At 37.8% G+C, this 72,089-nt stretch overlaps 4 protein-coding genes across 13 annotated transcripts in view; 2 read left to right on the top strand and 2 right to left on the bottom strand.

Annotated features, from left to right (window-relative positions):
- Positions 1-9,522, bottom strand: part of cspg5a (chondroitin sulfate proteoglycan 5a) — a 35,810-nt gene extending 26,288 nt beyond the window's left edge. For 4 of the 8 annotated variants that reach the window (XM_084088047.1, XM_084088043.1, XM_084088045.1 and 1 more), the window contains exons 1-2: positions 9,006-9,463; positions 1,082-2,045 (exon numbers count right to left, since the gene is read on the bottom strand). In XM_084088047.1, the coding sequence (XP_083944173.1) occupies positions 1,082-2,045; positions 9,006-9,102 (1,061 nt within the window). In that variant the 5' untranslated portion in view covers positions 9,103-9,463. Of the gene's footprint in view, positions 1-1,081; positions 2,046-9,005 lie in introns of all 8 variants that reach the window. The other 4 variants (XM_084088048.1, XM_084088044.1, XM_084088046.1 and 1 more) reach the window with 2 other exon arrangements.
- Positions 9,523-30,731: 21,209 nt separating this feature from the next.
- smarcc1a (SWI/SNF related BAF chromatin remodeling complex subunit C1a) lies at positions 30,732-49,035 on the bottom strand. Its single transcript, XM_084088366.1, has 28 exons — positions 48,824-49,035; positions 47,783-47,902; positions 46,796-46,881; positions 46,585-46,666; positions 46,325-46,417; positions 46,152-46,221; positions 45,366-45,435; positions 45,038-45,113; positions 44,770-44,895; positions 44,363-44,478; positions 43,695-43,822; positions 43,185-43,244; positions 43,038-43,075; positions 41,910-42,028; positions 41,444-41,515; positions 41,171-41,284; positions 40,538-40,691; positions 40,337-40,447; positions 40,166-40,225; positions 39,812-40,070; positions 38,620-38,781; positions 35,911-35,966; positions 35,504-35,645; positions 34,684-34,841; positions 34,381-34,515; positions 32,942-33,200; positions 32,442-32,585; positions 30,732-32,319 (listed from the first exon to the last, which is right to left on the bottom strand). The coding sequence occupies exons 1-28, from the start codon at positions 49,007-49,009 to the stop codon at positions 32,219-32,221; spliced, it is 3,297 nt and encodes a 1,098-aa protein (XP_083944492.1). The 5' UTR covers positions 49,010-49,035; the 3' UTR covers positions 30,732-32,218.
- Positions 49,036-57,705: 8,670 nt separating this feature from the next.
- Positions 57,706-60,076, top strand: LOC311067930 (uncharacterized protein). The gene is made up of 5 exons (XM_084090076.1): positions 57,706-57,796; positions 58,402-58,699; positions 58,804-58,958; positions 59,302-59,584; positions 59,819-60,076. The coding sequence occupies exons 1-5, from the start codon at positions 57,712-57,714 to the stop codon at positions 59,967-59,969; spliced, it is 972 nt and encodes a 323-aa protein (XP_083946202.1). The 5' UTR covers positions 57,706-57,711; the 3' UTR covers positions 59,970-60,076.
- Positions 60,077-62,037: 1,961 nt separating this feature from the next.
- Positions 62,038-71,437, top strand: LOC311067929 (uncharacterized protein). Of its 3 annotated transcripts, none has more exons than XM_084090073.1 (5): positions 62,038-62,131; positions 64,204-64,501; positions 70,052-70,206; positions 70,354-70,636; positions 70,808-71,437. In XM_084090073.1, the coding sequence occupies exons 1-5, from the start codon at positions 62,047-62,049 to the stop codon at positions 70,956-70,958; spliced, it is 972 nt and encodes a 323-aa protein (XP_083946199.1). In that variant the 5' UTR covers positions 62,038-62,046; the 3' UTR covers positions 70,959-71,437. The 3 variants fall into 3 exon arrangements, with proteins under 3 accessions (XP_083946199.1, XP_083946200.1, XP_083946201.1); XM_084090074.1 differs by lacking the exons at positions 62,038-62,131; positions 64,204-64,501 and adding exons at positions 66,844-68,558; positions 69,650-69,947; XM_084090075.1 differs by lacking the exons at positions 62,038-62,131; positions 64,204-64,501 and adding exons at positions 68,593-69,203; positions 69,650-69,947.
- Positions 71,438-72,089: the final 652 nt, after the last annotated feature.

Raw genomic sequence — 72,089 nt, 5'->3', positions numbered from 1 at the left:
GTGTGAGTGTATATACAACAAATAGGAGAAATGAAACTAGACAGATGTCTAGGTTTGAAAACTTGTGATTAACAATGAAGTAATCAAGAAAACAGAGTTTGCTTCTACCTAGTAACAGAAGGGTTTGCCTATGAAGAACCAATCAAATTGTGGAGAAATTATGTAAATGTATCATATGATTTTCCCCATGCTCCTATTCTATAAAAACTGTTGTATGCTTTTTGCTGGTGGGATTCTCTCTGAGATTTGTCTGAGATCCTCCGGACGTGATTAAAGCATATTCAAAGGCATTGTCTGAAATCCGTTGGTTATTATTGCTGCGCAGCAAGTTAGTTAGTGGAACAAGTCAGCTAACGAAACACTAGAGATCTTACTCCTATTCCCAAGTGATAGTGTGGAGCCGGTTAAGAACACTAGAGACCTTATTCCCAAGTGATAGTGTTCGAACGGAACGAGACGTCGTTCGACTCTTTGTGAGACTCTTAGACGGGGTTAGATTGCGGTCAGGTAACTATAATTCTTAGGCATTTTATGTGGTCAGAATAGCTACACTATTCACGAGCGGTCAGAGGTAAACTCAACTGAGTATAATATTTTCAGGTGTTGGGGACACTCGGTTCAACCTAAGTCAGGTGCGTAGTAGTTAAAAAACTAGTTGAATTTCTTTCCAATTCCAATTACATTCCAATTCTGTATCCCATTCATTAAGTCAGGATTTTAATTGGAATTTAAAAGACAATCTCAATTCAATTCTGAATGGCAAACCGCCATGTTGCTAAGGTGCTCTGAATGTTTGCTGTGAAGTTGCTAGGGTGTTTTGGATGATTGCTAAGTGTTTTCTTACTGGCCCAAGTCAGAAGAGCCGACCCTCAAGTACTCTGGTCGCTAGATATGGTCACACCTTTGATGTAAGCCTATTGGATTTTGTTACCTGTCTCAACATCCACCAAGCGAAAATTGCAAGTCTAATCACCTAGAAAAGTAATAGCACACCTGTCCTAAACAAACCAAACGATAAGTATGAGCAAAATGAATTGCGATTCTTGTCTTAGTGAATAACCTGGTTCTTCTAAACGCTTACCTGCAGAGCATTTGAGTTCCTTCCAGGACGTAGCACTGGCCCCCATTGAAGCAGTAGTTGGGCTGCAGATCACATGGGGACTTGCAGGTTCCATTGGTGCGGACAAAGCCCTGCCGACAGTCTGAGCCATTAACTGAGTCGATCACACCAGGGGGAGCACGGGGTTCTTCTTCCACAGTGGCTCCTTTGGGAAACATGAAACCAGGGTTGGGGGGCAATTGAGGAGGAAAGCGTTTGGAAGGAGGGGTAGTGGAGTAGTCATCATCGTAAGACTCAGAAGTGCTGCTGTTGGGGTAATCGTCGATAGTGGGAGTCACATCGTCGATGCTGGGAGTCATACTATTGTCATCGGGCGTCATGTAGTCGTAGTTGTCAGGCATGGCCCAGGAGGTGGGGTCACGGCCCTGAAGCTCGTGCGGTGACAGAGACGATGGGTCTAGGTTCTTGCGGTGGGAGCTAGAGTCGAAGAAATCTACAGTGACGTCAGATGGGGAGGATGGATGAGTTGGGGACGGGGTCATGGGAGATGTCTCAAGGTCAAGGTCAAGGTCAAACACAGTGGTCTTCATGTCTACTTTAGCATCCTGCCAGGGTGGTTGTGTAGGCACTTGCTGCCTCACTTCCTCTTCCACTTCCTGTTCCTCTTCCTCCAAGGTATTAACAGGCTCATGGGGAAGCAAGTATTCGATCTCAGCAGAGTCGGGGCTGATGTCTGGACTTGCCAAAGTGGTTGTGGCACCCTCACTGGAAGTTGGAGTTCCTGGAGTTGGCGAGAAGACTTCATTCTGCATGCCACTGCCTACATCTTCATCTCTGAGCTTTCGTCCGGTGGGAGTCAGGTCTGAGGTGCTGGGCAAGCTGGTGAACTGTGACACCTCCTCTATCTTCTCCTCACCCTTGGTCGACAAGGTGGTCACATTAACAGCACTATCAGCCTCAGTTTCATTTCCCACCACAGAGTTACCTGTTGAAAAGAGCAGATTAAGGTTAGGAGGAATGAAAAACCTTACATTCATCTAAACAATAAAGCCACTTGTATTTAACTCTTTCCTTATTTCCTTCTCAGTGGTAGGTCTCCCAATATCTCTTAAAAAGCTTCTTTAGCAAGCCTTGAGATTAGCTGTAATTATTTTACTAATGTACATGGTTCTCAAAGGCAGGATTAGGGATTAGGGGTCGAGACTTGAATCATAGGGGCTCCAAGCGGAGTAACAATTAACTAAAAAGAAACAGCATCTTTGACCACCAGAAAAGCCCATAAATTATTTTGTCATCTATCTATCAGGTCTAATCCAACAACACAATTTCATTAAAGTTAACAGAGTGTTCATAATCAATTTTACAGCCATAATGTGAATAGGATATTCAATGAGAGGGAAAAAAAAGTAAAGAGAGGCTAGATTTTATCCATCGAGTTAACCGGATTGTGAAAAATGTCAGTATATGGCAGGTGTTTGAAAAATAACAGGGCTTTGTAATAAAGAAATAAAAGTTTTTTCATATATATATTTATATATATGCGTGCAGATAATTTGTCGAACTTGTTTTACTTTAAATATAGGCAAGTTAAAAACTAGAGGAAAACCAAATATACTTGTATTCAAAATACAATCAATTAAAACAAGTCTAAATATCTTGTACAGTGTTGCTTCTAAAGTAAATGTATCTTAGTGTGAGGATTTTCACATATTTTTACTGGAAACAAGTAGTCATTTTTTGCAGATATGAAAGTTTACATTTCTTTCCATGAAAAAAAATCAAACAAATCTTTCACAATATGAACAAAAACACTACAAGCATGGATTCTCACAATGAATTTGTAAAACACTTCTATAGAAGTTGAACACGAACAAAGATACTTGTGTATTGAAAGCTCAAAAATGTGTGTTGCGGCTTCCACTACACAGGAAATTGTGTGCATTTCTGGAATGGCAATGACATTTTTTGTGAACAAGTATATGGACTCAGTCAACAGTGTGCTTGATAGCAGTGGATTTGTGATCCTGCTTTCCTGTCGCACAGAGCAAAAGTCTAAGCAAACTTGCATGACAGTCTCTCTTTCTTGAAGACCGTTGTTTCCAGAGATGACTGTTTTGCATTGATTTTCCAGTGCTATTATCTGACCACTCTATTGATGAGTTTATAACTTCTGTATTGCCCGGGCATTTTTGTTCCAAGAACATCTGTGTTTTTTTAAACACGTGAAGAACTAAACTGAGTAGGATATAGTCGGAGACATAACGTGACAGTGGAGACTAAGATCTTTGGCACAGAGATGTTCCCTCAGTAAAAGGTTCCCAAAAATGGCCAGATGTGCTTGGTCTGGATTTTATTAGAGAGTGTGAATCACTAATGTAGTATTTATGTGACAAATCTGACGGAGATGAATCAGATACAACTCCTTTGTGGTAACATTAGACATTAGCGAATCTAGAAATGAGCATTTCGATCTCTGTATTCGTGCAGGATTAACATGTCTTTCAAACACAGATGTCAAATCAGTCATTGAAGCATAAACACCACACACAACAAAACAAAGTGGGTGAGGAGGTCATCAAGTGCTGTTTTCAAGACATCAGCAACTTTGACTCCAAACAAGCAGCACAAACACTTTAACTTTGTCTATTTTTTCTGTAGATTGAGCAGAAAAGAAACGTGAAATCTCGGTGAATCTCTTCACCAAGGCTGCATTTAAAATTTTTAAAATCTTTCTGATGCCAAACTTTTGAATGGTGAAAGTGCAAAATAACATTGTGCACAGTCAGTCCTAAAAATTTGTGTGAATGACTAAAGGTACAAATATCAAAGCTCTCTGTGGATAAATATCTTTAGCTTCTGATACACAAAAAAATAATCCTATGTTTATTTTAAGACAAATATAGTTTTAAATATGATGACTAATACAGGAAGACATCATCAGTCTGACTAGATAGAAACCAGATGTGTGGTTAAAACTCATGATCTCCACATTTAAAGTGTTTTGGACCATTAACATGTCCAATGCCAAGTAATAAAGCTCTCATTTGAGTAGCATAATCATATTTGCATTTTAGTGTATCTGCTAAACCGTATTATGGTGTTCCAGTGTGTCTCATGTAGAGAGCAGCCAGTGATTAAACTAGAGATAGAAAACCAAACTCTGGTGTGGAAGGTCTGAATTTAATAAGTGCGAACAGTTAATGCACCTTCAACCGTTAGCAGACGTGTCATGGATACTTGCCGGTAACCTAATAAGGAGCAGGATTTTCACATTCACTTTCATGCATCTCCTTTTCTTCTAGCAGAATACGCCAAGTCAGTCAGTCAGTCAAGGCTATTTGTTTCGTAAAAAAAAAAAAAACGTTTGACACTTGCTGGAATGCTGGTTTTGCAGATTGTGTGGGTTAAATAGCCAGATTTGGGTCAGATCTTTACAGCCACGGCATTATCAAAGATCTCCTGCCATAATGCGTCTCCCAGACGGGATGCACTACAGAAGCGAGGAACTGGGGGCCCCAGGCAAAGCGGACACAAAAGGGTCCTTGTGTTTCCCTTTTTCTCTCAGATGGTCAAATCTTGTTACATAATACTGAGTTACCCCCTTTTCTCTCAGGCACCCCAATGCAGCCCAAAGGGGAGGAGGTATTTGGGGTTTGGCGCTTGTTGTTTGGTGGCCAGGTTCGGAGGAATGATGGCCACGGGTCTTGGTTGCATGACTTTGGAGAGATGCCAAGCTCTTTGTTTGTGCAGCACTGCAGACAGTGAAGGGAGGACAGCGAAGAGCCCCGACAGTTCGTCTGTACCTCAGATGGGTTTCTGATGGCAGACTGCCTGAGCAAGAACTGTGGGAGGTACATCTCAGAAGCCATGGACCCAACAGCTTCATTTAACGTTTTTCTGTCATCTATGGGTCTAGTGTAACATTGTGATTTCTTTGAGGTCAGCATTAAATGTTGACTTTTATTGCAGTTTACAACCAATATAACTTCCATACGAGCAAGACAAGATATTCAAAGAGAAAAAAAATCTAGTTTTATCCATCATGAATTGATTGGATCATGAAAAGAGTGGTTGGAAGGAGGGGCCTGGATATTAACTATTAAAATTTGGGGAAAAAAAGAAGGTTTCTTTGGTATAACATGAAACATTTACAATAAGATTCGGAATGTGTATTAAGAAGTTTCTAATGTTCACCAAGGCTATGTAAGCATGATTTCATGTTACTAACATGATTTACCAGATTTGCTGGTAAAGTTGGAAAAAATGGAAAGTTTTTCCTTTGCGTTTTGAACAGTTTAACAGTTTTGCACACAGACGTTGTCAAAACGATTCCTGTTCACACAGATCTGCGAAAACGCCTAAAAACGCTGTTTTATACATGCCAGGCCAATAGTTGGCAATGTCACTTTTTAAAGAAACTGCACGCGCCTATAGACTAAACAAGTAATACGCATGCACATTACATCACCGTTTTCACAAATTCGTGTTTTTGAAGTTTATATGGAGATGATAACGTTATCGTGATCATAATCATGTTCAAATACTTGTACTTTGAAACCCGTTTTCAAAAGTTCGCGTTTTCATTCCAACAAAACACGGTTTGTCCTGTAACGGCCCCTTAAACAGCAGACCAAGCTAATGAATTTGTAAATAAAACATCAGTGTGACTGATCTGTGACAATAGAGACATGGAATGTTAATGATGAACACTGGCCTTAACCTCTATGTCCCGCAGTACGTCCAGAGGTTGTTGTCAAAAGTGATTGATTATCTGATGATCAATCACCGAATGAAGCCTTAATCACTGTATCCCTCCAAAACTTTACAAAGACTAAAAAGAATTAAGTACATATGTGAAATATGTATAAAGAAGTATGCAGAGTAAATTGATGAAATGGAGTGGAAAACGTAGAGGGAAAACATTTAACTCTGTGTTGTCAACACAAAACTGCCTCTATCCAATAGGCTTTTGTGAAACGCCTTACAATCCTGTACAAAAAATAGGAGGTGAATATTCCTCCATGGAATATTGTAACTTTACTAATTACGCAGGTATTAACAGTCAGATCTTTTGACCTTGAGACATAATCAGACAGCTACCACTGGACGTCTCTCCACCTCCCAATGCATAAATCTTTCCATTTCTGTACTCAACAGGTGGTTGGATGGAGGAGGGATGTGTTGCCATGGGAACCAGCTTGCCCTCGCTGTGCAGAGTGTGCAACGGCGGAGCTCGAATGCGCTGTGTGAAAAACCATCATCACAAATTTATATGTCCACATCAACAATTTCAAGTAAAAGAAACACCTAGAAAAACAAATATGTGCTAAGTCTTAATTTAGACTACTCAATTTTTTGATTTTGACTACTACTGATTTTTTATATCTTCTCTGCCATTTTTCTACTTTGATAAGCTAATTAAATAAGCTAATGATCTGTTTCCATTACATGTATGAATTCACATGGTAGATGCATTAGAAGTGGGGTGATCAGTTTCTGATGAAACACAAAATGGCAGCAATCCACATTGACAGCACTTCTTTATAATTCACTCCTGTAATTATAAAAAAAAAAAAAAAAAATCAAGGCATTGAAGACCTAAATGAATGCCTTCAAAAGAAGGAGGTGGAGAGATTGCTAAAACAAATCAATCCTTACTCTGAAAACCGACTGCACTGACTTTGTTGGGCAGCAGACGATTATGAATGAATGCAAATCTGATTAACCTCCCCTAAAACCATCTAAAATGTGTGAGCTGTTGTTTTCGAGTCCATTGCAACAGATCCAGGAGAAAAGACAGCCCTTTTGCTTACAAATCCATCCAATTCATGTGCACAAATGTATCCACACATTTATGTCAAAATAAGACTTAATACACTCTTAAAAATAAAGGTTCCAAACGGGTTTTATCCCCACACTGATTCCATAGAAGAACCATTTTGGGTTCAACAAAGAGCCTTTCAGCGAACCGTTCTTAAAAGAACCTTTTTTTCTTAGTGTGAAGATCCTTTTTCCACTATAAAGAACCCTTGAAAGGTTCCATGGATTCTTCATGGAACCATCAATGCCAATAAAGGACCTTTATTTTTTAAGAGTGTACTAAACTGCAACCTGTATCAGGTAGCTGTGTACATGACATCATATCCCTGGAACAAAGAACTGCAATCCTTGAAATACTCAGGATTGGATTGGACATGCATTGAAAATTACTAAAACTGCATGCCATGGCTCCTTTGGGAATATAGTAGCCTACATTCAGAATGGTGGATTACATTTGTAGGGATTGCTAAATATGATGACAGTGTCAGAGGATATCAGAGTATCTTGATATCCTTCTCATTTAAGGGTATTGAGATCAGAATCCTGCTTTAAGTGTTCATGACTTTGGACTGATGCAGAGTAACAGGTGGCATAAATATAGATAAAACTGCTATTGTGTCAATGTATGAAAAAAATCTTATTAGAATCATATTAAAATCAAGTCAAGATGAGGCGGCCAACACCTTTTTTTCCCCTAGCAGCAGCGGAGTCTCTCAGCACAGAAGATGGCAAGTGTGTCCAGTGGGCTCTTGTGACAATAAAAAGGCGATTCAGCAAATACTGAAAGTGAATACATTATCAAATCAGTTACTGACACAAATCAAATTTTCCCGCAAGGTTTCACCGCACCAATAAAGACATAATGGATTGGAAAAGGCTGTCTATGATGGCCAATGGCACTCGAATGACCATTTTCTAGCAGGCAACAAAGAATACAAAAATTGCTTTTTAATTTCTAAAAATTCCTCGTTCACATGGAAGGGAGGAAGTGAATCAACGACTAAAATCAAAAGCAGGTCCATGCATGAAGCTAACAAAGGGCATGGCCACCGGTGACATCATTTTTACCTGACCACACTAACCGCCATCACAGTATAGCTTTAACAAAGGTGTACAGCTGATCTAGTGCAGTTTGGGGCATCGTCAAGAAAAATGTGATAAAAGAAAGAACATATATTATAGATAAAGTCCTTCATTATTCATATTTCTATTAACAGATTCAAGAACACCAAGAAACCTTTTTTTTTTTTCTGTCCTGTTGCTGGGCGACAAAATGCAGAAACTGAGCATCCAACTAGATGGACAATGGACCTTCTAAGCACCATTGCAGAATTATACATTAGACTTTATATTATTTAATGAAAAGACCTGCTTTTTTACATAAACACCAACCGCGTCAATGAGATCATCTCGCTCAGTGATCTATCGGAATTTTAAACACACCACTGGTCGAAAAGTCGCTCCCATTGGGCTGGTCCTTCATCCTTCTCTGGCTGAACGACACAATCTCTTAAATAACCCAAGTGACTGACCATTACACCTACAAAGACATTCTTGTTCTGTGCGTAAAATCAAACTACACGGATAAACAGTGTGATTTGCTGCGCGAGATTGTCCGAGCATAAATTATTTGGTGCTCTAATCCTGCCTTTGTGCGCCTCCATCATTGCCATAGTGACAACAGCTGCTCAGTGGAGTAATCACAGCGCAGTAACTCTGCACTACTACTACTACTACTACTACGAATACCACTGCATAATATGGCCAGGAGGAAAAAGAAATGAGCAATTATAAGCAATTATGTAAGATCAATGGTCTGCAAATCACTTGCAGATGTTTTCTGTGGTGTCCTTCCTTTTAATGTGGGTTAATTAATGATGTGCATTTTGGACGAACCCCCAAATATCCCAGTTCGACATTTAACCTACATTTCCACGGCGCTGGTCCAGGCACATCAGCAGCAGCCGGCTCGCAGTCATGATTTGCGCGCTGCAAAACCCAGCAGCGGCTGCACTACTGACCGACATTCTCATTTTGTGATGCTGTTCTGTCATGCCACCTCGTGTTTGAAGGCTACTGAGTCTTAACTATCAGCTGATTTAATATGCATGTCAAAAAATCTTACCATGTGCAAACAGCGGTGTCAAGAAGACAACCAGGAGGACAGAGAGCATCGGCACGCTCCAGCATCTCGAACACAACCTCATCTCCTTTCGGTACATGCTTGCGTGTAACTAAGAAATCTAGCAGAATAAAAATTCTATAGTCTCCTGGAAACCAAATATGTTCAATTCGAGAAGTAAATCCTAGATGTGTTTCGTCCGATCTGTTATATCGTATCTCCTCTGCGCTTCTCCATGTCCACTTCTTTTGTGAGGTGTCTTCTCTGGTCGTATTTGTTTACTTCTATTTTTTTCTCTCAATGCGATGGAATTTGTTCCCTTATGGTCCCATTGCCACAAACTAAATGCAAGTCGGTGATCTTGCTGAGAACCGGACGGACGGACGGACGCTGGCCGAATCAATCGGTTCTGAAACCAAACCGACGCGCGTCCACTTGGAGAGATGCGATTCTACGCGTTCTCACAGTATGAGAGGGAAAATGATTTCGGCTCCCACTGTCTCCCCACCCCCTCTTCTCCCCAACCCCTCCCCAAGTTCTTACTCCTTTCAATAATGTTCAACTACTGACAGACACAAAAACAGCCCTCCATTGTAAGCTCGATTATTGCCTTGCTCATCCAATGGGTTTTTATCTTGGATAGTTGGAAACACTGATGGTTATAGATCGGTGGATGGAACTGATTTTGCTGCTTGAGGCTTAGTCTTTCGTTTTCAAATATTCGCACATATGTTGAATGTATATATAATTGTTTATTTTGTATATTTTTGGTAAATTAGGCTACATATAATAATATATTAAAAATTATTATTATTATTATTGAACTGTTTAAAATATTAAAGACTAAGCCATAAATAAAATAAATAAATAAATAAAATATTTTAAACGATGTGGATTTTATTGCTTGTGGCTTAGTTTTTCATATTCAAATATATGTTGAATATGAAAAAAGAAGAAATAATTGTACATTCTGTAAATTACATAATAATAATAATAATAATGTTTTATATTATGCAAATGTTTGAATATCACTAGGCCAAAAAAAAAAAAAAAAAAAAAACTGTTTAAATAAATACATTTATATGCTTTTAATATATTTTAAGGGGGCATCTTACCTCATCTTCCCTAAAATAAGCATATGTAAATGGTATGACCAATACAGATATGACCAATGCTTTAGACATGGGTGTTCTTTTAAATGCAGAAACCTGCAGATTTCATTAATGAATTTAAATCTATTAACAGTGGATAAGAGGGCAGAGGAGATGCATGTGTTATTGAGGGCTGTGATATGGTCCAGATTGTTTACGGGTTGATGGTTTAAGGAGAGGAGAATGGAACAATAAAGCAGAGGAGGGGCGGGAGGCATGAGATACACTCCTCCGGCTGTGGTGATGAATGCATGAGGGCTGGAGGTGTCGGTGGGGGTCGGCAGCATTCTTACACACAGCACCATTGAGAAACACAAGGGACCAGCAACAGGCGGTTCACCAATGCCTCTATGTGTGTGTGTTAATAGCGTTCACTTTGTCCAAGGTTGAAATTTCTCTCTTCTGGTGGGCAAAATAACTAATAATGCTATCAGCAAAAAGGGAAGAACATCACAAAATTCACAGCATCATAAAGAATCAATAAATCGACTGACTGTCCTGTAGTAACATATGGGACAAATGAACCATAATGCCTCTCACTTTACAATGTGAATTTAATCTAAACCTACTTGGCTATCACAAAGTTTGATGAAGCTGAGGTATAGAGAAAAAAATCCTCAAAGTTTTTTTGATGAAAAAAAGCTCTTCTGCAAGTTTCTTCCCACTGTACTAAAATGGACATGAAAGCAATTCATTTCAGCAGGCAACATATTCAGATAGCAGTTTTTGGTCAGTTACACCATTCATAAAGGAAAAGACTTTAAAATCAATGGAAAGTTTCACTGGGTGGCTTTTTCTTTTCTTTTTTTTGCACTTCCTGAACCTACAGCGGTCATATACTGTAATACTACATAAATATTTCAAACAGGATATTTTCCTCTGGTCACTGAACAGTTATAGAACGGCATTACTGTAGTGAGTTTTTGCAATACTAATATAGAATAAACAGAGCAATTCCAAGAGGGTCCTCACACCATCGGTGCTTGGGCCCTAAATAGCAACAAAAATATAAAATATATAGATACACACACAACACCATAAAAAAGAAAATCCCATAGAACTGATATTCTCCCACAGACTCATTAACCCTGTCTCTATGCCTCCTCCTCTCCCCCCCTACTGGTTCCCACACTGCTCTCAGAGTGCAAGATTTGGGTTAAGTGCCAACAGGCTCCGCTTCAAAGGGACTGTGGAAGCGAAGAACTGGTGTACTGTGGCCTCCAACCAGCGCTCTTACAATAATACAAATATACAACCATATACATTTCCCTTATAGGTGCTGGGATAAAACACTACCAGTCAAAGGTTTGGATGCACATGACAGAATTTATGCTTTAGATCTTAAAATCCCTTTGATCGCATATATGCTTAAAAGGACAGATCATTCAAAAATTAAAATTCTGCAATCATTTACTCACTTTCATGTCATTTCAAACCTATATAACTTTCTTCTGTAGAACATAAAAGGTGTCCTGGTTACTCCTTTCCATTCAGGAGTAAATAGTGGCTATTTATCCACCCTTTTCCTGATTTTGAATGACGGGAGGTGCTTCCGGTTTGGGGAACTTCCACTGAAACAAATCATTTCAAATAATAAGGTGGCGCTGCAAATAATCCTTATCAGCCAGTTTGACTGAATGAGCTGTGAAATTCCCTACATGTTTTATTTTCAGACATCAGAATATCTGTGGCAATATTCAGTTGCTGCATTATTTTCCTCCTGACTATTTTTCTCTTTTTGTATTCCACTGAAACAGTATGAAAAATGACAACATATACTTTGCATTTGTGGTCTGCTCTCCTGATTTAATTTACGATATATACCATTGATAATTCACTGGAATGCACTAAGAAACTCTCTTTTTCTCCCAAAATCCTCACGTCTATTTCCAGGTTTGTTTTCACGGATACTTTAAAATGTAATTGTCTCCCCTTTTCACTTTTTATCCCTATTAGCAGTGTTCACTGAAACATTTCTAAAGCAGGTACATGCAGTATTTGTTATATGTCAAGATGACAGAAAGAACTTTGAAATATTATCACAAGATAATGAACATTTTTTATTAAAGCAACGCAATTACATAATATTACTACAGTGATATTTAACACGTCCGTAATATAGCTGCGGAAATAACTGAGTTTTTTGGGGTTATTCGTGGTCTGTTGTAGTAATTTGTTAAAGCTTTTACATGTTTAAATTCCCTTTAAATGTTCAATGGTTGAAGGGTGAGTAGAATAATGTCACTTCATTGTACCAGTAAAAAAAAAAAAAAAAAAAAAAAACCTTATTACTGCATTCATAGAGCACACATTTCACTGATTGTTTACAATTTAACGAAAGTTACTTACATAATTTGTGCAAAGCGTCACGAGGCGTAGGAAAAAGATGGATAGAATATTTAGATTTCAAATGTAATAGATTTTACGTTTATTATATTATAAGTAGGCCTGATAATTAAAATAAGAAAAAGATATAATACAGCAAAAATACACAAATGTTCGAAATTTTGGAGTCGGTAAGATTTTGTAATGTTTTTTTAAAGAAGTCTCTTATGCTTATCAAGGCATAAATGTCTCTAATGCCTTTTTTAATTGATTTAATGCATTCTTAAAAGTTAATTTCTTAAAGTCCCCCTGTAGTCAGTTCATGAATATGCATATTAGTCCCCGCCTCCACCCCTCAACACACCAGCTCGGACTACCTGTCCCACTCTGTCAACTTTACTGTAGTAAACACTACACAATGGCAAATAGAAATTTAGCCATTTATGTTTGAACCAGAAACTGATTTCAGAAGAAGTTGAGTGGATGAGTGGAAGAGTGAATTATAGGGTCGTCTACAAATCGATGTATCAGAATGGTAATGTGTTTTAGCCTATTTATTGCTCTCTACAATGTCAGACACATAATGGTAATTAATATGATTAGCCTTTTGCTTGACTACATTATCAAACAGCTAATAATGTGCTGCTAATGTTACACAAACCATGTTAGCATTTGCCATCTCAGTCTGCCTTATGAAAATCAGAATCCTTTGAACACGCTTAACGCTTTGAACGACTTAGAACGTCAGTGGAGAAAGGCATATACTGTAGTTCATCATAACATTGTAATATACATCATATACATAATTAACCCGCTATATTTCTAAATGTACCCAATTTTTTATAATCAACAGAAAAATACACCGGGATCTTTGCCTGCTTCAGAGCATAGTTAATGATATGCTAAAGCCCGCCCGCACGTTGACGTGATTGGTCACGACAGCATTTGTGACGTAGAGAACAACTGTGATTTCAAACCGTGTTTTTGAGACTGTCTTTTTTGGTTCACTGCAGTTTTAAGGAGAAAATAATCAGCAATGGTGTTGACTTATGAATTTGCACATGGTTTGTCTTAAAGCATATTAAAAACACCACATAGACTTAAACAACATCAAAAACTTGATTTTTACCACAGGGTGTCTTTAAAAAAAACTGACCCCAAACTTTTGGACAGTAGTGTACATACATAGTATAAAATAAGGCACTTGCCTGAGAGATGGTCGTAAAACTGCACCTGTTTTCCCTGCTGAACAAACATTTATCTGGTTATGATGAACACTGTATAGGTTTTTTTGAATGCACTCATGAGAAATGAGTATTATTAATAAGGTTAGGTTTAAAAATAGAGACAGTGGGAATGCCTATTAAAAATGTATAATAGTGATGATTATCCATCTGTGTGAAAGGTTAAGGGCAGTGCACTGATGAAGCTGAACACGTGAGATGTATCTGTTAAACCTTTTTCAAATACTATTTTGCTTTATATATGGTTTTGAGAAAAAGTTAATGTTGGTGAACACATTTATTAAGGATTACATTCTGAAGTCTGCAAACATCCTATTTGTGACTGATGATCCATTATTGATTGGGCGAAGTGTAAAAGCAGTAAAGAACAAGGTCCCTTGATGAGCACTGCTGGCACAACACCTTCTACGCCTTTTCTTCTTTTAAAGCTAAAACACCCCACTGGGAAAACACACAACCACACAACAAGACACAAATAGATCAGGTGGTTCACTTTGTCCTTGGATTTGTTGAAAGCTCTAACCACTACACAAACAAACAAATGTCCTCAAAAAATAATAAGCAGGAATTTTTTTACACTTTTAGTATACCTTTGTCTAACCCTTAACGTCTTTTTTAAACCCCATAAAGGCCACTTTTAAACCCGTGTTATGATGCCCTGCTCTAGAGCTGAATTGTGGTGCCAAAGGTATACTTTGAGACAATGTGGTGGTATGGTGAATTGTTTAGCAACAGACAACCAATCATAAATGCATACATTAAATATTTTCGCACTGTGTACAGTCACAGAAGCGAGACAGAGACAGACTTTCTTTTGTCAACAATAAGAGTTGATTTAAATGCAAAATTTCCACAGATGGACAAGCAGTTATCAAAACAAGTTGTATTAATTCCAAGTGTGTAAAGCCCAAACATCTACAGATTACCTACAAAAATAATGTCACAATAACACTATGGGCAGCCAAAAAAAAAAATTTAGGTTAAAGATCCATCATAATCCTCTCATCTCTTCAACATGATAGTGTTGTTTTGATAGCCATAGCTCCGTTGGTTTAATTCCAATGGAACAAGACATGGAACATATTTAATCCCAAAAATAACAAAAACAATTTCCCCCAAGTAGCCAAGAACTGAGGGATCCAAAAGCTTGATCCAAGCTTCCTATTTTGCTGACAAAAAAAAGGCCTATGAAAAAAAAGAACTTCTTTTGTCAGCTCCATGAACTAATGGATATTGGCCATAGACTGTAAAAAAAAAAAAAAAAAAAATGGACAGCGTGTCTCCACTTTCTTCTAAAATGAAGCCAAAATGTCCCAGAAATGGCTGTTGGCATCTTGCGGCGATTACGTCATGTGGAGCTCGAGTCTGTGCAGTAGTGATCGTGAGGTGGAGCTGCGGTATCAAGGTCCCGCCCATACTCCCACAGACTCAATTGCAAGCACAATTTTATGGCATCAAATAACTAAAACCAAACTTATTTGAAAAACAAGATAAAATGATCCAAAATGGCAGAAACCATCTTTGGAAAAAAACTTATTTGAGTGATAATTGGATTTTTTTAGATTGACATATGTCGCATACCAATAACATGGAGAGGGCAGGTGTATGACCTATACTGCAGCCAGCCACAAGGGGGCGATCAAAATATTTTGGCCAAGTGGCAACCTTCTTGTCTCTTGAAACCAACACTAAAGTGACTTAAACTGCAATTCATCGACAGGCCGCTAGAGACAGGCTGCAAAAGAGAGTCAGTCCCATATACCCGCCCATGGTAAAATGCCCAACTTTACAGCAGAAAAAAATGTGTTTACAGCCTGGTGCAAAAAGTGGTTTTGGTCTATATAACTAATTTTACCCTTCATGACAACTGTGAGGGGGGTGAATTTTTTTTATAACTCATCTGTTTAAATTATATCAAGCCTTAAAGTTCTGAATAATTAAGGGCGTGGCCACTTGAGTGACAGGTGGATTGCTGCTGCTGTCTCTATTAGCCGTTTGTCTGCTGTCTGTTAGCCGTCACGTCACCTCAGCTAATCCCGCCTTTTTGCCCATTTTCATTTATCCGGAGTGACACGCCGTGACGCGCTGCCAAGATGGCGACGGCTGGCTCCGCCAACTTTTGGCTTCAAAAATGCTCTTCAGAAACCAACATGTGATATCATGGACACTACTTCCATATTTTTTTTTTTTACAGTCTGTGGTTTTGGCTTCACTTTTCAGGACGTGTGTGACATACTAGAGCTGCGGCCGAAATTGAATACTTCCCTACTATATAGTATGCAAAAAACAGTATGACAAAAAGTAGAATGTCCGAATACATAGTATTCAAAAAATAGTAGGCGAAAAGTCCCCAGATGACCTACTACTTCCGGCGAGATTCTGAAGTGCGCATTCGCTGGACACTTTACTATCCCGTGAGGCACAGGAGGGGATTTATAAATGGAGGTGAAGCGACGCTGGTAGGTCACGTGACAGTAACAGCATGGCGGATGTAGTACATCCGGATTTCATTCATACTACTCATATTCATACTATACAGAATGTAATTTTTTTTTAACGGCTGTAAAGTAAATTCAAATTTAAATGTAATACCTACTCAGACAGTATGCAATTTTAGAGGCAGCGTTGGTCTTGCCACTCACAACACCTTCGAAAATGCATAGAAACACTCTTGTAACCACCTTGCAATGCCCTGGGAACAACCAAGATATGCTCGGTTACCAAATAATAACAAGCTACTATGTAACATAGCAACAAGAAAAAAGACACTTAGAAAACCTAATCAACCCTGGTAGCAACACTCTGGTAACCACTCAGATGCACCCAGAAACCCCATAGCAACGTCCTAAGAGCCACAATCTAATAACAACCCGACAATGGCCTGGCAACCATTCAGAACCCTTTAGCAACTGCATAGCAATATCCTGGCAACCACCCACAACACATTGGCATGGTGGCAATGACAATTTGGTTTAAAAAACATTTTTTTTAACTAATTCATATTACCTCCAGTATTAAGAATTAGAATGATCAGATGCATGTATGAGGTATGAAAACAAACTACTTTGTTCAGGAGTCCTTTTTCATTGCTAATCCTAAGCATCTCCTAATGCATCTCCTAATGTCTTTCTCTCAGATTTATATTCACATATAAACTCACACACGCAGTATATATGCAAGATATATTATAATCCAGTTCCTGCATGAGGCCAGAGCTAAGACCCTCCTCCTGTTTCTCCTATACCTACTTCAGCGCTTTCATTTCCCTTTATTCCAGTGCCATTAGCACACTGCTGCTATTCCTGGCTCTGGACAGGCTGGAGCTTGGATCATACAGGCTTATGTGCTGCCAACCAGAGCAGAACTAAACTGTTTGTGCAGCCCCCCTCCCCACCATTAGCAGTGGCCCATCCCCCCGTCTGTGCTCCCTCTCAGCTCAGCTGTGCTCCATTGCTATACAGCGGACAGTGTTTTTATCTCATACACACTCATGTTGACTTGTGCGAGAGGTGACACATTAATACCATATCAACAGATTACAGGAACATGATCGTTGGCTCCATGTATGTATTGACGAGCATGAATCACAGCACTGTGGATTAGCATGATGATCAATGATATCCCCTCGTTCCATTTATGTACCAATATGCTGAGCAGAAAAATGGAAACAATATGAACATAGGGTGTTCAGTGGCCCTGCACAGCATTAGCAATGCCAAGGTCAAGAGTTAAATTTCCAGGGAGCATTATATATATTTTGGGGGTCAGTAAGATTTTTTTTTACTGTTCAAGGCTACATTCATTTGATCAAAAATACAGTAAAACAGTAATATTGTGAAGTATTACAATATAAAATAACTGTCTTCAGGAATGAATTTCAAAGGAACAGAATTTACTTGAAGTTGAAATCTCTTGCAAGATTATAAATGTCTTTGCTGTGACTTTTAATTTAATGTGTCCTTGTTGAAGAGAGTATGAATTTGAAATATGAAAAAAAACAAGAAACGTAGTGACTGCAATATTTTGAACGGTAGTGTATATTTATATGTAAATGTTTTAAATAAATAAATGACATTAAAAGAATATTATATATATATATATATATATATATATATATATATATATATATATATATATATATATACATATATATACATATATATACATATATATACACATATATATATACACATATATATATACACATATATATATACACATATATATATACATATATATACATATATATATATATATATATATATATACATATATATATATATATATACATATATATATACATACATATATATATATATATACATACATATATATATATATATACATATATATACATATATATATATATACATATATATACATATACATATACATATACATATACATATACATATACATATATATATATATATAGTTTTCTTTTTAATGCATTGCTAGACCATTTGAACCTATATTGATATAGCAAATAGATTCTATTTACACTAAGTGAAAACATCATATATCATATTTTATTAGCAATAGATGCTATTGATGACAAATTAAAATAATTGGACATTTTGTGGCAGTCTAATTCTTCAGTCAAGAAACAAATTCCTTCTGGGACTAGCTTGAAGAGAACAAATGATGACAGATCAGCAAGGACAACATAAGGTTCATATGAATCATAACAACCAATCGGAAACCTGTCAGATCCAGATGTCAGACTCAATGGCAATGAGAACGGGCTGATACAGGCAGGCCAAGTGTGCTTTAGCTGTGGCATCAAACCAAAGATGCAAAGAGGTGACAACCGGAATGGACATCAAATATAAGAGAGACAGCGAGAGAAAGAGACGGTTATGATGCTTCTACCGCAGACTATAGAACAAATACGACACTTGAGTAGGAATAGAACATGGTACACACTGCAAGCTACTCGTGGCACATGTTACACAGACCATTTACTGAATAGACACTTGGCAGAACATTGGAGAGTGGAATCTCAATATTGGACTGTAGGAATATTGCAGTCCAATTTCAACAGCGCTACTGTTAAGCAGTGCTGCGTTCTGGCAAAATGTTGAGGAGGAATACGGGAAGAGCAAAACGAGGTGTAATTGCTGCAAAATGCCAACAGCACAGGCCATATGTACATTAAACCAAAAAATACACAGTCATTTTTCCATATACAAATACCACGAAACAAATTAAACAGATCTTTTCGTCCTGCGCGGTGCAGTCTGATTGCCAGCTACATAAACAGATGCCTATTTTAACCCTCACTAAGTCACAGAATGACTGAGAAAACAATGAAGTCCATTGTTATGTAATGCACTAAAGCTTTTAATGAAGAGTTCAGATAATTGGAAACAAAGGGAATGAAGATAATGAGACAATCATAGCACAATGGCATGTTTGTCACTCTTTGTTTGGCTAAAGGGCATTCAGCCTTGCTATATGCAGGTTATAATAGTCAGATACTGAGGACGGTCAAATAAGTTCACTTCACATGTGCACATGCTTTGGTCTGCTATGGCAATAGTGGCCAGCTTTCTTTTCCAATTAGGAAGTATAAATCAATAACAAAACCTTGCTAACAGCACTTCCTTAATCCACCAGGAAGCAAATGTAAATCAAAATGGCAGTTCAGAGCTTTAAGCATGTTTCCCAGTGTTCACATTGTTATAATAATGAACTATTGAGATATAATATAAAATGGCATTAGACAGAAGAATAAGATGAAGTCCACAGAAAAGCACTTAAGTCTTAAACTCTGGCTTATTCATATTTATTTTTACAGAGGCAAATCCATTAGTCCTTCATCAGGGACAAGGGACAAGGGACAAGGCATCAAGTGAACTTTTTTTAATCTACTGCCCTCCCGCCATGTCTTAATCATGCAAAATCTGCTGTAATATTTCTTGCAAAGAAATCAACACACATGTTCTCTCTGGTCTGCTGGCAATTCCATGGAAACTAGAACAATTCCTAGGAGCCATTTGCAAAGAATATGTTTTTTTTTTTTTTTTTGTATTACACTACATTGCTTTCCCATTGTTTTTCTATAGTAAATACGCCCTAAACTGATGTCTTTAAATGCTGTGATCGCATCTTGCGTCTTTTTCAACACCTTGCACGACACGGCGTTCTACACTCAAGTTAAAACGTGTCTCAAGACCTCCCGGTTTTTTTTTTATCGCGTTTTTAAATGCAAAAATGCATTTCAGGGGAAACAGGCCCTTACATTTACATTGATGTGCACTCACAAGAGTTACTTTGCATTCTATACATTTTTCATCAGTTTAATAATGAATCAAACCCATTACGTTGGCATTGCTAACTCCATGTTCTACTGAACACAATTCTGTCACACTAGTCTCATGTTCACAAGTACACTAGTCTTATGGATGTTAAGTGTGTATTTTAGCAATTTTGTCGAGGTCAAAGTCATTTTTCATCGACAGCATTTCATGGTGAATGTGATTTCACCTAGTTGATCTTTGTTGATCCTGGAATAACATTCCAATCAGATTTGAGGGACAAGTTTACAGTTTGTCAAGTTTAGGCTTACAACCAGGGTTAGGTGCTTCTACATCAGTGTTATTCACCTATCATTTCCTTCTGATTTTAGGCAGAAGTTATAGGCAGGGTGAGGTTTGGGGGTAGGGATAGGACAACATTTTTGGACAGGAATGTTTTTCTAGGATCAATCAAATATGTTGATCCAGGAACATCACAAAATCAGAGTGACCAGCATTTCATACATGCTGTATTGAACCGAGAAAAACAGTTTATTAAACAGAAATGGTAAATAGCCCTTGTTCTTGATGGAATTTTGACCTTTGGCAGACCCTGAACTAAAGTTAATTCCTCAGCTTCAAAAACAGAAAAAACTGGCTTCAATATTTGGATAACTTCGAGCAGTGATAAATAATGCACTGACTATTCTCCTGTTTTCTCAAAGCACTCAATCAAGTAGGCTTTATTTCTCACTCTCAACAGTGCAAGTTGTTTGTTTGAGATGTAGTTTTACTAGATTAGCTGTAATTGGGAAAATGGAGAAACTAACCTCTTCATGCAGAGAATGGACCAAGAGAAGACAATGACATGGGATCGGCGATGGAGAACTGGGAACTGCTTTCCTTCCCCTTTACCCCTTGCCTCCACACCAGTGAACCGCTGGCCTACTTTCACAGCTTCCATTTTTAATGAGTTCCTCCAACACCCGCACCGGAGCTCACCAATCAACAACCTGTCACATCCACAAGAAACCCACGTGAAAGGAACACAGAGCAATTGTAATAAATATTGAAAGACTACTGGTTTAGTGGCCTCCAGACATGCCAACAGCTGGTTCCCAGCTCCGGGTCCCTATGAAATTTATGGAAATGCAATCTGAGAACAGTGTGGTATCTGGATAAGTATACAGTGTATTTTATTAAGGAATACGGTTGACCTTTAGAGCTCCAGATGTGTGGAATAAAGTCTATCACTTTGTTTTCCTGATTTTCCTACATGCAAGAGTCTTGAGAAATAACCAAAAACAGATTCACACCAATGCAAGTGATAGCAACAGGGTAGTTCAAGACAAATGAGGCAATAAGAAACATGGTGAATTAACAGGCCGCGCTAAAACGAAAGACATCACACTTACCTTTACACATGTGTTCAAGCTCCTGCTGGAAGCTTGGCAGTGGATCCAACTTTTCTGCAGGCAGGCTGGAGGTCACACCTGTGCTAATAATGCGTCAAAGCACAGAACTTCAGGGCAAAGGAACCTCTCCAGGAAAACATTACACAGCCCCACAATGTTCTTTAGCTGAGAGGGTGTCATGTTCTCGCTCTAACCCATCAAAAATGAAAGAAATTCGTTTTTCTGGGAGGAGCTTGACGTGTTCACAGAGCATGACTAAGGTGTTGAGTTGGAAAACTAAACAACAGTACAATGAGTCATAAACAAAAACAGACCATCACAAGCTTATCAATGTCTGGTGTTTTAAACCATTGGAATCATAAGCAAAAATAAGGGTTCTGTATTGTAACTGTATTGTTACATCTGGCCATGCAACTCTACTGAGAATTCTGAGATATACATATACATCTCTACATAGTAACTCTACATACAACTGAGATACACGGCTTTGGAAGGAAAGGAGGGACAGAAATCACTTGTTTTGTGCATGAGACGTTATTATTGCAAAAAAAGAAAAAGGAAAAAAAGGTGGTAGTAGTCCTAAAACTCTGAGCAGAGTTAGCTAATCAAAGTCTTACTAGGCATACTATATCAGGGGTATCTAAGGCTACGTCCAAAAGTGAAAAATGACACCTTTGGAGGATGCATTCCAAGGTTTTATCCAATGTTAGCTTCACTTCCTGTCTCCTGAGATACCTTCATCTGATCGATTTTTGAAGGCAGCATAGATGTATCGCTTCCTATAATGTCCCAAAATCTTTTCATTTCATTTCGTTTCATTCTGTGACAGTTAATCAAGATGGCGTCTGAAAGTTGCGGTTGGTGGTCAGTTTCTTATTTCTAGTGAGAAATTATTATTATAGGAATTAAATATTTGCTTAGTTATCACCAAAGCTCACTCTATTTTGTTGTAGATCACTTAACCGTTGCGCTGCTCCAGAAGCCAGTCTGAAATCGGTTTCATGAGGTACCTTTCATACCTTTTGCGCAAATGCTGCCTGTGCTGTCATTGCCTGATAGGGCAGTGAGGCAACAAGCCAGCTGCTTAAGCTTTCGGATGTAGCCCAAACCTGCTCCTGGAGGGCCACTGTCCTGCAGAGTTTAGCCAAAGCCACTTGAAGTCAAGTGTCGAAAAAAAACGTAATGCCTGCTAACGCTGCGGTATAAGCAGGGAAGGAGACAAGAACTGTTTTTTATTTATTTTTTGTCAATGGAGTAGGGTCTTCACACGCTGGATAAACCGTTTTTGTAGGGAAATGGCTTATTAAATTAATAGACAACCCATCGGCTAATCTTCTACATGTTTACATGTTTCAAACATTAGATTTGGAAACAAAAATATTTGGTCTTTTTTTAGAGTTTACCCCAGGGAAATAAATGCTGCTTTATAAAAAAAGTCACAGACAATTGTGCGACAGGTATGATTCAGTTTACGGCACGTCTCATTCATTTCTATAGAATCCACAAACAGTGATTGACTGTCGCACAACTGAACGCAATTCAATGACAACACGGCTGTAATGTGATTTGTTATCAAGGCACAAGTCATCCAAGTTATCCATTATGCGTTTGTCCAATGGTAGAGCCACAGACTCCCGTATCTCCCTATAATAAGACCATCTCTGGTTTAGCTCCCACTTGCCTCAACGCAACAGTCTGGAAGTTTCTAGCATGTTTAGTAAGACCTTGATTAGCTGGTTCAGGTGTGTTTAATTGGGGATGGAGCTAAACTCTGCAGAACAGTGGCCCTCCAGAAGCAGGTTTGGACAGTCCTGTTCTAGTTCAACCGTTCCAATGTTTTTTTGTTGTTGTTTTTTTTAAATAAGTTTTTGGTTAAAATAAAGTCTGAGGTAAACACAAACTCAAGATATTTTCGTTTTATTCTACAACCTAAAATACATTGGTAATACCCCACGTGTAATTTTTTAAAAGCTTTTACTTGTCTTAAAAAGGCTGCTAACATTGTTAAATGGGACTCATCACATGGCCAGATATGTCTTGCCATTCAACCAACATTACCAAATTGGTTACTTTAACAAATTTACCTTAAACATTTCCCAATGATCGAGATGTGGCTAAGAGTGGCTAAGAGTGTCTTAGGCTGTAGAATCTGATGTTTAGTAAGACGAATAAAACAACTAATTAGCACACTTTCATGCAAGCAATAATTGGTTCCCTAAGTGCTCTATTAAACTACTAGACAATGATGGTTGGCGGAGTGTAATAGTTACAGCCTATGGCTGCTAACTGCAAGGTTGCTGGTTCAAGTCTGCAAAGATTGAACCATAAGGCATTACAATTGACCCCTTGAAAATAAAAGTTAACAAATCTACAAAACGTAGTCATGTGCACAGCCATATAGAATCTGCAATCCCAGAACATGCAAAAAGTTCCACAGATTTAGCAGGATGCCAAATGCCCATGGTGCAAACACAGAAGGTGCCTAATTAAGAGGTTGTTGGCAGCCTGGTGGCACAGTCCCACTTTTGCTCCTTTCATTCTGAAAGGCTAAAAGATTTACGCTTGCTTCTCTGATTCAGCGAATAAACCCGCTCAAGTCTCTCAGAATGGAGCTGAGATCAAGACATCCAGAGTAGAGACTCGAATGTGAACTCGATGACCCTCAAGGATGCATATTTAAGGTCATGCACATGGAACTCAACACAAGAAATGCTGATTAGGGGGTAATTAATTTTGCGTAACAAATACAGTCGCAGCTCTGTGTGTCTAGAGAGGGCGGCTACTGTCTCAGACAGTAATTCTCCTGGTAATGGAGTCTCCGCCGTTAGATTTGCCGGAGACCTTGCTTTAACATTCAATCTTTAAAGCACAAAACAGCCCCTCCTCTTCAGCTACTCTTCATGCAGAACCATGAGACCTGTTACCATGGAAACGTCCTCAGAGATAGTGCGGGTGCACAAACATGAAATGCTTAAATGCCTCCATCAAGCACGTATCGAACTGAAACGATGGTGCTTGGAATACAAGGGAAGTATCCTTTATATTCGATTGAGAACGCAAAGGCGCCAACTGTTTCTGGCAGCCCAAGAGATTGAGCCATCTGTACATCACACACAGGCTGTCAATGTTTGTTGTTTTAATTCAAAGTCTTTACAATTGGGGTTTTTGCAGTTCCACAGGGAGTAACGCAAAGCAATCAATTTGAAATTCAGAAGACATTGAAGAACGTACCGTACATTTAGCCTTCAGTACTAGCTGTAACTGTAAACCAGACAGGTTTGATCAAAATCTGGAGATGCATTCGGTGCATTCAAGGTACACAGCATTCATGTTTCCTGGGAATCAACCCTCATAAACCTCCAGGAACAAATCATAGCATTATTTGAGCATAAACGTGACTAGCCGAAAATGGGCTTTGCAAAGCTGTCCTCGCTCCTTCCGTGCAGCGACACCGCCTGTGGCATTGAGCAGAGCACCCTCTTTTTTTATTCACACATCTCTGGATCTGCCACCATGGTTACGGAGGTGAAGGGTGAAGACTGATGGAAGAACACACAAGCAAGAAGAGGTGAGGGACAGAGGCGGAGAAAGAGAAGAAAAGAACCAGGGCGGAAAATGGAGTCATGGAAGAAGCGGAAACGTGCTAAAAAAAACTGGGGAAACGAAATCGGTCGAAAAGAGGGAGATGATGAGAGAGAAATGAAGTGACAAGTTCGCTTGAGTGGCTGTGGAGTGACCTCATCGTTTCATCTGTGATGACAGGGCTACTGCAGCTCAAGAAAATAAGTGTTAATTTTGAAACATCTGAACGAGTGGTCGACCATTATGGGATTGATATGTTATCCAGAAAGCTGGAGGGTTTATATACGTTATACAATTTAAAGCCATCATGACATTTGACCTGATTTACTTCATTAATGCACATTTCTGATCCGATTATGCACAATTATTACAAAGAATTAACTAATTTAAACCAAAATACCTCAGACTATTTGGCTTTTCTGTAGTCGTCTCAAAATCCCTTTTACATTTCAGTACAGAATGATCAGGTTACACAATCCAATGCTATTTCTAGTGGATAAAAATATGTAATATTTCCTTACTGAATGACCTTAAAATACATCAGAAATGAAATGTGAACAGTGCTTCATTTTGAATTTAGTAAATAAGGTGTCCACTGCTTTACTGAATTTAAACATTTCGTACAATATTTCCCTTTTTAAAATGTACAGAAAATGAGATCTGTAGCTAAAAGAAGCTACTCTGAAAAGCTGAAAAAACAGTTCTTAGCCAACGACCCGGCGTCAGTGTGGACAGGTCAGAGGAACATCAAGTTCAAGACACCACCCTCATGATCTGTAGAGAATCAACAACTGGCTGAGGATCTGAACGTGTTTTATTGCCGGTTTGAAAAGCCCAGTCTCACACCCCACACCCGCTCTGATCTACACTTCACACACCAACACCTCCTGCAATTCAACCTGCGCTTAAGGTCTACGCGGAGGACGTGAACAGAGTTTAAAAAAAACAGAAGACCAGGAAAGCTTCAGGCCAGACAGTGTTTCACCTGCTTAAAAGTCTGCGCTGACCAAATGGTCCCAATTTTTACACAAATCTTCAACAGATCACTGGAACAGTGTGAAGTTCACTGCTGCTTCAAATACTCCACTATCATTCCGGTCCCCCAAAAAAGCCAAAATCACTGGACTCAATGACTACAGACCTGTCGCTCTCACATCTGTGGTCATGAAGTCATTTGAGAGACTGGTGTTGGCCAAGCTGAAGGACATCACTGGACCCTTGTGGGATCCTCTTCAGTTTGCCTACAGAGCAAACAGGTCTGTGGATGATGCAGTCAACATGGGACTGCATTATATCCTGCAACATCTTGACAGAACTGGGACTTACGCAAGGATCTTTTTTTGTGGACTTCAGTTCGGCTTTCAACACCATCAGACCAGATCTTCTATCATACAAACTGCTCCAGCTTTTCGTGCCCACCCCAATCGGTCAGTGGATCACCAGCTTTCTGATAGATAAGCAGCCGCTCGTGAGGCTGGGGAAACTCACATCCAGGACTCTCACTATCAGCTCTGTGGAAGCAGTGGAGTCATTCAGGTTCCTGGGCCCCACCATCTCTCAGAACCTGAAGTGGGAAAATCCCATTGACTCCCAGCAGAGGTTGTACTTTCTTCAGCAGCTGAGGAAGTTTAACCTGCCGCACAAGCTTCTGATAGTTCAACTCAGCCGTCATGGAGTCTCTCTTGTGTTAATCTATAACTGTTTGGTTCAGCCACCAAATCAGACATCAGGAGACAGTCGTAGAGCCCTGCACGGGCCTCAAATCTAGGCCCGAGCCCGGCCCTGGCCCGAGACGCTCAGGCCCTAGCCCGACCCGTGTCCGACAGCTCATCAGAATTATCAGCCCGAGTCCGACCCGAGCCCGTTTTTTTTTTTTTTTTTTTTCACAGCGGCAGACTGCCATTAAAATGTCTGTTTTGTTAGTTATGTTTCTTTTCTTTTCATTTCATTTCTTTATTAAGCTAATTTAGACAAATGTTTGAAGCATTTAAAAAAAAAAAATGACGGCCAAGCAAGCCGAGCCAACAGCGAGTAAAACATGTTTGATCAATTTAGCCTCTCAAATCAACGCTAATACTTTACTTAGCTACAATAAAATCCATAGATATAAAACACTTCAAGCATATCACACAGACAGTTAGTTTAATGTTTATTTATTAAACCACAGTGAGTAAATTTTTTTTGAAATACTGAGGCAGGCTCAGGCTGCTCGCAACAGCGCTCGCAAACGAAATGAGCAATAGTCAATCTAAACAAATTAAATTAAATAAATCAAAAACAAACTTGCAGGTTATCTTACCTCAAAAATGCACCACAGAACATGGCCATTCTTTTTTCCAGTAGTTTCCAACAGTTAAACGAAAATAAAGTCCAATCAAACGAAAAGTTAGAACAGTCTTTTACAGAGCATCGTGGAGAAAAAGAATAGCATCCACAGTGGAAGATTTTAACCCAGTCCTCTCTTCTATCACTCGCGATTTTTCTCTTAATATTCTCCATTATTTGCACATGAGGTGAATCGTTGGTTCCGCTGACGGGAAACCTTCTGTGTGTGTGTGTGCGTGCGTGCGTGCATGCGACTGTCATGTCAATGTCAGTGTAATTATAAGATTATGAAAGTTATGAGGTTATTAAATGTCTTTCTATGTTTGTTTTTCTATCGTCGACGTCAACTTCTCATATTTTTTTTTATTAATGTCTAAAAATATAAAAAGAAGGATAACTCAAAAAAGGCCCGAGGCCCGGCCCGCATGTGAACTATGACGTGAAAATTGGCCCGAAGCCCGGCCCTAGGGGCGTAAAAAAGTCGGGGCCCGTCGGGCTCGGGCTGAAATGCAGGGCTCTACCTCAGATCAGTGGTTCCCAATTCCAGTCCTCGTGACCCACTGCTCTGCACATTTTGTATGTCTCCCTTATTTAACACACCTGAACCAGATCATCAGCTCATTAGGAGAGACTCCATGAACTGAACTGAGTGTGTCAGATAAGAGAGACATACAAAATGTGCAGAGCAGTGGGTCACGAGGACTGGAATTGGGAACCACTGCCTCAGATCACAGGCACAAGAACATCTAGGAACAGTTTCTTCCCACAGGCTATTTCCCACTTGAACAGTTAAATGTCTTTCAAGTGCAATAATCCAATTTTTGTGCAATATCCTTGTAAATGAATTTAGTCCTATTTATTCACGGTACTGTAAATGTTCCTTATCTGTAAATGTTTATTCTGACTAAACCTGTCTTTATACTTTTATGTTATTCCTAAATGTAGTGTCTTGTTATATTTGTATGTCTCTACTTTCAACTTTCATCCCAAGGTAAATTCCTTGTGTGTGCAAGCACACTTGGCAATAAAGCGCGTTCTGATTCTGAAAATGTGCAATAGGTTGGGATCAGTACGACTTTTTAAAAGAAATTAATACCTTTTTTTTTTGCAAGGACAATTTAAGGGCATGTTTAGAAAACAACGATGTACCAAAAAAACGGAAAAGTTTTTCCTTTGAGTTTTTAAGTGTAGAGTGGACAACATTGTCAAAACGATCCCCGTTCACATGGATCTGCGGAAATGACTACAAAATACAAATGCTGTATTATACATGCCAGGCCAGTAGTTGGCGGTCACTTTTTAAAGAAACACTACGTGCCTATAGATCAAACACTACATGCCTATAGATCGAACACTAATACGTAATACGCACTAATACATAATACGCATGTGCATGACGTCACCGCTTTCACAAATTTGCGTTTTTGTAGTTTACACGGATACGTTAAAGGTATTGTTTTTAAAAACTGCTGTCGTGTAAATGAATGGCCAAAACGCATAAAAAGTTTTCCATTTTTAGTTGAAAATGGTGTAAATGGACCCTAAATTGATCAATTTAAGTAAAAACACTTACATTTTTATAAAGCTTTCTATTAAAACATTTAGTTGTTTTGAACTTTCTATTCATCAGAGAATCCTGAAAAAACTTATCAGTTTTAACAAAAATATGAAGCAGCATAACGGTTTTCAACATTGATAAAAAAAATAATAAAAAAAGGTTTCTTGAGCACCAAATCAGCATATTAGAATGATGATTAAGTTTCATGGGACACTGACACAGTTTGGTGTAATTACTGGAGTAATGATGCTGAAAATTCAGCTTTGCCATCACAGGAATAAATTACATCTCAAAATATATTAAAAAAGAAAAGTTATTAAATTGTAATAATATGCCATAATATTAGTTTTTATTGTATTTTTGAACAAATAAATGCAGTCTTGGTGCAGCATAAGAGACGTTTTTTCAAAAACATTAAAAATTTACCAACCATGAAAACAGAAAACCTGCATTGTCAAGGCTGCTAGTATTTCTGTAACTGAAACCAAGCAAAAAACTAAGCATTTCTCCAGTAACAAGCCAGCAAGCTTGTCTGATGCCGATAATCTCAGTGGTCAGATATTGACCAATTAATCAGTTTATCAGTAACACTTATAAGCAGCTTACATTCTTTAAAAAAAAACACCATTAATTCTTATTCAGGCAGTATGAAAAAAATGAAAGTGAAAACTAGGAGCCACACCTTGTCTCAACAAATAGAGTAGTATGTGCCCTGTGCTCATCTTTACCAAAGCATAATGGCTCTCAAAGAGGGGCGTTTAGGTACACCTCAAGCACAATTTTATGACCTGGGCCTCATCTGGTATCATTACACCAAACGTAAATAACAGCTGTAAATGTTCCACATGGAGGCAGTGATGTGTTCAAACACCAAGGTGACAAAATCCAATCTAATGATCACCTTTTCATTTTGAAACAATATTAGGTTGTATCTGAGAATTATCATCCTCCTCCATTAAAAAAGAAAATCTAGAATCTCATTCAAAATGGCTAAACTAATAAATGATAAATTCTAAATGCATGTGAAAATAATTGTTTCCGATGAAGATTTTTGTTTTAAAATGACTTTTTTTCAGATCAAGGAAAATGTATTAAAACCTTTGAAACTGCCGCAACAATCAGATTATCCAAGCCCAAACAGAATCATGACAGATAGAAGCATGTATGACAACACTTCTTGTATTATTGTACCAAGTTATGTAACTGCAAACAGGCTACAATTAGTCTAATGAATTATATATATTACTATATTACTTGACAGATTTTTTTAAATATAACCATTAAAGCTCTCTCATGTTGCCATTCCTGCAGTTTTACAAAAAGTTACACTAAATTTAGTCATTGTGAACTTCCCTTTCCTTTGGGGCAAAACAACTAATGCACAACCTCAAGTGGGTAGTTATTTTAAAGTGGTAATCTTTAGAAAACCGTTACGATTTATAAAAAAAACGACCACAGCCATCTTATCGGGCACAGTCTAACACGTTCCAGCCCTCCACATGCCGGATTATACGGGTTAGAGATTACATTACATGAGGTTGTTATAATTCCTGCATGTTTTTCCCTCACAGAGCAGGATTTGCCAAAGTGCATGAAGAGCAAATGATGAGCAATTGTATGAACCAATCATGAGGACCGAAAATCTGCTTGAAAATAGTACATTTCAATTAATGCATTTAATAGCTGTATTAGTTATTAGAATTAATAGGAATAAAGCCATGAACACATCACAATGCAAAAAAATATAAATAGCCCTAAAAATAGACTTTATAAATGCAATATTTTCAGGGTCAAAAGCCTGTTTTCGTGAGATTCGTACATTCTTAATAATCAAACTCCTAGAAACCTATACATCATAACCAAAATCGCTAGAACTGAAACAAAGCAGTCTTACAAAAACAAAAACCCACTTTATTTAGACAGTGTTCAGGTCTCAGTATCAATGTGCCGGGTAAAAATGAAAAGAGAAAGCTACAAACTTCCAAGAACAGTGATATCTGAGTCTACACAAACTTTATTTTCTTAAAAATACATTACCATAAAATAAAAAGCAATAAAAGATATATATGGGGATCGGGAGGGCTGGGTTTCGCCCCATTTTCCTGTGATATACAGCCTGGAAATTTTTGGAAGAGGAAATGCATGTGTCGGCGTGTATGTGTGTGTGTGTGTGTGTTTGTGTAGTGTAGCGGGGTGGGCCATGTTGAAGTGAGGGCTTGGTTCACCTGAGGAGGAGGAGGACGACAGCCTCCACACAGCAGTAATGCAGCAGTCACATGGGCACACACAAAGAAAAAAAGAGAGAGAACAGCCAAAACAGAAAGAGGGAAGGAGAGAAGAGAGGTAGTAAAGTGAGAGAGGTAGAGCGAGGCAGGGCAGCTACTCTGTCAGCACCTAAGGGAGGAGCACAAAAGGCCAGCTACACCTAAGATAAGCAAAGTTCCTCCATCACTTCAGTGTGATACCATATATACACCTCCATTAGCAATCTCAGAGAGAACACAAACGGAGGTTTTGTGTGTTTGTGTGTTTCTATATTTGCACAGTATTTGAAGCAAAAAAAGGTTAATGCATGTGTGGGTACATCTCTAAAAACAGCAGTTTGGTGTGCTCTCGTTCTGCGGTACAGTACTCGGGGGCACGCTTTGACCAGTGGAGCACTCGGTCGGTGTGAGTTACGATCTCCGTTTGAGACTGTGCCACAGTGTGACTGACCAAGCAGAGCACCATAAAGCAAGTCTGCTTTACACACTGTGCACAGATTAAACAATTTCACCGGCGAGGTAGATTATCAACTAGATGAGGATGTAAATACTAAAAGGAAGCTCAAGGAAGCCACCGGGAACCCTGCTGAAATGGATACGCGTAAGGCAGTGGAAAGGTTATCTGCGCGCCACAGGACTCCGGGTCTGTGGAGGAGACGGCTCGTAGCTACAGTGTGATTTCGATTTTGGAGCGTTAGCTTACGTGGATTAGCACAATATACACATATGATTCTATTGGTCACATTATAGGGAGGAGCCGGACACCAGCAGCGATGTTCCTCAAACATAGGAGCCTGCAGCACGCTCTCTAAAACAAACACAGAGGAGAGAAAGAACAGAAGCCAGTGCTATTACTAGCCAAGAGACGCCAGAACGACAGCACTCTTGACTTTGTGCCCTGAGCGTGTGAATGTTGACAGGTGAGGCGGCGAGTGCTCAGCTCGATCAAGGGAAAGAGAGGATTTAGAGATGACCCACCCATCAGCAAGGCAAATCTACAGAGGGCGACGACAGCAGGTCTGCGGGTATCCCAGATTAATCTGGAGTTAAATTGAATGCGCATGTGTATCTGCGTGTGGATGTGTACATGTGTGAGGGAACGGGGGGGAATATTTAGTTTTCAGCAGCACGAGGAGGGGGCGCAGATACAGAAGGTCCCACAGGGCCAGGGGGCATCCCTTCAGGCTGTGCGGTTGGAGGAGGAGGACCCGGGTCTAGAAGGAAAAAAAAAAAGCACTTTCAAAATCGCAGCCTGAACAAAAAATAAATATAGCCCAGGAAAAAATGTGCAATACAGAGTAACAAGAGGACTTGATCTAGTGACGCATTCACTCACACATGCCGTTGGGTGGTCCAGGGTGTCGAGGTCCCATCATGGGGGGTATGCCACTTTGTGGGGGTCCAACTGGGGGAGGTCCAGGCATCATTCGACCTGGAATAGGTTGACCTGGCATGGGCTGACCTGGTCCAACCATTGGTCCTGTATGAAGCAACAAAAGACACTTGAAGAGATGTAGGCTTATCGATGTTAGGGCAGTGCGATTCATTGAATTTTGGTTGATTAATTGAGATAAAACTATTAAACCTTCATTAAAAGCCCAAATTTAGTATCCAAATCAGTTATGTGACTGTCGTAAATTGCCATCTATTGGGCATTAAGCTGCAAAAAAGAATGTGTTGTTCCCCAAGAGGATTAGTGCACATGTTCAGGACAGAATTGGCATTGAGAACTGTGAAATTTCACTGATATCTAAAATTTATATTTTTACGCAGCCACATTTCCTGCTAAATTCTAGAGATTACATTATAAATCAGAAGATGAGAGTGAGTTCTGACCTGTCTGAGGGGCATGGTGGGGACCAATGGCATGGTGCATGGGGGGATATACAGGGCCGGGGTGCCCGGGATGCCCTGGGTGTCCAGGGTGCATGCCTGGAGGTGGGCCATGTGGAGGAGGTCCATGATGTCCTCCTGTATTCTGCTGTGCGGCTGCCTGCTGCTCCATCTGCTGACGAGCCTTCATCTCTGCATACTTCAGCTGCTCCATGTGGAACGCCTGTCGCTCTGTCAAAAGCTGCTGCCTCTGGAGCTCCAGCTAAAAAAAAAAAAAAAAAAAAAAAGAAAAAAAAAAGAGAACTCCTGTAAAATCAGCTCCTAGCTTGATGGCACAAGAGGGAAAGTTTAAATTGATTTCTGAGGGTTTACTCACACAGCACACAATTTCGATTTGTTTTTCAGATCCAGTCATTAGAATGGAATGCCTGCACTTATTTCGCAAGCATTCTAATCTGATCTATTTGTTTGAGCAGTGTAGCTAACATCTGGTATAACAACAACTTGTTGTTTGATATAAATCGGAGCATAATGTCAAATAAAAGAGTAGAAAGCTACTGCTCTAGAACAGGGGTGCAAAACTCAGTTCCAGGAGGGCCACAGCCATGCAGAGTTTAGTTCCAACCCTACTTCAACACACACCTGTAGTTTTCAAATGAGCCTGAAGGACTAGATTAGCTGGATCAGGTACATTTAATTAGGGTTGAAGCTAAACTCTGCAGGGCTGTGGCCCTCCCGGAACAGTAAATTTATGAGAAGCTACAAGGAAATAAAGTACCACTGGACTGGGCTTTATAAAGACACATCCTTCATGCACTATTTACAGCAGCTAAATTGGGTAACTATCTTCAGCTACATTTGCTAAAGCATTTTGCAGAGCTCTTCAAGTCCCTTGTGGAGAGTGCCTCTGGTGTGCACACACAAGACCACAGGATAAAAAAGAACAATGCACAGCACAATTCAGAGGATGTGTGAACTATGCAAATTGGTAGTTGTAAATATATTTCCCAGAATGCTCTTTTCCAACACAAAACAATGTGTAAAAGGGAGTGTAAATCACAGCCTCAAAGTACAATTAAAAGGTTCTGCAACACTGCTTCAAATATATAAAAAAAAAAAGTTAAAAAATGTTACAAATGTACTGACTATATTTAGCAGAATAGTGAATTGCAACAAAGCAAATACATTTTTTAATGGTGCAGATAGACAAACAGATGAAAAAAATGCTAATTCAACCATAATGTATATAGTTTTTAATACAGTTAATTTTAAGGAGAATTGGGGGAGAGGTGCATTTAATTGTCAATAAAACATCACAAGGCAAAAAAACTAAATTATAAAAAAATAAATATTTTTTAATTTAAAATAAAATGTATTATTTATGATTTTGGAGTGACATGTTCTCGACAGCCAGATTCCCCCAAATAATCAGCAATACTTACGGCTTCCTTCTCACGGTCCATGATGGTCTCCAGTTCCTCAAAGTGTCGTAGTTTGATCTCCAGCTTCTTCATCTGAGTTTCTACCAGCAGAGCCACAAGAGATTTGATCTTCCTCTCTTCCACTGCAGCCAGGTGCTGAGACACAGAAAAATGAGTAAGAGATAGTGCATGCAAACAAGTTGACCACCAGGGTGATAAAAACACTTTGATTGGAATCAGCTGCACCAAGGACACAGTTTATGTTGGAGCCACCACAGGAAGTTGAAGAATTGGTAAACAATCAACATCTCTGGGATGCATTACCTTTGCCTTGGTGGCAGCAGAGGCCAGAGCAGCAGCGGCAGCAGTGGCGATGTTGCCCTCTCCGATATCCAACTCAAGCTTTTTCTTTCCTTCCTCCTGCTCCTCCTCACCCTCCTTGCCTTCTTCTGTGGTCTCCATATCCTCCTCTTTTTCTTTCTCTGAAACATAAAAATGTGCAGGATCGTTAGTCCAATAGGACCAACAGCTGAGAATTAAAAATTCAACTATAGAATAATTAGACATTTTATAGTTTTTCAATTCCCTGACACTTGTTAATGGATTTCCTGTAAACTAGGGTCTAAAGACATTTAAATTCTAACACACATTTTCTGTAGCTGCTTTAAAATGACGTGTATTGTAGAATATGCTATATAAATAAACTTGAAACCATAACGGTCAAAATGGTTATACTTTAAAATGGTACATTATCGAGATGTGCCGATGTATTGGCTGATAAAAGCAATTATTTTCACTATAGGCCAATTGATCAGGGCCAATTACATCCTGTCAATGAAAAAGAGGCAGAAAAACATTTAGACTGCAACTCGTACTGTGTGAGAAGAAAATCTTGTGTTGAATTTAGGTCAAGCATTAACCCTATTAATCACCCGTAGTTCAAGCCAGGGTTGCCAGGTACAAAGTTTTTCCCTTCACCAAACATTATTCGTTTCTCATCACAATGAGCTTTGTTACGTGATAAGAATTAAACTCTGCCCATTTTATCACAAAGTTCATACAATAAAAGGCATGAAGTCGGCTTGTGTCAGATTTCGGCAAGCCCATGAGCACTCGGTGCAGCTTTGGCAGTCAGTGTCAGTACCTGCTGTCTTGGATTCTCCTCCCTCACTCTCTTCCTCTTCCTGTGGCTCAGATTTCTCTGTAGTCTCATTCTTTTCCTTCTCTGCCTCTGTAGGCTTTTCTGCAGACTCGCTGGGCTTCTCAGCTTCATCCTTCGCCTCCGCCTGCAAGAGATGAGACCAGGACAGCATGAGACTGGTGCAATGCAAATGAAGAACAGGTACAGATGACTGCATAGAAAGCAAACTTGAGTCCATATTGAGTCTAGAAGAAGAACTAGACTTAATATGGAAAGACGGACTGGAAAAGGGTGCATTGCAAGGAATCCCAATAGTGCAGGGAATATTCACTTCTGATCTCATTCCAATAAACCAGTAAACATAACAGTAGCAGACATATCTGGATACTGGTGGCAGGGTTAAATCTGACCTTATCAGGCTGCTGGGAGTCAGAGTCCGTGTCCATCTTCTCAGTTTCTGTAGGTTCTGTGAGTAAAGGAAAGCAAACATTGATTAAAATATCAAATATCAGATGGTGGAGTGTACTGGACAAAAAAGGAACCTAAAGACAAAGAAATATATCCTAGAAAGTACTTCAGCTCCAGTAAAACACTATTTTCTGCTCCAACTGATATGACCTTTTTAATGTAGCCCATATCTGCCTACAAAGAGTTCATAATAACTGATATATTTGTATTATATAAATGCAGAAATTAATGCATTTAGTTCCAAAATTACAAACTTAATGCACATTTAAAAACAATCTCCGAATGCAACGTAACAGGGAGGAGAGTAAAGATGGAACGCTCCTAAAGCTTAGTTCCATATAAATTCAGGGATAATTTGTAGTTTTGTCATTAGTGAAAATCAATATTGACCTTGTATTTGAAAAAGGATCCTCCTATAAGAAGCAATACTAAAATTCAGAGTCAGTTCATTCACATTCGGAGATCGACTATTTTTGACTGTAAAACTGCCGGCGGACACAGCTATGAGTTGTTCAAAATCTTTCTTTTTAGTAAACTGTGTACACAATGTTCTCAATGCTCGAGTTCATGTGTAGAGCCCCTGGTGATACTTCGAGCAAAGTTTCATGTTGTGTCGAGCCTTCTTAGCGTTTTAAAAATAGCGATTTTTGATGCTATCATAGAAGTGCCCCAAGCACTCCCATTCAAAAGGCAATTTGACCGAAAATGAAAATATGGTCAAACTTAAGTGGAGTTTCGATTCTAATTATGCTTTTAAATGAAAGTTTGCCTCGGGTAGATTAACAAAAAGACCCTAGGTTGCATTTTGGCGAGAGTTACCCTTTAAATAAACTTTCTAATGTAAAAGTTTTCACTGTACCTTTTATCATTTTAATGCAGTCAATTTGGGTGAATATAGTCATAGTGATGCATTGCTAAGTCAAAACTAAAGAGCCTGACAGCACACAGATGATATGCAAAAAAAACAATAACCAGCAATTAGAGATGAGAACAGGGTGACAAATTGTGACCCCATGAGCAGGTATTCGACTGAACAAAGAGTTGTGGCACATATGACATTGGAGCCTTTAACAAGGTATGAGTGGCAAAGCCTGCACTGGCAGACCATGTCACATTAGGTCACTCCACTGACCCAGTTTCAACCCCTCCCATGTCTGTGCCCCATCTGCCAGCGCTGCATAAAGCCAACGGCTACCATTGTATGCAGTCGCACACTCTGCCTCCAGTACTGTGTCGACTCAAACAGTAAATGTGCTCTTGTGTGGCTTTTTAAATGTTCAGAAAGGAGAGTAGGGGAACCTTGTATCGTTTTGTATTTTTACCGACTTGAATCATTTCTAAATGATCACGACCAGTCTACGCACAGCTGATCAGGGTCACTGGGTTTGACTAGACCTGGTTTGTTCAAAAGTACTGATTTAATGCCACCTGCTGGAGGGAGCTACAACTACACAGGAACAACTAGGTATGATTGAAAGCCAGCTTGTCAGAGCCCTCAATGAGCTTCCCAATTTCACTCTATGGAAATTTTTACTAAGGATATGTAAAATATTATTTCACAATGAGAAATTGTTTAACATAAGTTATATATTGTGATATATAAACATACATATACATATATGCATCACAATACAGTAATTCATTTTATTTTTGTTATTAAAAAAAACAGCAGCACACAATATTTCCTAACCCACGGGCGCCCAATCCTGGAGATCTACCTTCCTGCAAAGTTTAGTTCCAACCCTGATCCAACACATGTCTGTAATTATTAAGTGCTCCTGAAGATCTTAATTAGCTGGTTCAGATGTGTTTGAGCTGAACTTTGCAGGAAGGTGGATCTCCAGGAACAGGAATGAGCACCCCTGTCCTAAACAAACAATAGGACAAATACAATAGAACAAGGATACAAACTAAAGTTGAATTAAATTTAATTTAAATTTAAAATAATTTAAAATAAATTAATAAATTAAAGTTGTTCAGGTACAGTAGGTTTATTTAACGTGTAGTATGAAATTCTACAGAAATTAAGTAATCAAATGTAAAAATAAAACACTGCATAACCTTCAATGTATGAATTAAATATAAATTGATTCTTAAGGATACAAAGTTAGTCAAGAACAATGAGTGATTTTCTGTGTCTTTTGTTGTTTGATTAATATTAATGACACGGACAGCAGCAGGTTTATTAGGCTGCTGTCATTAAGACCTAATGCATGGATCCAATATACTGATACGCATCCAGTTTTCACCCAACTGTTCAAATTCGCTTATAACTGACTGTGTATGTGAATACTCCACACGATGGGCATTTTGATATAATTGTTTGTGTATTTGACCATTCAAGTGCAAAAATCTGCGAGAATTGAATTTAGGAACACATGCTGTCTGAGAGAGGCAGTTTTCTGTGCGCGAACTTCAGGTGTGTCAGTGTATTTCACGGCTTACTACGCTTAACTCTAACATCATGCATGTCCTGCTCTTTATTTTCTCATTTGTGAATGTTTTATTCATCATCCTAAAGTGAGAATAACTTTGACATTTTGCACTACGTGGATATATTTACATACCGCAATATAAACGATAGTAAAAACTCGAATGAACTCAAAGATAGATAGATAGACATCGTTACCCCGCCAAACCTAGTTTCCTACCTGTCTTCTCTGGCTCCTCAGGGGCTGTGCCAGCAATGCCACTGCTCTCCAGGCCGAACGCAGGGTCCACTTTTCCTGTGCTGCGTGCGGCCTCCTGCACCTTCTTCACATGAGCCTCCACCAGCTCTGTGGGAACCTCCTCACGCACACGGGAGAACTCCTCTATAAACGCAATGGACAGAAATACCATCTTAAAATAAGCCATTGACAAAGGCCGTTTCCATCCACCTATTCATAAAATAAAGTGCCCTATTATGTTTTTTGAATATTCCCTTTCATGCAGTGTGTAATATAGCTGTTTGTGAATGTAAACGTTCTGCAAAGTTGTAAAGTCGAAAGTGCACGATAAAGTTATTGTCTCCCAAAAGAAAGAATTGACTCTGAACCGCCTATACGAGACATTTTTCATTAGAATCCTGCAGCTTTACGGTTCTACGTCACTAGAAGATTCATTTGCATAATACCCGCCTGCGAACAACTTGACCAGCCCACAACATGTTATTTTACTGACAACTGCTTCTCAAATCAACGCAGGATTCATAAAACCCTTGCTCTTGAAAGATGGGTCAGTACCAAGTTTATTTGGACCAGCTTGCTCCTCAGAATCACAACCTGTAAGTATGAATAATTATTTTTGTATATATTTTCTACCAGGTGTTCATAATACTTTTTATATTGTGTAACTTTCCAGCTAACTCACGTTATTACTGTCTTAATGAAATAATGCTAATCAGCTGTTACTCACTCGGATTGATATGGTAAAATCGATGTCATCATTACGGTCTTTATAGTGTGTACAATTGCCGAGGACTGAGAAAGCCTCCGGACAGAGCTTAACTTCAGTTATGGTAATGGACGTTAGCTACGTATGCGGTAGACCAATCACAACAGATTGGGCCATCTGGCCAATCAGAGCAGAGTAGCTCACGGAAAGGAGGCATTTAGAGAGACTGACTCATCCGACAAGTCGTTTGAGAATCATTGAAAAATGTGGTGATGTGCAATGTATATTATGAGAAAATTAAACTTTTGATGCATATAAACCTGTTGTAGGAGACCTCCAAAACAAAATTAGGAGCCTTTAAAATAGCATTAAAGGGTCACTTTAAATGTGCAACTTTGGATGGAAACACAATGTTGTCACTCAGAAGTGTATCTACAAAAACTCCATATGGGTCAAAACTTGACATACCAAGAGCTGCTTTGGCTGCAGCTGCCGCCACACGTGGGTCAACAACAGAGGCAAGGAACGCAACAGTGCTCATGACAGGATTTCCTGATTGGCTGAAGGGGATCGGCTGGTAAGCCAGAGGACCTAGAGAGGCGTCAGAGCTCTCCAGGTATTGATCTTCTATGGGCAGCCTCAGGAAGTGCAAGATGCATTCATCTTGTGTACGGCTTCCGACATGCTCCGAAACCTTATTCCAGTCATCCTTATACATCTCCAGAGCCTGGAATAATCAGTTAAAAATGATATTATTAACAAGAAAATGTTTATAAAACGAGAATATTGAGATGTTTATGGTGCCCATGATTTGAATCTCACCTCCAACAGAAGTAACGTTTCTTGCTCAGTCCAGTCTCTGCCACCTGCAGCCCCTTTACCCTGTAAGGCAAGAGAATAAATGATCACATCAAGAAACTATGAAGTAAAAAAAAAAAAAGTGACAACTTCCAAGTATTAGGTTTGGCAGCAGGCACAGGGTTTGTGACTTGCCTTGGGATTCTTCTTTGAGTAAATATCTGTACGGAGGCCAAAGTTCTGCAGGTCACTTGGCTTGTCTTTGCCCTTTTCTGGGAAGTTCAGCATCTGCTGAGCAGGGGGAACCTGGAAAGAGTAGCAGACACTTTATTGCAACTGTCTCACAAGAAAGCTTTTGCCTTCTGGGAATTAATAGGGAAGTAACCCCAGTCTCACCTGTGGGGGGCGGTGGTGCAGCGGCACCAAACCAGAAGGAGTATCAGCAAGAACGTTGAAATGTGGGGTTGGTGGAGGGCCCATTGGGAGGGGTCTGCTTTCAGCGTCAACCTGGTAGTTCACCAGCCCCCACTGCTCCAAGAAGGCATGCGCTCTGGGAGAAAGAAAACACTGAAAATAAATATACAACAGGCCTGGGTATTTAGACTAATTTGATTCAATTCACAAGCTTGTGATAAGGTTCTAATTCAGTCTCAATTCATTTGGATACATCAGGCACAGCGCGTCAATATTTCTAGGGCTGGGCGATATATCGCATGCGATTGTTATGCGCATCTCGTCAGTTAAGCCGGTTCCTTGATTAGTAGTAAATCGCCATCACCTGCTTTCAGATGGAGCGGCATTTACAACACAGTACCGTAGTTCACTGACAAGCTGAGCCATATCGCATTAATTATCGCGGACGTATCGCTCTATTTCTCAAGTGGGAAAAAATAAATAAAAATCTCTCATCTACTATAAAGTTTAGGGAACCCAGTTGGCACATACATTTTAAAGGTAAAAATTGCACAATATTGTGCAAATTCTGCATAATATTAAAATGGTACACCGAGACAATATGAGAATTCTGACCTCATGACCGCACACACATCTCCAGTGAGGTTCCTCCTGCAAGAGGTGGAGGTCAGGTACTCCTGAGGATTCAGCCGGTACGTGTCAATCATGAAGTTACGATAAGCCAGATATCTAAGGAAGAGGTAATAAACAGAGCATGACAGTCGGAGCAGTAAAACATACATGCATGTATAAAAGATACATGGAGCACAAGGTAAAAGAAATTTTTATATATTTTGATGTGAATTAAAAAGGCTTGGGTACACGACAAATGCACTGGTGTGAACTTACATCTCTGGAGTCTTAGATTTGTTTTTGCCATTGAAGAACTCTGGCAGGGCACGTCTCTCAATTTCATGTATACTGGGGAAAAAACAAACAAAAAAGATGTGAATATGCGATGACAATAACAAATCATTTAACATCCAAAATGTGAAGAGAATGTGGAGTGGGACTTTTCAGGATTTCAAGGATTGAATTGAGAAATGTAAGCTAATTTAAAAAAAAGTCAGTAAACTTTTTTTTTTTTACTACAATTTTACAAAGAAATAGTTTATTTTAAGTATGAACTGTTTTAACAAGAATAAACAGTTACTGAAACTGATACTCCCAGCTTAATAAAAGTTTTAAAACAAGCAGCATCATAATTACAGAATATTGTGTTGGACAATGAAGGGCCTTCAAGTCAAAAAGGTTGAGCAATTTCCACGCATTTCTTGAGACAACACTGCAGCACATGGAAGGAGGGATTCAATACCTGTTGTAGTCAAACCAGGCAGCATAGCTGGGGATAATGATGTGATGGGTTTGCTCAGTCACGTTGTCCTCAGAGTCAATCAGACGATTGACCTCCGTTTTGCACTGTTCATCATCCTCCTGTCAATTACAGTTTGTAAACACCCTTTCAGAACCATTTGACTCACAATAAATTAGAGATGCACCGATTGATCGGCTGGTGACCGGAATTGGCCGATTTTCACGTGATCGGTGACCGGCCGGTTAGTCTGAGATATGCCAATTTTATGCCAGTCAAATGCACCCCGCATGATTAACATCACGCAACATCAGCATCACACATGCAAACGGAACGCAATTAGGCAAGCGTGAGCGGCGCATGAGCAGCGCGTATTTTTTTCGGCATGCATGTTAATCAATGAGTGCATTCACACCACGAGCAAGAGCAGCGCGTGAGCAGCAGTGAAGCGCGGGTTTCGGCACCGAGTCTATTTTTGCTGCTGCTCATGCTCAAAGTGAAAGCACACTTTTGATGGACAAAATAAGTATTATTTCACACAAAAAGAGCCCAAAATGCACAGAATTTGCATGTCTAGTGTGTTTTAACAACATTTAACCATTTAAACTTGTTTTTATTATTCAGTTTGGGTAAAAGTACTATATGATGTTTTATAAAAAATAAAATGAAAAATGAGTAAACTAGTCAGACTATACAGTATAAGCTTTCGTTTAGTTTAATTTTAATTAACTTTTAATTTCTCACACCAGGAGTAATTTATATAGTTCCATTTTATAGCGATTATCTGTTCAAAAATGTTTCTCTGTTCTATGCAAAATGTTCTATTAAAGACAAGATAGAAAAATATTTGTGTGTGCTGTAAAGTGGTTAGAAAAAATGAAATCGGAATCGGTTAAAATCGGTATCGGCAGGTCAAACTCAATGAAAAATCGGAAATCGGCCAAGAAAATTGTAATCGGTGCAGCTCTACAATAAATGCTTGGCACTAAAGTCATATTTTCAGTCTATTACGAATAATAATTTATGGGTAAAAAAACAATGGCTGTTGTCACCAAATGCTGTGCATCAGATATAACTATGGAGATTCAATGGACCTGAACATATCTGGATTAAAGTATAAAGAGACATTACCTTGCCACCAGACGCTACTGAATCATCTTCATGGTCATCTAAGACAGCAAACAAAATGAATGTAATCATTTGCATTTCCTTCAACAATGTGTATGTATATACACCCATCACATTTATACTGCAACAAATCACAAGTAAAAAACTCACCCAAATCTGCAACAGTTCCGCCCTTCACTGGTGTGTTCTCACTGTCCTTTTTCTGATTGACTGCAGACAGAAAAGCAGAGGACATCAAGCAGAGCAGATGATGCATCAGACAGACAATTCCAATACAATAAAACTTAAAAGCTTTCAGTGTAAAGTAGGACAATGAAAGTAGGTGCAATATCCAGAGTGTCTATTTTAGCCATGCAATGAATTTCCATGCATCCACAGGGCTTTTAAAAAAGGTTATTTGAAATATATATATATATATATATTATTAAAAAAAAGGCAATCCAGCAAATTATGTCAAGGAAGTGCTCATCAACCAGACGCCTTTATCCAAAAAGATTTACTAAGCATACTACTGATATTAGGGAAAGGTCACCTTAGGTAACCTGGGGTTAAGATCAAGAGTACAATGGTGGTAGTTCTTCAATTACCACTTGCACTATTAAAAAAACAACAACCACCAGTTCAGTTACATTTGTGGGATTATTAATCAAGAAGAATGACCATTTTTTGGCAATGTAACTTCCTCCATTCCTGGCACAGGGGAGGGATCTTCCAGGTCCTTTGTGAGGTCTTCATCCTGCTCGTCATCATTTTGATGTCCACGGCGCCTCCACTGTGCTCCAGGATTCCTGTTTTTTTATGTAAATGAATGAATGAAACTATGCTACACTTCAAGTGATCATGACTAAATACATTTTGTACTTGCGTAATCTAAACTTTGAGAAAGGAAATAAACTTTCATTCAGCAGGGGTGCATTAAATTGATCATATGGGACAGGAAAGCCTTTTACATCGTAACAAAATTTCTATTTCAAAGAAAATCTGTTTTTTTAAGCTATTTAAATATAAATAAATATATGTGTGTGTGTAATATTTCCACAAAAATATTAAGCAGCACATCTGGTTTCAATGTTGATGATAAATGTTTTTTGAGCAGTAAATCAGCATATTAGAATGATTTCTTGCCTTCACAGGAATACATTTTATTTTAAAATATATTCCAAAAAATAATTTTAAATTGCAATAATTTCACAATATAACAGTTTTACTGTATATTTGATCAAATAAATGCAGCCTTAGTGAGAATGAGACATCTTTCAGAAACATTTCTTTCTTAAATCTTAAATCATCTTTAAATGATAGTGTAAATTAATTTAGCTAATAATTACCCTTTCTTGCCCTTTTTGCGAGACTCTGCAGGAGTGCTGGGTGGAGATGGAGAGCGTCTCCTCTTCTTACCGCCAACCAGGGACTTGCGGTCCTTGCGATCGGGTGTACGGGAAGACTGATCAGAACCATGGAGGGGTGAAGGATGAGAGAAAGAGCGAGAGAATGAGAGAATGGAACGGTTTTACACACAAAGGGGAGGGGGTCGCTGAGGGGATATTTGGGTGGGAGGGCGGGTGAGGTACGTGAGGGTGAGGCAGCGAGGAAGAGCTTTAGAGGATGATTGACAGACACACAAACAGTGACAGAACAAACCCTGCCAAAACCTTAAAGGTCTGGCTTAGCATACAACAAATCTGAATGTGTACCATATCTATTTCTTTAACACTCATGTCTCTGGCTCTCTTACCACTTCTTCCCCTGGAAAGATCCTCTGGCGGAAACTCACAGGCTTCTTGTTCTCGTCCACTTCGTAATCTTCCTCATTCATCCACTCGTTGAAAGCATCTGTGTCGATGACCCATTTAGCATGCACCTGAGGGAATCACAGAGCGTACTGAGAAAACGCTAGAAATCTGGCAGTATCGCTTACAATATGAATATTCTTTATATTGTAAGGCTTTTGAAATGTGTTTATTTTGAAACTGTGAATTTGGAACTTATCGTAACCGTCTTACCCTCCATGGTTTCTCAGAACTTGGTGGATCCTCAACATCTCCATCCACATCACTTGTTGATACCCATGTGTCATAACTGCAGAGTGAAACAAAAATATATAAGACGACTTGAAATGTAAATATCTCCTTTCCTGTTTCATTAAAAACAGAAAACTGCATTATATGGACTCACAAGGATGGATTATTTGCCTAAATTTTTTCGTTTGAGTTAATCTGAAGAAAGAAAGTCATATACATCAGGGATGGCATGAGGGAAAGAAAATTATGAGGAAATTTAGATTTTTGGGTGAACTATCCTTTTGTCACTATAATTTGCAGCCCTACCAACCTGTCAGGGTAATTGCCCCAGTGAACCAGCACCTGCTTGTCTTTGCGCATGACGGGACGCAGCCATTCCTCTGAAAAGCAGAATTCACAAGGCAAGATCATGAAACACCAATTATAGTGTCGAATTAAACAAAATGATTGAGGAAGGATGACACTGTATAAACTAAGGCTGGGACGATACACCTATCTCCCGATTCTATACTATCACGATACTTGGGTGCCGATATGATATGTCTTGCGATTCTTGTAAGAAAATCTTCTATAATAATTTTAACTATTGCATCACAGAAATAATGATACGATGAGGTTGAAAAGACTGTTTGTGAAGCTGTTTCATGACAACTCTCTCCGGGTCAGCGGCAGCGCCAACACAGCTTTGAATGTTGCGATATGATTTTGTCAAAGTTTAATAGACAGACGAATTGAAAGATCGCGTGGGTGTTTGAATCGAGATCACAGTTTTTAAAGATGAATCGTGCAGCTCTATTGTCTGATCTCTCTCTCTCAGCATACGAGTAGCGCGAAGACTCTCTTCCACACGTTCACTTGGGATATTACGTCACTCAACACTCATAGATAACGACACATTTCATCCTCTGTTGGAACGAAAGTGGCTAACTTCTGTCAACCTCATCTACAAGCAAGGACAAAAATAAAGCAATTGAATTTGAATTAATATCGATTCTGGAATAAAAAAAAATCGATAGCTAGGTGAATTGATTTTTTCTCCTAGCCCTAGTATAAACCCAGGTTGGATACTATTTAAAAAATAAAATTAAATACCAACCTTCTTCCAGCTGGCCTGGGGAGGGGTAAATAATATGAGTGGCCTTTGACTTATCTTCAGTGATGGTTCCCTAGATGTGCAAGTAAAACAAAACATCAGAGAAGCACAGAAAACAAATGAAAGAATTTTAAAAATTGATCATCGCTGATTGATCATCTTTTTTTTTTTTTTACCTGATGTCTCTTAATGATGTCTTTGAGTTTATTGGCTTGTTTTTGCTCCACGTCAGACACAATGTACACAATTGGTCGGGTCAAAGAGTTGTTCTGCAGGCAAGAATGAGATATGCATTATTGCATTTAGAGAACCATGATTGTAACCACATATTCAGGACTGGGAAGACCAAATGTAACAAAATTACTACAGTACATTTTCATTGAGTGCAGTTAGCCAATATATTTAGAAATACAGGCATTAGCAAGAGGATCTCTACCTGAACAAGAGTCTTCTCAATAGTCATGAACATCTCCACATTTCTATCCATTCTGGATGGGTTCTGCAGATCAAACCTCCTCCTGAAGAAATACAGGCACATCAAAATTAAATATATTAGCATTATCTTGTTAGCATTAACGCTCTGAGAATCACAGAACGTAATTCATTATCCCAAACCTCTTGTCCACCCTTTCTGAGGTTCTACTCACCAGCCCTGCTCGCTTTTGAACTTGTATGCAGAACCCAGAATGTGGCAAAGGGCTCCTCCAGGTTTGAAGTCCAGAAAGATCTTTGCCTAGAATGATAGGGAAAAAAAGGGGGGGGAATATCAACTATACAATTAGGTGAGCAATTACAAACGTACATTTCTGCAGAACTGCACCATGAAAACGTAGCACTGCACTTTAACTATGTCTCACAGTTAAAAAATAAATAAAAAGTTATGGTATAGAGGAGTGTGATCAAGGCATAGTTCAATCAGAAATTAAAATTCTGTCATCAGTTACTCTACCTCATCTTGTTCCAAACTCACAAGACTTTTATTAATCTTCAAAACACAAAAAAGATATTAACCTTGATGAAACCCCAGAGATTTCTGTCACTCAACTGAAAGTCCATTCCACCAAAATTGACGCTTCAAAAAAAGAAATCCATATGCATTTATCAGTTTAATCCAAGTCTTCTGAATAGACACTATAACTTTACAGTTTAAAATTTTATTCACATGAAAACATTGATCAACACACATACATAAAGCACATTAAACATGGTCAACTTGACTTGCTTGATGCACGATAAACCTCATTGGTCTTGTGGAAGCTCAAACATGCTTGCGTGACATGCGAGAACAAACCTCGTTGGTTCTTGTGCATCAAGCGATAACCTTTCAGCTTCTGTTTACCATATTTAATGTGCTCCAAGTATGCACGTTGATCACAGTTTATTTGTGAATAAAAGCCTAAATTAAATCTGTTCATCATATAAAGCAATCTATCTATTCAGAACACTTTGATTTAACTGCAAGATTCATATGGATTACATTTGTTTACGTTTTATGAACTTTGGTGAATGGACTGTCAATGGAGAGACAGAAATCTCTGGGATTCCATTTAAAATCTCTTAAATTGTGTTATGAAGATGAACAAAGTCTTATGAATTTGTAACATGAAGAGTAAATGCTGCAAATTCAGACTTACAGGTAGTTTGGTAAGGGCAGGATTGCTGACCCTACGCCCAAATGCATCCTCCTGAAACTGCAGCAACTGCACCACCAGCGCAGCCAAAGTTTTGCTTGTAGGAGAGTCGGTTTGGACATACTTCAGAAAAAAAGAAGAAAGATAAGTCATAATAAATCCCAGCAATTCAATCAGAACAATGCAAGTATTGAACATTTATGTTGCTGTTTTTATAATTATACAAGAACAAAAATAACTCAGATCTTTAGCAATCATTACAATATTATCTTAAACAATTCTGAACATGCAAAAGACTAACTTCAGCAACAAAAAAGTGCATCACACAACACAGTTGGACAATAAAGAGAACAGATTAAATGATCCAGTGCATCATATCTGCAAAGGACAACAATCCGTTGATTTAAATAGCACACTAACAAAATGACATGGATTAAAGAGAGACAGTAGTACCATTATAAATATGGTATTCTTTACATAACTTAAGAGTACCATGCAAATACCATAATTAATACCGATGTTAATTATTCAGTACGCACCTAATCGTATACCATCACTATATCATAGAACCACCAATACTTTGAATGAATCAACATTAGACAGTCAGTAAACAAACTTCAGCATAAACAACCGGGGGTCTATGGCGCGGACCACTAAGTTTCCTCTGACTTTTAAGTTGTTGACCAGTGGATTTTACTAAAAAGAGAGCGTGTCCCAAAAATGTTGAAAACGAAGACATTATTTTAGCAGATTTAAAGACACGGGCATATTCATGGCAGATCGTGCATCCCAGTTACCAACGTTAGCACGCGAGCTAACTCATCAATCCACAACACTGCCGTTTAAAACTACACAAGAGCAATACTTGCTAGCTACAAATCCAGCCCGGAAACTAAACAACATCTGCACAACCATTTGTTTCGATATATCGAATAACCGACTATAATAGCGAATAAACTATATGTAAGCGCGCGTGCCGCTTCTTGTAGCTATTGTGTGATGCGCGCGCGCCCCCATTCAACGGGCGCCTCATGAGCCGCAGACCTTCTTATAATGTTTCCCGATCCAGAGCCGAACTGTCTCCAACTGAGACACCGTTTCCGAGCTCTCCCAATATTTGGAAGATGGCCCTCCATCTTTTTTCCGTCCGATTGAGGAACCGGCTCCCGCTTGGCCGGCCGATGGTCCTCCGGAGCCCGTTCCGCCCGCTGCAGTCGCCGCTGTCGCCATTGTTTCTTTATTAGCGATAGAGGCTAGTCTGTGGAAACTGTTTTAAAATGACACTGCGCCTGCGCAACGGTCGACGCTAGAGTCGTTGCTTGAGGGAAATCTCGCGAGATGTCATGTGTATAACAAACTAGACGAGATGCAAGAACAAACATTTTTTTTCTTTGACAAATCAGGAGATATACAATTATAACATAAAGAATATAATCTATTTTCTTCTCCAAATTATATACAATTTATAATAGTTAAATTAAAATATATTTTGGCAGAATGTTTATTCCTGATCAGAAAATTCTGATACAAAACATTTTAAATTTAAAATATTCTAATTTAAATCAAAATTTAATTCGCATTATGCGAGTAAAATTACAGCCAGCAATCATTTTGTAATGTCGAGTACAAGACAGACTGTTTCAGAAAATAGTGCCATCTAGTGATTACAATGTGGTGTTTTAGTGTTCCCTTTAGATCCTGTTAGCACATCCGACGTTTTGATGTATTTACATCACCACTTCCACCAACAATATTGTACTATTTGCTTGTTTCTCTTTTGGAGGGTGGACCTGCAGAAGACCATCACCAAACAAGAGAATGGACAAACCTGAGATGATTGATGGAGTTCACGAAAATGAATACAGCAAGCAACTGTAATATGTTATCACTGAAAAAATGTGAACTGAAACTATGTCTATTGTCTATTGTTATTAACAACTAACATTCCAATCCCTGTTAATTTGGTATTATTAATAGTCTATTTGAAGGAGGAAACAAAAAAACACAAACACTCATGCAACAAAAAAGGCATTAAAATATAAGTCTGTTCAAGCTTGTTTGATAGACTTGTGTTATGCATAACACTCTATCTTCTATTCGTTTTCCAAACAGAAAATTACAAAGTGTTTGTTAAGATATTTCAAAGGGCAACGCCAGCATTATGTTAGTCTTGAGCTAATCATATTAACTTGACAGAGCCAATATATTATTATGTTACTATTTTATTTAAACTGCGTTTCTCCAAATAATTATGTTTTCAAAAGATTCCCAGCATTCTGTTAACATAGATCGTAAAAAAAGTCTTGTAGAACTTAATCAGAGGCATCAGGGTTGCTTATTCATACATTAAACATTATTTGTGACAATGAACTCACACAAGTCACCCGGTTTTCAGTCAATTCAGTCAACTCATTTTTGACAAAATGTGTAGTTACTTTGTTTTGCCTATGTATGGCAGTGTAAGCATGTACATCACCATTACATGCGTCATTAAAAGAAACAAGTATTATCTTAACTGTCTGGCTCATGTTCTGTCAGCTTCTGACTCTGTCTATCAATTGACAATACAACGTCATATTGACGATACAAGATCTCTATAGTGATGACTGGTCTGTTGAATTTTAATACAGTATATAGGCTACCCAAAGACGGGTTTTAGAGATAGTTCTAAATAATTATTTTCTTTTAGAAATGTATCTTTCTTTTTAAAATTATGAACAGTTAATCATTTATACTACCCCAAATCAAGAAAAATTGGGACATTTTGTAAATTGCCATAAAATCAAGAATCTGTGATTTGTTACTTCTCTTTCAACTTTATTTTACTGACAAAAGTACAAGGAAAAGATTTCCAATGTTTTCACTGGACACATTTAGATTTTGATGGCTGCAATACACTACAAAAAAAGTTGGGACAGAGACAAAATAAAAGTGATAAGCTTAAAAAAAAAACTTGCAAAACTGCAACAATTAGTATCCTCAATTTGAAAACATCTTTTCTTTGTACTTTTGTCAGTTGAATAAAGTTAAAATAGAATGAACAAATCACAGATTCTTTTTTATTTTTTTTGCATTTTACAAAATGTCCCAACTTTTCTTGATTTGAGGTTATAGCTACTGAGTAAAAGATTATTGATTGACTGATTGATTGATTGATTGATTGATTGATTGATTGATTGATTGATTGATTTTTTTGTTTTAGATGTTTTGGTAGAATTTTGTAATCAAAATGAGTTATAAAACATTTTAAATTGATTCAAAATAAAATAATACTTTAATACAAAGTGGAATGTACATAATCTATATACAGTATGTTCATTCTATTTAATGTTTATTTTCAAACACAATGTACACATGGACTCACAGAACCTTACATTTTCCTGATTTACGCATTTGTTCAAAACAGAGAATGCTAAACTATTTAATATCATTTAGCAAAATGAAATAAGAAGAGCAAAATCTGCTTGTTACACCAGCCAGCCAGAGTGCCCATGATAACCACCAGAGGGCACTCCCTCCGTCTCCTTTACTGCTTCATGAACTACCTTTCCCATAAACCATTGCCTGGACTGTTTGTCATTAACTCATTTATGTTTGCCTATTTAAACCCTGTGGGTTCATTCACTTGTGAAGTCGTGCCTGTGTTACTGCATTTCTGAGTGCTACTTCTGGTTTCTGTGTCATGTTCTTGATCTTCTGCCTGGATCCCTGTCCCTGGATTTCCCTGTTTGCCTGTGCCGAGCCTTGGACTTCTGTCATTATCTGGATAGTTTGCTCTGTGGTTTTGACCTTATTCCTGTTTTATGGATTACACTCAATAAAGCTTGCGTTTGGATCTCAGTCACGTCTCCGAGCAGTAATACACATAACACTTCTATTGCTAAAATTAGGTCAAATTTGATTTCAGTGCACATAAACTCATATGGGCAATGGGCAATATAACTGCCAAAGGGCAATTTGAGAAGCTATTAAGGCCATGTTTTTTATAATACTTCTTTAGAAATAAAGATATGGGGATGGAGACAGAAAAGTTTGAAGGTTCAGTTCCAGATAAGGCCTGTAAAACTGGTTGTTGTGAAATAGTTCTTTATGATTTAATTTCTAAACCCTACAAAAGGGCTAGTGATTTGCATAAAATAAAAAATTCTACAATTAAAAACAACAACAGCAATCTATTACCATTATTCAATTGCTATCTTTGCAAGTTCCAGTTTCATCAATTAATTTTTCACAATATTTCTTAAGCAACTGATTTAATTGTTATGATTGTGTTTGTCTCATGTAAGTTATGATATGTCCATTTAAAACTTTTAAATAATCCTGTTAATTGTTCTCAATTAACTGTTCTTAACTTAAATTATAGATCTTAACTGACAAAGAAACACAAACACATAAAAGGCCAGAAAACATGTGATCTGTTCCTTAGCATTTCTGCAAACTCTTTTAGACATTTCTCCCAAAATGTATCAGTTGTAAAAAGCACATTTATGAGATGATTTAGATAAAGCCTCCACACCTTTAAATGACGTTTTTAATTTTTATCAGTTTTTTATTATTTATTTTGGTTATATAAAGGGTGATGAGCACTGTTTGTTCATTTACCTTGTCTTTGGGAGAACCTGCAGCTTTTAAAATAAAGGTGAGTCAATTCAACTTGATTTAATCAATGTCAGAAATTAATTGCTTTGATCATTTTATACTTATCAAAATACACATACATGTCATTATTGCATGACATTTTTACTTAATTAAATTAAATTAAGTCAATTAATCTAATGACATTCTGTTAAAACTTAAAATGAACTCTTATAAATCTATTATAAATTGGATTATAAATGATTTCACCATATCAGAAACAATTGCAAAGAAAGCTTAACTTTTTTTTAGAAGCTTATTTTTCTGAACTTATTTTCTTCTCACTTGCAGAACAATGGAAATGCATGTGTTTTTCCTGCTTTGTATTTTTGCCATGCCTTATTTTGCAGACACAATGACAGCTAAAGGTACAGTTGAAACATTTACAGTTAGTTTCAATAATGTAGACATGCCTCACAATACACTGTACACACTTTCATATGTTTTATGTTGCCTTCAAACTATTTGGTTATTTGCTTTGTCTTGCATAAATTTTGTATTTTTTATAATTTTATTATAAATAAAGTTTGACTCGCTATAAGGGTGTATTATCCCAAAAGGAGACTTTGTTTTCTCCTTGGTAATAATGATGGAAATGTTCAAGCTTTCATTAGCTATACACCTTTGTGTCTATAAATAATACATGTACATAAAGCTTTCTAGTGCTTTGTCAATTTCAGCTAAAAATCTCGCTTTATATGGCAAGGCCACACAGTCGGACCTGATTGAGAATCCTGGGGCAGCATTTGGCCATGCCAGTAATGCTGATGGAAATCGTGACTCACATTATGATCATGGATCCTGTACTTCTACTCCTATACAAGATGACCCATGGTGGAGGTTAGATTTACTAGATGAGTATGTAGTGACCTCCATAACTATCACGAACAGAAAAGACTGCTGTCCTGAAAGGCTTGATGGAGCCGAGATACGAATCGGAAACTCTCTGCTGAACAACGGCAACAGCAATCCATTGTAAGAAAGCCTTTCAAGAGAAGATTCTCTTAAAGAACAATGTGATGAGGTTACATACTGTACATGAAATCAGATATTATCCATATGCTGTCATTTTTATACAGGGCTGGAAAGATTTCATCCATTCCAGGTGGGAGATCCCTCACTTTCAAATGACTTTCAAGAGTCATTTATCCCGCCGGTATAATAGCAACAGCGCCCAAGACCTGCCCACAAAGTTACTTTTGCGATTCAGATCGTTAAAATAGGGCCCAAAGTGTTTTCAGTAGTACTTACAAATTCTTTAGATGCTGCTCCTACAAGACTAAATGGGGCACAAATCAGAATTGGAAACAGTCTGGACAACAATGGCAATGATAATCCCAGGTAAATGAATTCATATTAATGTGGCTTTTTGGAGAATTTGAGAAGTTATCAGAATAATGCAGTCTGCAATGTGACATATAACTTGGTTACAAATCACAATGTGACTTAAGTTTTGTGCATTTTCTATTCTGTTCCTTTGCATTGAACTGGTTTGACTTGAAGCATAAATGTGTTTTGCTTTGAATATGGACGGTGGTTCAGAGTTTCTCAAGATGCTTAACTCACTCTTTCTTCAGGTGTGCTACGATCTCTTCCATTCCTCCTGGGTTTTCCTCCTCTTTTGACTGTAATGGGATGGAAGGACGTTACATTAATGTTGTTATTCCAGGACGGAAAGAATATCTTACACTGTGTGAGGTTGAAGTGTACGGATCACCACTGGATTGAGAAGAACTTAAACAACAGGATGTAGATAAAAACTAAATATTAGTGTCGGCGCCAATGGCCTCGTGGTCAGTGTGCCGATATGTAGCGCCTTTGCGCTCGGGCGGCCCGAGTTTGAGTCCCGGCTCGTGGACCTTTCCCGATCCCATCCCCCGTCTCTCTCCCACCTTGTTTCCTGTCACAATAAAAGGAAAATCACCTATATATATATATATATATATATTAGTGTCTGTAGAGCTTTACTTTAACCAAACATTTATACCAGTGTTTGCAAAACAGGGCATGTATTATTTTAAGCCTCTGGACTTTAATGCACTGCATGCTGCAGAAATTATTAGACAGATTTGTGTGACTATTGATCAAAGGACACTGGGAAATGGACAATATGGACACTTTTTTGCAATGTAATGCAGCTGTGAAAATTGTATGTTGTAAAATGAATTATCATTTTGTTATTAAATCTGTAGTGTCTTGCAAATGTGTATGAAAAAAAAAGAATTAAAATGATGCTTTTATGGAAAAATCTGGAAAAAAAAGAAAAAAAAACATGCAGCAAAAACAGCATAGCATTCATTGCTTAAGGTTAATGGGAGAAAAAATATTATACTCCTTTTTAAATAACGTATTTAACTTACTTTAAGAAATATTAGGTCAAATGTAATACATTGCTGTGTGAATCTGTTGGTTTGCTCTGTTTTTCATGCACTTTTACAGATTGCTTAAAGGTCACATGTAATAAATTGGTCAAATCTAGATTCAGAGTGCGACACACACAGCCAGAAGTTCTGCACATGCATATACTGTATGGAAGGGAAAGGTGGATTTATGCACTGCTATAAAATGCACATCACCTTTGTAACTTAAATTAGCGGAAATGACCAAAAAAGAGTTGAATAACATAATCTGCTTCCGTAAAGTTACTGCAAGCTCAACAAACAAGCCATAAATATTTTATCACAATTCTGATAAAGCACATTTATCTCAGATGACCTGTTTAGATAAAACACCAAGGCCTTTAAAAGTTGTCTTGTATTTATAGCTGGTCCATTGATGGTTTTGTTATTTAATGGTGATGAACCCTTTTTGCCCAGAGTAAACTTCATCTTGTCTATTTGAAAACCTTTTTTAGTACATTATAAAAGGTGAGTGACTTACTTATTTAAAAGAATCAAAATTAATGTCGGATTAAGTTTTCATATGCACACTGTAAAAAAAAATCCTAATTTTACAGAAAATAACTGTGATTTTTTGATGATCATTTTCTTTCATTTTAAATTGTAGTCAAAACACTGTAAAATTACAAATATCTGTAAAATAAAAATTCAGCTGTTATTTTAGGTATTGTGACATTAATGACAAATTCTAGTAATTCACATTTTTTATACAGAAAATTGATCGTATTTTTAACAGTATTTTTTCTGTTTTCTTAAATTACATAAAAATTTATGTAAAATTACAAATATAATCTGTAAATAAACAGTAACAAAACAGTTAAATGATAAAATGGTCAAATGACTGTCAGCTCCCCAAAAAACTGTAAAACATCCTAAATTAAATAAACTGAAAAGCACTGTTATTTCACAGGTATTTCCTGCATTATTATGATCAAATATCTTCATTGTAAAAAAATCGTAAAAAAAGGGTCAAATGACTGGCAGCTGCGGCTGCCAAACAAAAACCCTAAAATTAAAGTAAAATATGCTAATTTAAATAAAGTGTAAAAAACTTTAAAATAAATTTGATGTCACCATGATTGAGATCAGTGTCTGCTTTAGTTGGGCTCATGACCCTTGAGTTTTAAACTTTTGTTTTTCTCTGGTTGCTTTAACTGTGTATTTGATACACATTTGTTATAGCAATAAATGCTGGAGAAAATATCAGATGATCTTGGTCATTTATTGGTGATGTTATAGTCATCATATGATAATCTGATTCACTGATATGATAGTAAAATCTCTGAATTAGTTCGCTTAAATTAAATAATATGATGGAATTTAGCTTTATACAAAGCCTATAGTTAATGTCATAATTTTTCACATGTCCTTTGAAATATTGTGGCATCAGTATTATAACAATCTGAAATTTAAAAAAAAATATATTATACAAAAAGAGTTTTGAGATGGTTAATTATTATTTTTTTTTTTTTGTAGTAGGCTATAGAGACATCAAGAATCAACATATGAATCTTCAACAATGGTGACAACCAACAAAGCCTTTTTGTGACTTTATAGTAGTTCAGATTTTTTTTCATTGTCACCATTGTTGCGATTCATACGCTGATTCTTGATGTCTGAGTGAGTCTATATGATCCTGTCAAAACATTTTCTGTATAATGACTTCATAAAATCTGAATATCACAGCACTGCAGGATCTTCTATAGCAGCTTCATCATGCAAAATTAACAACTAATATTTAATGACTTAATCAGATACTACACTTCAGATGGTTTCAATGAAGCAAGAAACTACATGATGACTATTATCACTAAAAAGTGACCAACATCATCTGATCTGAGTTTCTCTTGAATTCCTACCATAACAAATATGTATCAGAAACACACAGTTAAAGCAGCCAGAGAAATACTTATGTTAAACTAAAAGGTCAAGAGCCCAACTAAAGCAAACACTGATCTCCATCATGGTTGCATCAAACTTTATTCTTTTCAATAAAACTTCAACTTTTAAACCTCTGTTAATTCTCAATAAGAATGTTAGTATGAAAGAAATAAAGTCCGGATTGTAATAAGTGAAGATGCTGAGATCCTGAGAGATCTGGTAGTGTTTAATGTTCTGTTGGGGTTTAAAGTGTTTCTGTATGGTGTGTTTTGTTTGTCACCGTTGTATTGAAGAGTAGAGCCTGTGCTTCAGTCCAGGATGAGCAGAGAAACACTGATGATATGCTGCATGTTGCTTTATTTAACAGACAGTAACTGTGTAGTTGCTGATGCCGTGATGTATAGTCACAGCAAATCATGCATGTAGTTAACTGCATGTTTTTCAGTAAAAAATTCAGAAAATAAATGTGGAATAACTGTGTTTCTATTAAAAAAGATTAATGAAGATTTCTGTAAAAGTATTTTGCACTTATTTAAATCAGGATATTTTACATTAATTTTACGGTTTTTGTATGGCAGCCATTGCTGACAGTCATTTGACTGTTTTTTTATGGGGGGTTTTTACAGTGAAGGTGTTTGATCGTAATAATTCAGGAAATAGCTGTAAAATAACAGTGTTTTTCTGTAAAACATTTAAGGAAAATTTCTGTAAAAGTTTTTTGCACTTCGTTTAAATTAGGATTTTTTACTTTATTTTTACGGTTTTTGTTTGGCAGCCGCAGCTGACAGTCATTGACCGTTTTTTTAAGTTTTTTTTTTTTACAGTGCATGCTATCATTTGAATGACATAATTTACTTAATTGTCTATCAAATTAAATGATAACAAAGTCCAATTACATTGTTAAATATTGAAACAAACTCTCACAGAAAATCCATTATAAAATCTGATTATAAACTTAAACAATATTAACAACACTTTTCACATTTGTTATTATCTTATTTCCTTATTTTCCTTCACATGTGTAGGATAATGGAAATTCACATGTTTTTCCTACTTTGGATTTTTGTGATGCCTTATTTTACAGACACAACAACAGCTAAAGGTACAGTTCAAAATTACACAAATGATTTCAATTATACAGACACACTCACAATACATTATAAACACTGGATGCTGATCACTGAACATGTCATATTGTTATCAGGGCAGGTTGTCACCTATGATTTATATGTTTTACTTTTATACAATTCATTAAATGTCTTCTGGACAAAACTGTGGTTTGATATTTTTGTATGTTCCCTTTTTGACTTTTTTTTAGGAAGTGTTTATTGTTGTTGTTTTATGAAATTATGGCTGTTTACATCTTGCAGAAAATGCTTTTCTTATAATGTGAAAGATGTTTTTAGATAGCATTTCATGTTTCAAAAAATACTCAAGATCGGGTCTAAAGTCTCAAAAGGACAGATTTTTCTCCTTGAAAATAAAGGTGGAAGAGCACAATTACTTTTTGTAGCTATAGACTGAGTAGGTAGATACATCTATACAGAAATGTACTGTCAAAAATATAAATAAATAAATAAACCCTGAGAAATAATCACTGAAGTCAAAAGTTAAATATTATATGGTGAAATGTTTTTAATTATTATTATTTTGATTTATATACTTGTTTTTATTACACATTTTGACTATATGCTTGATCAATTGCAGCTAAAAATCTCGCTTTATATGGCAAGGCCACACAGTCGGACCTGTTTCAGAATCCTTGGGCAGCATTTGGCCATGCCAGTAATGCTATTGATGGAAATCGTGACTCACATTATGATCATGGATCCTGTACTGCTACTTCTATACAAGATGACCCATGGTGGAGGTTAGATTTACTAGACGAGTATGTAGTGACCTCCATAACTATCACGAACAGAAAAGACTGCTGTCCTGAAAGGCTTGATGGAGCCGAGATACGAATCGGAAACTCTCTGCTGAACAACGGCAACAGCAATCCATTGTAAGAAAGCCTTTCAAGAGAAGATTCTCTTAAAGAACAATGTGATGAGGTTACATACTGTACATGAAATCAGATATTATCCATATGCTGTCATTTTTATACAGGGCTGGAAAGATTTCATCCATTCCAGGTGGGAGATCCCTCACTTTCAAATGGGAAAAAGGGATTCCAGGCCGTTTCATCAATGTGGAAATACCTGGTCGTAATCAGGTTCTTACTCTCTGCGAGGTTGAGGTTTACGGTTATCCAGCTCCTGATGGTGAGAACATTTATGATCAGGATCTGACCAGTTTGGCACTAATAAAAATAAGCATATTTTAGATTCAGCAATGTTGTAGACACATATTCCATTTCTAGACTGTAAAGGTGATGATACACAGGGCAACTCTGGGCAATCTTGCTGAGCGATTGTTGCTTGGGCACTTTCCCATTGAAAATGGCCAATAACTTTCTGGATAATTTAGATCGGTCGTGGGCCCTGTGTATCAAATGGTTGCCCGTTGACAGCAACATTGCTCAAAAAGTTGCCCTGTGTATCATCACCTTACGAGTGTAATTTACGCAAAACTATGAATTCATGTGAAACTCCTCTGTTGTTGTAGGTGAAAATGTGGCTTTAGGAGGAGTAGCTACACAGAGTTCCCTCTACTCATATGGCTTTGCATCCAATGCCATCGATGGGAACAGAGATGGTGTTTACAGTCGTGGATCTTGTACCCACACTTCACCAGACCTCAATCCCTGGTGGAGACTGAACTTACTGAAAAGACACAAAGTGTTTTCAGTGGTAATTACAAACACATTAGACAGTGTTCCTACAAGACTAAATGGGGCAGAAATCAGAATTGGAAACAGTCTGGACAACAATGGCAATGATAATCCCAGGTAAATGAATTCATCTTTTTGGAGAATTTAGAGAAGTTCTCAGATTTACTGCAGTCTGCTGTGTGACATAAAACCTGGCTACAAATTGGTAAAATGTGATTTGAGTTTTGTGCATTTTTGTTTATTTTGTTCATTTTCATTTAACTGGTTTGACTTGAAGCATAAATGTGTTTTGCTTTGAATATGGACGGTGGTTCAGAGTTTCTCAAGATGCTTAACTCACTCTTTCTTCAGGTGTGCTACGATCTCTTCCATTCCTCCTGGGTTTTCCTCCTCTTTTGACTGTGATGGGATGGAAGGACGTTACATTAATGTTGTTATTCCAGGACGGAAAGAATATCTTACACTGTGTGAGGTTGAAGTGTACGGATCACCACTGGATTGAGAAGAACTTAAACAACAGGATGTAGATAAAAACTAAATATTAGTGTCTGTAGAGCTTTACTTTAACCAGACATTTATACCAGAGTTTGCAAAACAGGGCATGGAAAAATGGAAAAATCTAAATCAAAAGTCACAGGAAAAAAAAAACCTGGGAATATCAGCAAAAACAGTATAGCAATCATTGCTTAAGGTTTTTGGGAGAAAATAAATTGTTATCATCTTTTTATTTTACTTTAAGAAATAATAGGTCAAATCTAATGGATGATTTCCAATAAATTATTTTGAAGGGTGTTTGTCCTGTTATTCCAGCCTAATGTGGGAGAGTAAAACAATATTATAAATTTGAAACACCTTGCACCCTGTTTTTTTTAATATATATATTAAAACATTTTAAATATACAAATATGGCATTTAAAACCTCCCAAAAATAGTTGAATAATTACTTTCACTTTGCAGGAGAAATATAAAAGTGTACAGAACCAAGGAGTCTTGAGGCAAAACTAAGACCTGCTATTGAGCAGAAGACACTTTTCTTCATGATGGTGACTCTGAATAAAATGCTATCATTGAGCACAAACTAGACTAGATAACACTGCAGGACTGTAAACACAATCATGCGTGTTTAAACTGGGTCACTATAAAGTAGACTTTATGGTTTCAACATTGTTTGTAATTTGGCATTTTGACACGCTGTGCGAATCTATTTGTTTGCTCTGTTTTACAGATTGCTTAAAGGTCACATGTAATAAATTGGTCAAATCTAGATTCAGAGTGCGACACACAGAGCCAAAAGTTCTGTACATGCATATACTGTATGGAAGGGAAAGTGGTGGATTTATGCACTGCGAATAAATGCACATCACCTTAGATTCACATCACCCTTAAATGCACATCACATCACCCTTAAATGCACATCACCCTTCCAGCTTGCACGGTCAAACCTCTGCAACTGATCCAGAATGCTGCAGTCAGAGTGGTCTTTAACGAGCCGAAGAGAGCACACGTCACTCCTCTCCTCACAAAATTGCACTGGTTGCCAGTTGCCACTCGCATCAAATTCAAGTCACTGACGTTTGCCTACAGAACAACCACTGGCTCTGCTCCCTTTTACCTAAACTCATTACTTCAGACTTATGTGCCATCCAGAAACTTGCGCTCTGCAAGCGAACGTCGTCTTGTGGTGCCATCTCAAAGAGGCACAAAATCTCTTTCTCGGACCTTTACCATGACTGTTCCCTGCTGGTGGAATGATCTGCCTAACTCAACCAGAGCGGCTGAGTCCGTAGCCACTTTCAAGAAACGGCTGAAGACGCATCTTTTCGGCAGCATTTGATAATACTAACACTTTCTCTTCTATTCTACTATTAAAAAATAAATAAATAAATAAATAAATATGTACTGCGTTAGATTAAACTGAGAAGGGTCATAACACTTGCATACTGTTGTCCTACTGTTAGTTTAACTGCTTCTATTGTTCTCATTTCATTTGTAAGTCACTTTGGATAAAAGCGTCTGCTAAATTAATAAATCTAAATCTAAATCTAGATTAGCGGAAATGACCAAAAAAGAGATGAATAACATAGTTTGCTTCCGTAAAGTTACTGCAAGCTCAACAAACAAACCATAAATATTTTATCCCAATTCTGGTAAAGCACATTTATCTCAGATGACCTGTTTAGATAAAACACCCAGGCCTTTAAAAGCTGCAGTGTATTTAAAGCTGGCCCATTGATAGTTTTATTATTTGAAGGGTGATGAACCCTTTTTTGCCCATAGAGTAAACTTCATCTTGTCTATTTGAAAACTTTGTTTTGTACTTTATAAAATACAGGTGAGTGACTTGCTTATTTAAAAGAATCAAAATGAATGTTAGATTATGTTTTCATGTGCATGCTATCATTTGAATTACATAATTTACTTAATTGTCTATCAAATTAAATTATAAGAAAGTCCAATTACATTGTTAAATATTGAAACAAACTCTCACAGAAAATCCATTATAAAATCTGATTATAAACTTAAACAGTATTAACAACATTTATCAAATTTGTTATTGTCTTATACTTATTTTCCTTCACATGTGTAGGATAATGGAAATGCATATGTTTTTCCTACTTTGGATTTTTGTGATGCCTTATTTTACAGACACAACAACAGCTAAAGGTACAGTTCAAAATTACACAAATGATTTCAATTATACAGACACACTCACAATACATTATAAACACTGGATGCTGATCACTGAACATGTCATATTGTTATCAGGGCAGGTTGTCACCTATGATTTATATGTTTTACTTTTATACAATTCATTAAATGTCTTCTGGACAAAACTGTGGTTTGATATTTTTGTATGTTCCCTTTTTGACTTTTTTTTAGGAAGTGTTTATTGTTGTTGTTTTATGAAATTATGGCTGTTTACATCTTGCAGAAAATGCTTTTCTTATAATGTGAAAGATGTTTTTAGATAGCATTTCATATTTCAAAAAATACTCAAGATCGGCATAATGTCTGAAATGGACAGATTTTTCTCCTTGAAAATAAAGGTGGAAGAGCACAATTACTTTTTGTAGCTATAGACTGAGTAGGTAGTGTAAGCCCATCTATTGGTCCAATGAGAGTTTCCAATAATATGGGGAAGGTTTCTCTGCGTATTACTTGTCTTTCCTTTTTCGCAACACAACACGATTAAATGCAATATATTTTCTCACATGTATTGACTCATTATTTCATCTGACTCCATAAATTAAAATGATTTTAATGATGTCTGTGCATCATTAAACGTGAACGAATATTTGATGATTCTTTTAAACTCTGATTATATTTTACCCGCTTAGATCAGGAAACTATATCACTCTGAGGTCCTTTTTTCTCACAAGGTCTCACGGCACAATTTCACCAGTTCCGGTCATCAAAACAGAGGTAATTGGCTAAATATCTGGGATTTGCCGTATTCACACGTACGCAATCAAAGACACGTAAATAGCCCCCTTGGAGTGCCTCCTCTTGAACTTAATTCAATCGTTTTACTTTAGTAGAGGTCTTGGCCACCATTAAAAGATGTTAGTCGATCAACTTCACTTCTCTTAAAATGGCTTTGGATTGGCCAAGCTCGTGGCATTCCACATACACTTATCTAAAGTAACATTAAATTAAAACAGAGGTAATTAGACACACCCAAATCTAGGTTGATCAAACAGCATTTGCTGATTCTAGACAGAAAATAACTTGTCTCTGCATCCAAGTACACTTTAACTTGATTCCAGATATTAGTCGTCACTAATCTGACGCAAACTTGTGGACATATACAAATCCGATAATCTACTTGGGAAAAACAATCTCAGAGTCAGTCAGAATAAAATCAAACGTTTACAATTTATTGACCAGGTAATGAAGCAATAATTCAAAATCATCCGTTAAGCATATCATAACAACAATTCAGAAATAGAGGAATTTGTAGAAATTATTACCTGGCAACAAAAATTACACACAGCGGTTGTGTGGGAAGTCAACCTACAGACTCCTCGAACTTTTCTGCTTTTTTTCCTTATAAACCCAGATAGTTCAATATTCTTACCAAATGGTGGCGTCTGTCATTATAATTAGATTTTGGTTCCCTATTCAGGGGTTCACAACTGTGAGATCAGAATTTGTACTTGAATGGGTTCTTGTTTTACATACACGATGTAGTTTGAATGGAGGATCTGGGGGAGGGAACACCTTTAAGGGACACATCACTTTTCTCATATTTTATAACTTTTTTTAGCTTTTCATTATGGTTGGGAGAATGAGACCATTTTACCAGGCGCACTAAGACACTTTAAATGATATCAAACATGCATAGTAACTTCTTGTACATACTTAACATTGCATAGGTTTTCAGTGTATTTTAGGTGAGGAGGAGGATGAAGGGGGAGATAGTGTGTGTGAAGTGTGAGCTGCACTGTGTGCTGCGTCTCGGAAGTTCCTGTTACATATGCAGGAGATGGTTCAAGTGTTAATTCGCAGGAGGGCCTTTTGTTTCATCGGGGGGTCGATCAGACATACTGGCAATCGTCTTACAGTAGATACATCTATACAGAAATGTAGAGTCAAAAATATAAATGAATAAACCCCGAGAAATAATCACTGAAGTCAAAAGTTAAATATTATATGGTCAAATGTTTTGAATTATTATTATTTTGATTTATATACTTGTTTTATTACACATTTTGACTATGCTTTGTCAATTTCAGCTAAAAATCTCGCTTTATATGGCAAGGCCACACAGTCGGACCTGATTGAGAATCCTGGGGCAGCATTTGGCCATGCCAGTAATGCTATTGATGGAAATCGTGACTCACATTATGATCATGGATCCTGTACTTCTACTCCTATACAAGATGACCCATGGTGGAGGTTAGATTTACTAGACGAGTATGTAGTGACCTCCATAACTATCACGAACAGAAAAGACTGCTGTCCTGAAAGGCTTGATGGAGCCGAGATACGAATCGGAAACTCTCTGCTGAACAACGGCAACAACAATCCATTGTAAGAAAGCCTTTCAAGAGAAGATTCTCTTAAAGAACAATGTGATGAGGTTACATACTGTACATGAAATCAAATATTATCCTTATGTTGTCATTTTTATACAGGGCTGGAAAGATTTCATCCATTCGTTCAACCCAGAAACCGTAGCAAAACGTTGCGCACCGTTTTGAACTTGAACGTGCCCAAGGTGACAACAGAGAGACTTAGGCCCCGTTTACTGAAGGTATTCCAATTAGGGAGGAAGTTACGTATCTTGGAATCAATATTTGTAAAAATCAATCAGCCAGAGTGCAATCCAATTTCCAACCCCTTATGGTTAAAATGAAAAATAAATTTGATATGTGGCTCATGAGGGATTTATCACTCAAAGGTAGAGTTCTTTTATCTAAAACTGAGGGGCTTTCCCGTTTAGTCTATCAAGCAAAAGTGTTAGATGTACCAAAATCTTTTACTAAAAAAATTGATTCTACTTTATTCAACTTCATATGGAAAAACAAGTCACACTATTTAAATAAAAATATTTTATGTAATTCTTATAATCAAGGAGGTTTGAATGTGCTTGATTTTGGTACTTCTAATACAATTTTCAAGTTGAACTGGATTAAACATTATATTAAGCATACAGATAACTATGGTACATAATTCCTAATCTTATTTTTGAAAAAGTTGGTGGTATAGAGTTCCTTTTAAAATGTGACTTTGAGGTTAACAAGCTCCCTATTCAGCTATCCAATTTTCATAGACAGGCTCTTTTATGTTGGCTTCTTATATACAAACAACATAAGAATGACCTTTCTGAATCTTGTGTATTTTGTAAAAAGGATACTGAAACTACTTTGCATCTTTTCTTTGAAATTATGTATGTTAATTTTTTTTGGACTGATTCGGAATATTTATTTAATATGCTAAGTGGAATCAAAATTCACATAGAGAAAAGGGATGTTTTTTTTTATTATGACAAAAAAGATATAGACAAGAATCACGTTTTTATGTTAAATCTCATTATATTACTTGGTAAGTTTTATATACACACATGTAAATGGTCTGAAAGGATTCCTAACATTTACCATTTTAAGGCTGATATGAAGATTTACTTTGAAACACTGCAAGGACTCTCAAACCGCAAAGCAACCAGAACTATGGTAATCTATAAAAAATGTAATTCCTGTTCTTCACTTTAGTTATACATGTATACCTCCTCTCCAATATGTATTTTTTTCTTATTTTCCTTAATGTGTGAATTGACTGTTTAGCATATTTGATATAAATGTTACCTGTAATGTTCTTCGTATCTTATGAAGCTCTGGATTCATTTTGAACATTATATGTGAAATATGTGTATGCTGTATTATACAATGTATAATTCTGGAAATAATAATTAAATAAAAAAAAACTTAGGCCCCGTTTACTCCAATATTATCCGTCTGCAGTCCTAGTGTGGTGACTGCGGAGGCCGCATTTTCAGGACCCAAGTTCTAGGACCCTAGTTTTTTGTGACAGCGCCAGCTACCGAGTCGGAGAACCGCAGTCCCGGGAACGCATTTCCAGGACCGAAAAAAGTGCCACCAAGGCAGTATTTCCACCCAGTTTTAACTACATTAGCAGGGCCGTGCACAGGGGGGTGGCCCGGTGGCTAGAGCCACTGCCCCTCTGCCCTCATCGACTGAGGTGCCCCTCTTGACAATACCCCAGTGTCAGTGTGTCAAAATAGTCAGCGAGATGGAGAAGAAACGCAAGGAATGTGCAGAAAAACAGCGTGAAAAATAGAAACAGGCCCTTGAAGCAGACACTGTAAAATGTGTCAAAATATACACTACGCACCAGATTGATGAATTTAACATTAAAATGCACAAAATTTTCTTACGGGGGGGGGCATGCCCCCTACCCCCCCACCCACCCACCCCTAGAAGGACCGAGGTCCACCCACCACAGTTTTACCAAAAATCCTGTGAGAAACACTGGTATTGCTATGCCAATGCAGCTTATAGCTTGTTTTAGGATTCATCACTGTATTAATAAATGTCAGATTTTTACTTATTTCATCTGTTAACTCTCACTCGTTCATATGCTGACTCATTACATGGCATTAGTGGTTTTAAGGAATTGGAGTTGGTATGCATATATTTAAGGGCGTGCAAAGATGGGTGCTGTTTATGATCATATAGTGGGCCAGTCTGGGCCAAAATGCCAGGGCCGATTTTTTTTTTTTTTTTGCCCAGTCCAGCCCTGTGTACAGCATATCCACGTTCTTAGAATTAGCTGCTTGTCTAATCAAATTATTGTACTCTCGATCAGATCTAATACAAATAACTAAATTTTCTGTTGTGCCATCATCACTGACTCCTAAAAGAGAGAAAGAGAAGTGAATTAAATAAGGAACATTTAGTTGAACATGTTCTACTCTCTTATTTTAAATTTCATATTTAAAAGATCTTAGTTACCCCAGAGTGCACACACATATACAATACAAAAATAATGATATCAAATGTTTTTTTGGTTTTTTTTCACTGTAAAATTTCAGTATTCGGTACCAGTGAAAATCCCGAACCAGTGAAAATCCACAGTTCTCGGTATCGCAGTTCATACGTACCGCTTTCTCCTTTCCACAAACGATTGCTCTCCCGTGGAGTCTGTCGTTGCTATGCAACCAAGAACAGAAGCGCGCCTGGAAAAATGAGCGCGCCGCGTCGCTTCTATATTGTGCTACCAATTCATTTTACAGCATTAGAGGCTAATATATGATGGCTATGCATTCAAGACTATTTAGCAAATCACCATCACGTTGGCTACGTTAATTTTCCAATGAAATGCATCACAATTGTTTTTAAAGTTAAACAAATAAAAATTGATTCGCATTTGATACTCACACTCTGATTGTCATCCATCTTCGCTGGTCCTCTAATTCGGCAGGTGGCGTTGTCACTAAAAACCTAGGGTCCTAGAAATGCGGTCCTAGAACTGGGTTCCTGAAAATGCAGCCTCCGGTTTTGCAGGCACTCGTTTACACGTACATGGCTATTTTGAAAAACGGAGACATTTCCCTTCGTTTACACGCAAACGGAGAATTCGCCTCTGAAAACGATTCTTTCTAAAAACTCCGGCCAGAGTGGAGATTTTGGAAAACTTCGTTTGCATGTAAACTGAGAAAAACTGAGGCTACGTTTACACGGAAACGATCTGAAGAGAAAACGCAAAAGTGATCACTTTTTATTCTGCGTTTAGACGAGTGTTATGGGGGGGAAATCTGCGTGCATACGGTGACGCAAAAGTGTGTGAAATTCAATGTAGTATGCACTCCAGGCGGCTAGGTGGCAATGTGAAGCACTGATCGGTGCCTTCACTGTCTAGCAGACTTTTGCGTTTTTATCTTCTTATACTGTCTATGGTTTTTACCGTTTAGACGGAAACGCGACGGTGGAGCGTTTTTAAGATTTTCACTCTGGAGGGTGGTTTCACTTTTTTTGCGTTTTTAAGCCCCCAAAACGCCGTCGCCGTCTAAACGAAAGGCAAATCTGATAAAATATTTTTACGTTTTCACCCGCGAGCGTTCTCGTGTAAACAGGGCCTGAGTTTTAGGCAGCGACGTCACAGAATGTGACTATTTTCCGGATTCTGATTGGCTAACGTGGGCTTGAGCTTCTCGTTACACTGCCACATACAAGTTTGGCATGCTCTTGACAGCATATACACGGGTTCGTGTGCACGATGTTATTTTTGAAAACGAAGAGGGGTGAAATGTCCGTTTATGAAAATAGCCATCCACGTGTAAACGTAGCCTTAACAGCTGCAGTGATCAGCGGCTCCGCCCACACACACACACACACTCAACAAGACGAGAGAGGAGACAGCGAATATATAAACCGTGACACAAACTCTCACAGAAAATCCATTATAAAATCAGATTATAAACTTAAACAATATTAACAACACTTTTCAGATTTGTTATTATCTTATTTCCTTATTTTCCTTCACATGTGTAGGATAATGGAAATGCACATGTTTTTCCTACTTTGGATTTTTGTGATGCCTTATTTTACAGACACAACAACAGCTAAAGGTACAGTTCAAAATTACACAAATGATTTCAGTTATACAGACACACTCACAATACATTATAAACACTGGATGCTGATCACTGAACATGTCATATTGTTATCAGGGCAGGTTGTCACCTATGATTTATATGTTTTACTTTTATACAATTCATTTATGGCGCTTTTCCATTACCAGCACCAGCTCAACTCGACTCGGCTCGCTTTTCGCTCCGTTTTCCATTGCAGATAGTACCTCCACAATGGTACCTGGTCGTCATAGCGACGCCGCAGGAAACTGCTACGCGAGACACACCAGCTACCCACACACACAGGACAATGGAGGAAATCGAGTGTATGCTGTTTTTGCTGTTTTTTTATTCAGGATACTCCGTCGTGCATGGCGCGTGCAATGATGACGCAGTGAATAGTGACGATTCTCTCTGACCATTCAGCAATCTGTCGTGTTTTCACGTCACATTTTAGTATCGCCTCAGCTCACCTCAGCCCGCTTTAGAACCTCGCCGGAGGTGGTACGAAAAAAAGTACCTGGAAGCAGGTACAGGTACACCTTTTACACAGTGGAAAACCAAACAGAGCCGAGTCGAGCCGAGGCGAGCTGGTACTGTGTAGTGGAAAAGCGCCATAAATGTTTTCTGGACAAAACTATGGTTTGATATTTTTGTATGTTCTCTTTTTGACTTTTTTTCTAGGAAGTGTTTATTGTTTTATGAAATTATGGTTGTTTACATCTTGCAGAAAATGCTTTTCTTATAATGTGAAAGATGTTTTTAGATAGCATTTTATATTTTGAAAAATACTAAAGTCTAAAGTCTCAAAAGGACAGATTTTTCTCCTTGGCAATAAAGGTGGAAGAGCACAATTACTTTTTGTAGATAGACTGAGTAGGTAGATACATCTATACAGAAATGTACTGTCAAAATATAAATAAATAAATGAATGAATAAATAAATAAATAAACCCTGAGAAATAATCACTGAAGTCAAAAGTTAAACATTATATGGTCAAATGTTTTTAATTATTATTATTATTATTATTATTTTGATTTATATACTTGTTTTTATTACACATTTTGACTATGCTTTATCAATTTCAGCTAAAAATCTCGCTTTATATGGCAAGGCCACACAGTCTGACCTGATTGAGAATCCTGGGGCAGCATTTGGCCATGCCAGTAATGCTATTGATGGAAATCGTGACTCACATTATGAACATGGATCCTGTACTTCTACTTCTATACAAGAAGACCCATGGTGGAGGTTAGATTTACTAGACGAGTATGTAGTGACCTCCATAACTATCACGAACAGAAAAGACTGCTGTCCTGAAAGGCTTGATGGAGCCGAGATACGAATCGGAAACTCTCCGCTGAACAACGGCAACAACAATCCATTGTAAGAAAGCCTTTCAAGAGAAGATTCTCTTAAAGAACAATGTGATGAGGTTACATACTGTACATGAAATCAAATAGTATCCTTATGCTGTCATTTTTATACAGGGCTGGAAATATTTCATCCATTCCAGGTGGGAGATCCCTCACTTTCAAATGGGAAAAAGGCATTCCAGGCCGTTACATCAATGTGGACATACCTGGTCGTAATCGGGTTCTTACTCTCTGCGAGGTTGAGGTTTACGGTTATCCAGCTCCTGATGGTGAGAACATTTATGATCAGGATCTGACCAGTTTGGCACTAATAAAAATAAGCAGATATTTGAGATTTAGCAATGTTGTAGACACATATTCCATTTAGTAAATTATTCAAAATTATGAATTCATGTGAAACTCATCTGTTGTTGTAGGTGAAAATGTGGCTTTAGGAGGAGTAGCTACACAGAGTTCCCTCTACTCATATGGCTTTGCATCCAATGCCATCGATGGGAACAGAGATGGTGTTTACAGTCGTGGATCTTGTACCCACACTTCACCAGACCTCAATCCCTGGTGGAGACTGAACTTACTGAAAAGACACAAAGTGTTTTCAGTGGTAATTACAAACACATTAGACAGTGTTCCTACAAGACTAAATGGGGCTGAAATCAGAATTGGAAACAGTCTGGACAACAATGGCAATGATAATCCCAGGTAAATGAATTCATCTTACGATGGCTTTTTTGAGAAATTCTCAGAATTACTGCAGTCTGCTGTGTGACAACTTGTATTGAACTGGTTTGACTTGAAGCATAAATGTGTTTTGCTTTGAATATGGACGGTGGTTCAGAGTTTCTCAAGATGCTTAACTCACTCTTTCTTCAGGTGTGCTACGATCTCTTCCATTCCTCCTGGGTTTTCCTCCTCTTTTGACTGTAATGGGATGGAAGGACGTTACATTAATGTTGTTATTCCAGGACGGAAAGAATATCTTACACTGTGTGAGGTTGAAGTGTACGGATCACCACTGGATTGAGAAGAACTTAAACAACATGATGTAGATAAAAACTAAATATTAGTGTCTGTAGAGCTTTACTTTAACCAGACATTTATACCAGAGTTTGCAAAACAGGGCATGTATTATTTTAAGCCTCTGGACTTTAATGCACTGCATGCTGCAGAAAGTATTAGACAGATTTGTGTGACTATTGATCAAAGGACACTGGGAAATGGACAATATGGACACTTGTATTTGTAAGGAAATGCAGCTGTGAAAATTGTATGTAGTAAAATAAATTATCCTTTTGTTATTAAGTCTGTAATGTATTGCAAATGTCTGTGTAAAATAAAAAATAGTAATTATAATTTAGCTTTTATGGAAAAATATAAATAAAGTCACAGGACAAAAAAACCCTGGGAATATCAGCAAAAACAGCAATGCATTCAGTGCCTACTAAGGTTATTGGGAGAAATGTGGATGGATCGATGTTTTCCAATAAATTACTTTGAAGAGTTTTTGTCCTGTTATTCCTAGTATGTGGGAGAGTCAAACAATACAATGTATTTGAAACACCTTGCGCCCACTTCCTCTATATTGAACAAACATTTTAAGTATACAAATATGGCATTTAAAACATCCCAAAAAGAATAGAATAAATAACATTCTGCTTTGCAGGAGAAATATAAGTGTACAGAACAAAAGAGTCTTGCAGAAAAACTAAGACCTGCTATTGTGCAGAAGACACTTTTCTATCACTGAGAACAAAATAGAACTGATAACACTGCAGGACTGTAAACACAATCATAAGTGTGAATTGAGTGTCAATCATATAAACTGGATCACATTAAAGTAGACTTTATGGTTTCAACATTTATTGTAATTTGGCATTTTGTGTGAATCTGTTGGTTTGCTCTGTTTTTCATTCACTTTAACAGATTGCTTAAAAGTTCACATTTAATAAATTGATCAAATCTAGACTCACAGTTGGTGGATGAAATGCACTGCACCTTTATAACTTAAATTAGCGGAAAAGACCAAAAAAAAGAGTTGAATAACATAATCTGCTTCCGTAAAGTTACTTCAAGCTCAAAGGCTTGATGGAGCCGAGATACGAATCGGAAACTCTCTGCTGAACAACGGCAACAACAATCCATTGTAAGAAAGCCT

The sequence above is a fragment of the Abramis brama genome (genome assembly GCF_963993115.1).
Source record: "Abramis brama genome assembly, chromosome: 17".
Taxonomy (NCBI): Eukaryota; Metazoa; Chordata; class Actinopteri; order Cypriniformes; family Leuciscidae; genus Abramis; species Abramis brama.
This window is presented reverse-complemented; position numbering and strand designations above follow the sequence as displayed.

Coding starts and splice junctions, on each gene's coding strand:
- LOC311067930 (XM_084090076.1), top strand. CDS start 57,712: ATGTGTAGGATAATGGAAATTCACATGTTTTTCCTACTTTGGATTTTT. Junction 57,797..58,401: donor AGACACAACAACAGCTAAAG/GTACAGTTCAAA, acceptor GATCAATTGCAG/CTAAAAATCTCGCTTTATAT. Junction 58,700..58,803: donor AACGGCAACAGCAATCCATT/GTAAGAAAGCCT, acceptor ATTTTTATACAG/GGCTGGAAAGATTTCATCCA.
- smarcc1a (XM_084088366.1), bottom strand. CDS start 49,009: ATGGCGACAGCGGCGACTGCAGCGGGCGGAACGGGCTCCGGAGGACCA. Junction 46,418..46,584: donor TTGAGAAGACTCTTGTTCAG/GTAGAGATCCTC, acceptor TCTTGCCTGCAG/AACAACTCTTTGACCCGACC. Junction 42,029..43,037: donor CAGTAGCGTCTGGTGGCAAG/GTAATGTCTCTT, acceptor TGTAATTGACAG/GAGGATGATGAACAGTGCAA.
- LOC311067929 (XM_084090073.1), top strand. CDS start 62,047: ATGTGTAGGATAATGGAAATGCATATGTTTTTCCTACTTTGGATTTTT. Junction 70,207..70,353: donor CGGTTATCCAGCTCCTGATG/GTGAGAACATTT, acceptor CTGTTGTTGTAG/GTGAAAATGTGGCTTTAGGA. Junction 70,637..70,807: donor AATGGCAATGATAATCCCAG/GTAAATGAATTC, acceptor CTCTTTCTTCAG/GTGTGCTACGATCTCTTCCA.